At 40.9% G+C, this 69,584-nt stretch overlaps 2 protein-coding genes across 3 annotated transcripts; both read right to left on the bottom strand.

The window, feature by feature from the left end:
* Positions 1 to 53,309: 53,309 nt before the first annotated feature.
* LOC124181982 lies at positions 53,310 to 54,255 on the bottom strand. The gene has a single exon (XM_046568755.1). It carries the CDS (start codon positions 54,213 to 54,215, stop codon positions 53,310 to 53,312), a length of 906 nt encoding a protein of 301 aa, XP_046424711.1. The 5' UTR covers positions 54,216 to 54,255.
* A 1,571-nt stretch (positions 54,256 to 55,826) lies between these two features.
* On the bottom strand, positions 55,827 to 59,212 carry LOC124182987 (peptidyl-prolyl cis-trans isomerase NIMA-interacting 4). Of its 2 annotated transcripts, none has more exons than XM_046570885.1 (3): positions 59,109 to 59,212; positions 58,365 to 58,484; positions 55,827 to 56,069 (listed from the first exon to the last, which is right to left on the bottom strand). In XM_046570885.1, the coding sequence occupies exons 1-3, from the start codon at positions 59,136 to 59,138 to the stop codon at positions 55,911 to 55,913; spliced, it is 309 nt and encodes a 102-aa protein (XP_046426841.1). In that variant the 5' UTR covers positions 59,139 to 59,212; the 3' UTR covers positions 55,827 to 55,910. The 2 variants fall into 2 exon arrangements, with proteins under 2 accessions (XP_046426841.1, XP_046426840.1); XM_046570884.1 differs by lacking the exon at positions 59,109 to 59,212 and adding an exon at positions 58,932 to 59,102.
* Between the last annotated feature and the right edge of the window lie 10,372 nt (positions 59,213 to 69,584).

Raw genomic sequence — 69,584 nt, 5'->3', positions numbered from 1 at the left:
TGTTTGTGGGTGGTATGGTGGTTTTAGTTGTGATAGTAGTGTTCTAAATTGTATTAGGAATTGTGTAATTTTTTGTGTTGGTCCTTGTACGGAGTTTTTGATTTTTTGTTCCAGTCTGTCCCTATGTAGTATGTCTTGAAATGGGTGTGTAATGTCTCTTTCGAATTCATCCAGTGTTCGCCATTTGCCTCTATTTAATCTGTACCAGTTTTTTGCGTCACCTTCGAGTATCGGGCTGAGGTTGTTGATTAATTGTGTATCGTGTATTTCATAACCCGTTTGGTAGCCGCGGAGATTTTGTAAAAATTCGTCTATGTGTTCGTTTGTGTTCCCTGAATATTTTATGTTCCATGTTTGTATTGTTTTCATTGCCATTGCTGGCTGATTCCAGTATGTACTGTTCGGGTTTGGTGTGTGGTTTAGGTGTGTCGTGTTTTGGTCGTTTGTGGGGTGCATTGACTGTGTGCTGTATATGTGTGGGTCTTCGTATTCGAGGTCTATCAGGTTTTGTATAAGTCGTGTGTTACGTGTGTTGATGGCTAAAAATGTGTCTGTTCCCGTGAAGTGTCGGTTCGTTTGACTGGTTGTTACCGTGTTAGTTTGCGTGTGTGTAGGTGTTGGGATTGTATTGTATGTTTGTGTGGGATTTGTTGGTTCTGGGCTTTCTTGATGTTGGATTTGTGTACTATGTAAGATGTGTGTATTCTCTATGATAGCTGCATCGATTATATTTATTGCGTTTGGTGAATTTATCGCGTGTCGTCTATTTATTTCCTGTGTTTGGGTCGGCGTTTGTTGGTCTCGTGTCGCGCGCGGCTCGCTCTGCGTCGAGTTGTTTTGGTTGCGTTCGGGTGTGTGTATGTCCATGTGTTCTCGCGCTAGGCCTTACGGTTCTCTGTGTCCTTGGTCTGCCATTGTGTGTATCGTGCTTGGTAGTGTGTGTGTTCAACTGTCTTTATTCGAATTTTCGTGACTGTGTAGCTTTGTTTCGTGAGCCTATGTGTACTTTGTTAGCGTTTATTCTTATGTTTTGTCTCTTAATTGTTCGGATTTGGGGTAAAAATGTGGGTAATTTACGTTGGGCGCCAATTTGTGACGGGTTTTGAGTCCGCACTAATACTGTGGAAGGGGGGGGGACAATGAGAGACGGGGCGAGAAAGTCGGGGCCGATAGGATAGGTAAAACTTGGTGTGTATATTTGTGAAGGGGGGGGGGGGGGGGGTACATGTGTTGCGATCGGGGGGGGTGAGTCGACTTAAACTACGAAAGGTACAAAAGGGTTGTAGACTTTAACGGGGGCTGATCACGCCTCAGCCCTTAGCGTCACTCAATCCTAACTTATAGATACGCGCGCGGAGGGGGGGGGGGGGGTGTAGGGTGACGGGGAGTGTGAGGTAGGAAGGGTCGATATTGCGGGGGGGGTGGTGTAGTGTGACGGGGAGTGTGAGGTAGAAGGGGTTGGTATTGCGAGGGGAGGAGCAGATCGGTTGTAGAATGCAGGCTAACCTGGTGTCGTCGGCGTGTGCGGGTAATGGTGTACGTGTAACTGTGTGAGTGTCGGTGTCTCTCTCGTTCTCTTTCTCTCTCTCTCTCTCTCTCGCCCTCTTCGCTTCTCGGGGATTTCTTTCCTTTTTATTTGTTGCTGCTTCGCAGGCCGTGGTCGTACTGCTCGCTGGCGCTCGGCTCAGCCGAGCGTCGGTGGGCTTCGGTACCTTCGGGTGTTTCCCGATGGGACGGGACTCACCCGTTCGGATCTTCCCCGCGGGTTTGGGGTTTGTTGTGACTTGCACTGTAGGTGCAACGTCACAAGTATCAGGACCATCATTTAGTTCGCGTTTAGGTCACGTAGAAACTTGAGGTTTACGTTAGGCCCATCCATAGATACCTGAAGGAGATCCTTCACATTCAGTGAGGACAATTTTTTTTAAAAGCAGTCAAGAGATCGGCCGACGTAGTATGACCTAGGAAAGCAAAATATCTACAAACGGTCTCGTCTTTGGTTTTGCTCCAGTACCGTAAAACAAAATCCATTGGTTCTAATTGGCATACTTTGTTCAAGCTTTCGTCAAACGATACGACAAAGCACTCGTTCTGCGGTATATCATTTAGTAACGCATTTTTAAAGAACGGGGCAAGGCCGTGCAAAATTGTATAACCCATTTTGTTGGGGCCCAGTATCATTGCTTTAGCTGTCCCATTTTCATCAAACATTAGTTTGAAAATTTCTGTGCATTTCCCTGCAGCAGCAAGGGATGGGTGGCAGAATACAGTCTGAAGACACCAGATTATCTCTGCTCGTGTAACTTTCTCCTTTTCAATGAAACGATCCATTCCCCGCTGCTTTGGTAGTATGTGCGAGAGGGACGTTGATTCTAGTTGTGTTGACGTGCTTGGTTGCGAAATCGTTCCTGTCTTCTCAGTTTCTTGTACTTCGGCTATTTTTTCAACATTTGCAATCAAACTTTCATCTGAAATGAAACACCATTCATGAGATGCAACGTGTGGGTTCCACAATTGAGCACGCCGATCATAACAGGGCGTCTCGCGCAAAATTCGAGAAAACTATTGTCCACAGACAAAAAGCGGAATGAAAAAAAAATGACAAATAAAAAAATAAAAAAATACCATCAACTAAACCTGGTAAACAGCGACATGTTTTGCCGATATCATTTATAAATTTTCACCGCTCCCAAATTCGACGTTTTCAAAACTCAACTCGCTGATTCTAGCTCAATAACTGGTGAGTTGATTTGAAATTTTTACAGTATGTTCAGAATACATACATTACTCCTCCAACGTCGATAAAACACATAAAAATTGCTTTCAGACAGGTGGGAAAATTAATATTCAATGTAAATAAAATCAAGATACTAATAATGAGAAGAATGGTGCGTGAGTACAATTAACGATATAAATATTCTAAATAATGAAATAGCAATAAATCTTCCAATGTACCATCGCAGTGTTAAAAAAATCTGCGAAAAACGCATAATGTTCCGTTACCGCACCTAGCGCCCAAACGCTGAACGAGCTGCTCGCGCCGAGCGTTGTTTAGAAAATCATCCATAGTTACAATATTTGTGACCCGATTACACTGAAATTTTTGGAAAGTTTTTTTTAAATGTTATGGGAAAACGGCTCGCTGGAAGTTTTCTCAAAGTTGAAGTTCTTCGCATACTGTTTTCCGCCAATAAGTGTCCGAAATCCGTTTACCGATACCCCGCCACTTGTTATTGAATATAAGTAAACGCAGCAACCTTATTCTTTTGGAAGACATAAGAGGTTTATAAACGTCTTTTATCTATGATGACTACTAGATCATTTAAGAGGGGACAAAACGGGTGATTTCACCCTTTGTAACAGTATGTATTCTGAACATGCAGTAAAAATTTCAAATCATTTCACTAGTCATAGAGCTAGAATCGGTGAGCTGAGTTTTGATAACATCGAATTTGGTCGCGGTGAAAAATGCAATTTTTATTAATTATTACTTCAACTAATAATCGGATTTATAAATGAAATCAGCAATAAATGTTGACTTTTGGCAGGTTTAGTTATTAGTATCTTTTATTTTTTTTTATTTGACACCTATTTTTTTCCGCTTTTTGCCTGTGCACAATACTTCTGCCGAATTTCGCGCGGAGACGCCCTTTTGTGATCGGCGTGCTCAATTTGTAACCGTGGCTGGAGACGCTGAGCAATTTGGATTTCGCTGAAGGCTGGAAGAATCTCACAGATAGTCAACCGAAAAAAAATTTCGAACGTTGAGCAGCCTACTCAACAAGTCCAAGTGTAGTAGATTTTGGGACGTCTACTGTTTTCGGTGATAGAAATACTCCGATTCCATAAGTATTATTTTGACTCCTCGCAGTGTGTTCGTGTTTACGTCCTTTCATGTGACTAGTTAAAGTCTGTCGGCCCATGTTGCTCAGCAGCACGGTTTTCTTACACATGATGCAATAAAATGCAAACTTGTCATTTTTGCATTCTTTCAGCCATGGCGAAAACTGATCTTCGTTAAGCCATTGAATATTGAACGTGGATCTCCTTGATTTAGGAAAAGGCATTGATCTGAGAAAAAAAAAGGATAGCATACGTAAAATTTCATCATTTCGATCAAGACCGCACTGTATTGACCTCCATTGAAATGTTATTTTAGAGTACCTATGACATACAAAGTTTATTCCTCATTAGTCATTCCAATGCAGAACTCATACAATGTAATCTCATAACATATTTTAGTGCAGTTATTTGGTCATACAATGATCACAAGTGATATGACAATCAATTTCCAAAAATAACATTATATAATCACATCGACTGCACTTCACAGGAATTCGTACTTTAAAATTTTAAGCGTAGACGAGGCTTTGTAAGTTAGCAATTTTTTCAATGCATAGTTTTCTTTAAAACCCTCCGACTGACTTTATAGTTTCTATATTAAATGTGTAAGGATTAATCTGCGTGCTATTACGTCAATTATAAGTTTTTCACTTCCGAGAGATAAGTCATCGAAAAGCGCGGGTAAACAATGGTGATCATACTTGACATGTTGAACAAAATACATGCACTTTACGTATATTGTATAACCTATCGCGACATAATGATGATCTACTTACCTTATATTAATTTTCGTTTTTCTTTTTGATTCGCCAATCTCCTTATACGTTGACGCGTTGGTGGCAAATACTATTTTCACGATTTAAATATGTATGAGTTTCACAAACGCTACGCACACAGGCAAGCTAGACCGTGACGTATTTCGGTGACGAGTTTCTACTGGCATGAGGCGTTAACGAGTGGCGCTGATCCGAGCGAGGCCGACGCTGCCCGAAGTTTTCATAGCGTTGTGACTTTACGCGCCAAACACATAAAATATATGAAGTGGTGCGACGAAACGGAATTTTAAGGGAAATTTTTTCCCCTTAAGATCAATAGTACCTTGTACAGAAAAAGAGTTTATTTCTTTGACAGACATAAAATTCCAGTGTTATTTTCGAAATTCCCTGTGTTACGGATTGGAACTATTAATTCAAGTAATATTCAATTCAAACAGCGAAACATTTGGCTCGGTAGCAACACTGTCATTACGGCGGTTTTCCTTTTCGGTTTCCCCCTCTTAGTCTAGTATGACCGGCTCCTTGACGACTCGGCCATACTAGAACAGTCCTTACGAGGAAACCAAACAAGGCTGTCACGCACTTCGGTATTTTTTTTCCAACCGGTTATTAGCGGCTTTCCTCGGGATACATCCTCGTTATAATTCACGGTTTCCTAATCTATGATAAATTTGTTCGGGTACTTCCGTTCTGTGTTTTTTTTTGTGATAATTTATTTTCTGCGCGGAAAAAAAGGAAAGCAATCAAGGAAACCTCAATCATCGGTTCTTTGTGTGAGAAAACGTGAGAAAACTTGGAGAATTGTGGTGTGCCTCGTGACGAGAATTCGGGCTCCTTTCGGGTAATATCACGGACAGTGAGAATCGACAGAAAAAGATGCGTCCTCGAACATTGAACATTATTTATCGGGTTTAGACTCTCGGTCTTTGTGTCGCTCGAAGACGACACTTGAGAAGGTCAACCGTGTTTACGAAGAGTGCGCGCACGCTGAACGAGCTATACAAACTCGCCGGCACACATGCTCTCAGCATTCCTCGAGTGAATCGGACTCTGTCTCTCTCACTCTTGAGGATCACGGTCGATAACGCGGTCAGTCTCTCCATCGGTCGGTATCCAGGAAGTCGGTCGGTACGCCGCAAGGGCAGTTATCATCGGAACGGGTTCAAACCTTCTTACCTTCGAGTCAGTGAGTGCCGCGAACGATCAAAACAAACGTTGTTGTGACAGATGAATTTCGCGATCGGTTTTGAGTGAGTTTACTGTACCACGGGTTACCTTTCTCTCTCGGCAAGGGATCGGACATTCCTCGAGCTTCGAATTTCGAATTTTTCGAAGAAACGCGGTTTTCCTCGCGTTTGAACGGATAATCCTCTCGCGAGTGCACTGACTATCGGTTTTTCGTACAATCGGACGTGTAGAGTTCGGTCTCTCATTCCGATCCTTGGTTCGGTTTAATTTCGGTTAAAATTCGGTTTAATTTATCCGGAAAATGGCGGACGGTACGAGACCCAAGGCGGGCGGAGAGTCCTCGTGGGCGGACTGTGAGGACGATCCCGCGGCCCTTACTCCGGCCATAACACTGAGCGAATGCCCGACTGCCCCTCCGGAGGGGACGGAAAAAACAGTCCCGCCGACCACGGACAAGGACAAACTCAAGGTTCCTTCGGTTAAGAAAACGGTAGAGCGCTCGGGCTCCCCTCCACGGTCGGCTTCCCCGAAGGAAGATCCTCGGTCGATATCGAGTGTGTTGCAGTTTCGGGTCATCACGCAAAACGGACGGATGCAAGCGATGGAACGTGTGCTCAACGACGCGAAAGCATATTCCGAGCAACCAATCGACTCGATTACACTCAGCAACGTTGAGTCGAGCCTCAGCTGTTGGGATATTTCGGATGAGAAGGAAAAGGTTTCCGTATTAATTAGTTGACGATAATGTTTGGATGAAACTCGATAATAAACTTTATTGATACATAAGCAAACGACGTGGTTACTCGCTCTCCTTCGCCGGAAGACTAAAACGCTCTACGCACATCCGTGCACACCGGCGCTTCTCTCGTCAATCACACACACTGCACCTCCCTTACAGCGCACGCAGGCGCGGGAGATACGGGTTTGATAAACTCACTTTCTCAACACACTCACCGTTTGAGAACTCGTTATTGCTAACAGACTAGACAACAACTGAAATTGCTTTGTTAAGGATGCGGGTTAGATCTGAGAGAGAATTAGGGTAAATTTATATGAAATCAGAATTTGCAGAACAATTATGAAAGTCTTTATTATAGATACACGGAGACAGGTGGGTTTATCAGCGATTACTTTTCTACAGACTGATTTTGCCGTTTGCGAACTTGTCTATCTCAACCGCTCTCTCTCACACATACACGCAACTCGCTCGTTACATTTTTTGCCCCTACTCCGGTTCTTGGCGAGGATTATCGAGCATTGTTGATTTACGCGACAATGAGGCGAGTTGCTTCCTCATGCTCACATACACACAGTAACGCGCATCAAACATATCCAACACTTCCACCGTTTGTACGCGTTTTCTTGGCACTCATACCCATACTTTCTCGTAACTTACAGAACCGTTCCTTTGGCAGACCCGTTGTAAAAATGTCTGCCTTTTGCTGTTCCGTTCTCACATATTCCACTTTCAATTCTTTTGACTCAACTTTTTCACGAATATAATGATACCGAATCTCGATGTGCTCAGTGCGTTTGTGGAATTCTGGATTCCTTACTAACTTTATTGCGCTTTGATTGTCAATAAATATTACTGTCTCACTTGCACACGGACATTCGATATCTAACAAAAGTTTCCTTAACCAAATTGCTTCACGTGACGCAGCTGAAGCTGCAACGTACTCGGTTTCCGTGGTACTAAGTGTTACTAATCTTTGGCGCTGACTCGACCATGTCACGGGACCACCCGCGAGCTGAAATAAATATCCGGTCGTCGATCTCCGCGTTTCCACGTCTCCAGCATAATCGGCATCGGAATAGCCGACGAGACTTTGCACGCTTCCACCGCCACGGAACTCAATACCATAATTTACCGTGCCTGATACACACGCTAATATTCTTTTGACCGCTCGCCAGTGCTCGCTATCGTTATTGTTCAAAAATTTGCTCATTGAATTTACCGCGTAAGCAATATCGGGACGCGATACAATAGCGAGGAACATTAATGATCCGACGGCTTCCCGGTATGGCACTTTTATTTTTTATTTTTCTTCCTCGATCGCGGGACGCAAGATTACGTTCGGATCCGACGGCACACTCAGCGATTTTACTTCGCTCATCCCGAATTTTTCGATTATTCGTTTCGCGTACGTGCTTTGGTGTACAAACACCACTCTCTCGTCGCGATTTCTCTCGACTTGTGTTACGCCCCGACGTACTGCCTTGGCGTACCTTTTTAAAATTCCATTTCATTTCATTTCTTTGATTACTTCAATGCACATATATCATTTCATCAAATCTCATATTCTAATAACAGCGAGTTCCACCCCTCCTGGCAAAAGTCACGTAGAGACCAACAACGATCCCTAGTATAAGGTTCAACTTTCGTTTATTTAGCTGGTACCAAGAACTGAGATGAGAAACTGCTGAGCTAGTATCAGTAGCGCTCAGCCTGGAAATATCCCTCTTTTTAAATTAAAATTATAATCAATAACTAGGATAAACCACTACCTTCAGAACCATCAAATTAAAATAGATCACTCATTGGAATGTATGAATGAATGTGTGAACATTGCATGCAAATATCTTTTGTTCATATTTTTAATGTGTCACCGACGAGATTGAGAATCGTCGGAACACCGTTGGAGAGCGTGAAGTGACGCTGACCATGTGGATTTGGGCGCCAGGAGGTCGCCTCGCTCCCCATTGGCTAATTACCGTTGTAACTTATTACAACTGCAGCTCCTTGGACCCTCGTGTCCAAGAAGCCGCGTCTTTCGTCTGTCAAGTCGCGAAGTGCGTGGACGTGAACCCGGATTAGCCCTCTCGAGCAATAGTAGCGTTTGGAAAATCTTAATTGTGACCGGCCTAAAGTCTCGCGCTAATTCGTCAAATTCGAGCATTCAGTTATTCTGTTAATTGCAAAAGACTCACTATCTTCTACATTTCCATCTTTGCTGTTCTTTACTAAATCTCATCATTTCGCGAATAGACATTTTTATGATATTCCATTTTCCTTCATTAAATTGAGTTCGGCCCTGATTCAAACGAATCAGGTAATTCTAAGTAATAATAATAATAATTACGCTATCATTTTTAATAAATAATCGTTCCAATCAATTTTAACTTATCATCAAAATCAGAAAACAGACACTTTCAAACTTTCGATAACAAGATATCATTCTAAATCTAAGAAGACTAAGTGACCAACGTTCAACATCATTCGATTGATCAACTCTTCCAAATTTGAGGTGAGGCCCCTGGTCCAGCATTCTACCGACGCAGACCGACACGATCCGACGGCTCTCAATCTCGTCGACCGATTCACCAAAAAGCTAAGTCAATCCGAGTGTTAATCTTCGAAATTAGACGAATTCTTGTTTCACCTTGATAATCAAAAACTACTTCAGTAAATTCACAACAACCAAGTCTAGAATTGGTGGCTAGCTTCACTACCCCCAATTAAATTGTACTTATTGTTTCCAAGAATCAACGAATAAGACTTAACAATAATATATATATAATCGATTTAAGATAATCTAAAAAGAGAGATACAATACAATAATCACGACCAGCTAGTTATAACCATCGTTCAGAGTAGATGTTCCTGGTACCAAATAATAATATCCTCTAGAATAGTATAACACATGATTTTTATAAACTTGAAGACTTTATAAATTGTTATTTTCGGCTCATATATCATCATTACCATTGATTGTTACCAGCCATTTCGATAACCAAATGGAAATAGAATATACTTTATCTTTTACCAGTCAAATTATATTAATCATTTATTTTGAACGACCTTCTTCCTATTTTTATTATTGTAATTGCCTCAGCAATTTAAACAAACCTCACAGACCTGTACAGGTCTATAGCAACACGATCCTACAAATTACCGGCTTATCGAAAGGTAAGTCTTTCTCTTAGTTTTAATTATTATTCATTGTCGTTACGTGGGAGCTAGATTATTCAATTAATCAATAACTACCACCGCTCAGTACACCCTCACCCCCACGTAACACTTGCATGGCAACGAACAAACTTGTATCGCCTATCGTGATTTTGAACGTTTTTCCCAGATACTCTAGCACGTTTCCGAGCGCCTTACTTGACTCAGCCGCGATTAAACCGTCATCCACGAATAGCGCTAAATACACGATCGATTCCTCAACTTTTTCCACGAAAATGCATTTATCTGCATTAGTTTCACGAAAATCGAACTTCATTAAGAAATTGCTGAACTCTCGGTTCCAGCATCGCGGAGACTGCTTAAGTCCGTACAAGGACTTCTCGAGTTTGCACACTACGTTATTTACCGCACTGTTTTTCACACTAAGGCCTTCGGGAATTTCCATAAAAATATCTTCTTCCAGTTTACCATACAGGAAGGCTGTCTGGACGTCGAATTGAGCCAATTCGAGATCCATCTCTGCGACCATAGCCAGTAGAACCCTTAGTGAATCGTACTGGACAACAGGAGCAAACGTTTCAGTGAAATCAACGCCTTTTCTCTGCATAAAGCCTCCGTCGCACAACCGAGTTTTGAAACGATAGTCGTTTCCTTCGCTGTCCTTTATCACTCGAAATACCCACCGGGAATCTATGACCTTCATCGACGACGTTCTCGTAACTAACGACCAGGTTTTGTTTACTTCGTGTGCTTCGAGTTCCTTCTCGATAGCCTCAATCCATTTTGGAGCCTCGTTGCTCCTCATCGCCTCTTCAAATGTTGCTGGTGCGTCGTATTCGACCATGTTTGTTTCGTAGCGCGCTGGTCGCTTCAGTGATCCTCGATCTCTCAGATTTCTGACGACTCCCAGTTGACAAGCACGTTCCGCTTCCTCTGGTTCCTCGATTTCCACCCCTTCGTTTGCTGGCAGAAAAGCGTCGTCGTCGTCTTCTTCTTCTGCGTTTCGTACCTCGAGTTCAACCTGTCTGCCATCCGCATTCTTCTCCAATTTCGGAAGAATTATTTAGTCGTACGAGTCGAAGTTCACCAGACTCGTTGTCTTGCCGACTCTCTCTCGAAACACGACGTCCCTTGAGACTTTCACTTTTTTCGATTCCGGATCGTATACACGATAATTCGAAGAGTTTCCTTCGTAGCCTACCAGGATCATTCGTTTTGCCCTGGCGTCGAGCTTCGTTGTCTGTTGCTTTGGAATATTCACATATGCTTCGGAGCCAAGGATACGTAGATGCTCTAGGTTCGGCTTTACCCCCATCCACCGTTCGTACGGCGTCGCTCCGTTCTTCGCGCTCGAAGATCCCGCTCGATTCATGAGGTAGACGGCCGTATTACATGCTTCCGCCCACAAACACTTTGGAAGCGCACTCGCGTTTAGCATCGTTCTCGCACTTTCCATAATGGTGCGATTGTCGCGCTCTGCCTTACCGTTTTGTTCCGGCGTGTGTGGCGCCGTACACTCGCGCTCAATACCACGTGACTCTAATACTCGTCCATTTTCTTATTTCGAAACTCTTTTCCGTTGTCCGATCTCAAAATTCGCATCATTTTTCCGAATTTATTTTCAATTATTTTATCGAACACCCGGAATTTTTCAAACACATCACTTTTATGTTTTAGAAAATAGACGTACCGAAAACTTGTCGCGTCGTCTTTGAATGTTAGGAGAAACCGCGCACCTCCCAACGAATCGACGTTTATCGGACCACACACGTCCGTGTGGATTACTTCGCCGGGATTCGTTTCCGCGCGCGATCGTTCACTTCGAAACGTTTTTCGATGTGACTTGCCGACTTGACACTCTTCACAAAAAATATCACCAGTTTTTGGTAACGCGACTCCCTCGATTAGTCCCTTTTTTGTTAGCTCTCTCATTGCGCGGCCGTTAACATGCCCAAGTCTCTCATGCCACACTTGGAGGCTTGTTTTGGCGACGTTCACTTCGTTTAACTCGCGTTCAACTTTTACTCGGAACAACATGCGGAAAATTTGATTTTCCTGTTTAATTCCCTGAGCCACAATTTGTCCGTCATTTATTATTGCCACTTTTTCACCCGAGAACACAACATCCTGTCCTCGAGAAGTGCACACACCAACGGAGAACAAATTTTTCTTCATGCTTGGAATATGGAGACCTTTTTCAATCCGCGAGGGATACCACGCACCATCGACATATTTTTCTATTTTGATTGTTCCTTCACCAGCTACGCGACACTCTTTATTGTCACCGAGCGAAACTGTCCCACCATTCGCTAGCTCACGATACTCGGCGAACCATTCCCTGCGATACGTGATGTGCCTTGAGGCACCGTTATCGGTAAGCCAAACTTCGTGCTTTTCTGCTTTTAATGTAGTATTTGCTACCTTGACGAGTGATTCGTCGATTCTCTCGTTCCCGCTTTTCGTAGGCCGTTGCGCGCCCGATTTTTCTACGATGAACGCACAATCACGTGATTCAGTTACTTCACGTTTTTCACCATCTTTTTTCTTGTTTCTACACTGCCGCGAGAAATGTCCTTTTCCGTTACAGTTATAACATCGCACTATCGGTCTGTGTCTGAAAGATTTTTTCTCTTTATCACTTGGACTGGGTTTTTCCTTTTCTTTCGCTACAGGTTTCTTCGTCGCTGAGAACGCTCCCGGGATTTCATCGTCCATCGACATTTGTTCCTCTTCTCGGATTAATCTGTCCTCGAGATTTGCGAGTGTCTGCATCTCAGCTGGCATAGTGTCCCACGCGGTTCGAAATGCCGCGTATTTCGACGTTAAGCTATTTAACACTTTCGCTATTACCGTTGTTTCGGACACTCTTTCTCCAATATCGGTCAGCTGAGCCGCCATATTTCGCATTTTCGCCACGTGTTGCATCATCGAGTCTCCCGGAGACATTTGATACTCGCAAAGTTTCGACATAAGCTTTAATTTGCTTGATGCCGATTTTTGCTCATGCAGCCTTGATAGACTGTCCCACATTTGCTTTGACGTCGTGCACACGAGTAAGGGGCCATACTTAAATTACGTAACAAACGTAAGGGAGGGAAGGGGTCAGACTCGATTGTTACACTTTGTTACGATACGGGGGAGGGGGTCTTTTGATGCTTGTACGTAATTTTTTGAATTGAATGTAAAATTTTTTGATAATTAATAAAAAAATTCAAACTGAATTCCCGCGCCAGATTCTGTTATAGCCAAACCTTTAACATTTTGAAACTAGCGCGCTGCGGTAGCTCTTGGCATTAGATCACTCAACTTACAGTATAAATTTATAAGGTCGGTAAAGAAGTAGATTTATAAGTTTATAACCTATGATACTTGGTGATCTATAAACATTCAATACATATTGATTTAACTTATACGAAAGTAATAATTTTGTTTGCATAATGGATTATGATCTCAATAAAGTATATCAAAGATTATTTGATGCATACAAAAAAAGCCATCGGGAGATATCTGCACAGCAAGCTCAAATTAACCTGAATCAAATTGGGAAAGAGTTAAAAGAGTCTTGCAAAACAAAACTCGAAATTGCTGAAAAAGCAGAAGCAAAGATTAAAGAGTACACCTCTTTGTTGATGCAAAAACAATCAGAAAATATCTTATTATTTTTGAAGGTTTGTTTTTCACTTGATTATTTTAAACATAATTTATGATTGTAGTTTTTTTATGTTCAGTCAAATTTTGCAATGAATTTTTTATTTTTCACTGTAAAAATTGTAATTAAATAATTTTTTTACACTGTAGAAGCCTGCCTCAAGCTTTTTCTGTTCAACAACAGCTGTAGCTTGTGCCTCTCTACCTTCTGTTTCGAATCTCAATGTTACTTCATCTGCTAATAGTTCTCAAGTTTCTTCTAATGATAATGATGAAGCTCTTTCCATTACGGCTGGTAAAATTATTTTATTATGTATACTTTTGATATCTCGTTATATTCTATAAGAATATATTATCTAGTTTTCTGCCCTATAAATATTTCTCGCGAAAGATTATAATTGTTAATCACCAACAAATTATTTTTAAATGACAGGTACAAAGAAACGGAAAATTTCTACCCCAGCTCAAGATACGTTACGATCAAAAATTCAAGAATGTGAGAGTCAACTTAATTTTGCAATAGGGAAGCGTGATGCAGGTTTTGGCGATGAAGATAATCGTAGAATTATTAAAAAATTAAAATTGGATTTAGAGACGCAAAAATCGAAGTTAAAGAGTCTACAACAGAATGCAGAAAGACAAAAAATATTTAGAAATGAACGTAATTCTCAGTTAAAATTAATTTGTGAAGAAAATAAAAATAACGCACAAATTTTGAAAATTAGAGAACAGCCAGGACGCCCAAGAATAGAAATTGATCAACCTGAAATTTTTAAGTCAATTGTGGAAATTGCGTCTCATAACGCATCTGCAGATGTTCGACGTCGTTCTGAGACAATTAGAGCTTGTAAAACTCTTGACCAACTACAAGAGCAACTTTCGGAAGCTGGTTTTAATTTGTCTCGAACTGCCACTTATCTCCGTTTACTACCACGAGGCTCCCGTTCTCTCGAAGGGAAACGTCATGTGGCGACTGTTCCTGTAGAGCTTTTACGGCCTCAAGCTGATTTACACAAGAGCCATGTTGATCAAAATTTCTGTATGGCTACGATAAGAAGTTTAGAATGTTTAGCTTCAATCCTTGGACCTAATCAAGTTGCATTCATCTCACAAGACGATAAAGCGCGGGTACCAATAGGAAAAACAGCAGCTAAAGCTCAAGCTCCACTTCTAATGCATTTACAATACAGAGTAAGTCCTCCTGACCATGACTGGGTGATTGCTGGTGGACATAAACTGATTCCGTCAGTTTATGCTGGCATTGTTATCAAACCAGACGGCCAAGGAGAAACAAAAGATGTATCGTATTCAGGTCCTACTTATATTGCTATTAGGAGTGGTAAACACAGTTCTTCGACTGCAGCTACTCATGCTAATGATCTTTAACGGCTGCTCGATCTCGATAGTTTTCAGATAATTATGAAGAATAGTATAAATGGAATTCCCAAACCGATTTGGATGTTGTCAGTAGATGGTGGGCCAGATGAAAACCCTAGGTATGAGAAAGTCATTGCTCAAGGAATTAAGCATTTTAAGGATCATGATCTGGATGCTCTCTTTATTTTCACAAACGCGCCAGGTAGAAGCGCATTCAATCGAGTTGAAAGAAAAATTGCACCGTTGAGCAGGGAACTTTCCGGTCTTATTTTACCTTACGATCATTTTGGGTCACATTTAAATGATCAAGGAAAGACTGTTGATAACGAATTAGAAATAAAAAATTTTGAGCACGCAGGAAATGTTCTCTGTGATGTATGGAACCGCATGGAAATCGACGGATACTCAGTGCATGCAGAATATATATCTTCTCTATCAACTGCTTCAGTATTTTCTGTTGATCTTCCTAACTCAAACTGGTATTGTAGACATGTTTTTGAAAGTCAGTATTGTTTACAGATTGTAAAGTGTGGAAGATCTGAATGCTGCACAGAGTTTAGGAGTAATTTGAAGTCATTACTTCCTGACGGACATTTGCCACCCCCATATCCCTTGAAAATGACTGATTCAGGTCTGACGATACCACCACCTAATGATAAAACTGAGTTTAAGTTTGCTCCTCTTCTCTTACGTTTGTCATTGAATATGAAGCCAGAATCATCACAATTTTCAATTCTGCCCTATGATTTTTACTGCCCTTCTATTCAGGCTGATCTTGCAAGTAGAATATGTCAGTTTTGTGGATTTTATACTTCATCAAAAAAACGTGCTCTAAAACATAGAAAAAATGTCCATCCCCGTGGAGCGCCGCTTGAAACTTCGAGAATTAGACCACAACGCGTCATTGCTCGTAGAGGCAGAGAACTACTTTGTCAATTGGAATCACCATTCACTGAAGAAACAGAATGGATTGACATAGAAAGTGTTGATAACGATTGTATCCTACTCGAAAATGACTCAGTACTAGACAGTAAGGATTGTATACCAATAGTTAAAAACGTTGAAGACTGGCTTAACACTCCATGGACCGATGACATTACGTAGTTAAAACTAACTGCTAAAGTCAAATTGCGAATAATATCATGAGTGATAGTAGACTTACCAGTTTCTTACCAAATATTACGTTAAGGTTTTCTAAAAAAATTTTATAGAAAGATTTATTTTTTATGCGAAATTTTAATAAAATATATTTTAAGTAGAAATAATATAATACAATAGTTTTAAACTTTCTTATAATATAAGAAAAGAATATTTTAAGTTTTTCATCTTAAATTAATAATATAATTGAATAATTAATAATCAATTAATAATTAATAATTAATAATTAATAATTATTAATTAATTAATGATTAATAAATAAAAGAATAATGAAAAATACAAATGATTTTAATAAAATTTTATGCTATTTCGTTATTTGATTCCGAAAAATTACGTACAATTTGGGACGGGGGGAGGGGGGGTTGACATTTTGTTATGATCTGATACACAGGGGGGGTAGGGGTTGAAAAGTTCTTCAAATTCCGTTACGTAATTTAAGTACGGCCCCTAACGCCCGAAGCTGCTCTGACTCCATAGCCAAAGAAATCAAAAACATCGCACGCGCGTCGTCCGCCATCCACGTTTCTCGCTGCGCGTCTTGATCGTTCCCGGGTGGCATCGTTTTCGACCCGTCCACCACTCCATATATCTTATGCGCCAAAAATAATGCACGCATTTGGAATTTCCAACTCTGAAAATCTTGCCCGTTGAATTTCGTGACATTCCGAGTCGAGATCGCTTCGGACATTCTGGATTTTCGATTCACTTTCACTCACTCGCGAAAAATACGTTAGACACAGTATGGCTGCTCGCACGCCGACCGCGTGTGCTCTATATAAATTTTCCTAATCTGTCTAAAATTACACAGCCAACGATGACTGGGCCCATAACCTGTTAAGGATGCAGGTTAGATCTGAGAGAGAATTAGGGTAAATTTATATGAAATCAGAATTTGCAGAACAATTATGAAAGTCTTTATTATAGATACACGGAGACAGGTGGGTTTATCAGCGATTACTTTTCTACAGACTGATTTTGCCGTTTGCGAACTTGTCTATCTCGACCGCTCTCTCTCACACATACACGCAATTCGCTCGTTACATTTTTTGCCCCTACTCCGGTCCTTGGCGAGGATTATTGAGCATTGTTGATTTACGCGGCAATGAGGCGAGTTGCTTCCTCACGCTCACACACACACAGTAACGCGCATCAAACATATCCAACATGCTTTCTCGGCAACGCTTTAGTAAATATATCGGCTCTTTGGCCCTCAGTAGGAACATATTTCACTTCGATGTCTCGACTAGCTACTTTCTCACGTACATAATGAAACTTAATGTCTATGTGTTTTGTGCGCTTATGGTACGCTGGATTTTTCGCAAGCTTAATCGCGCTTTGATTGTCGATCCAGATTACCGTCGGTTTACTATTTTGCACACCGAGCTCCTCGAATAATTTCCTTAGCCAAACAGCCTCACGTGCAGCAGCTGTCGCAGCCACGTCCTCCGACTCCGTGGTGCTAAGCGTTACAATTTTCTGCCGCTGGCTCAACCACGAAACTAACCCGTTTGCGAATATAAACGCGTACCCGGTCGTCGATCGACGCGTTTCTATGTCGCCCGCAAAACCAGCATCACAATACCCGATTAGCTCTGATTCATTTCCGCCACTCTTGTAAAGTATACCTCGTCCCCGTGTACCGACTAGATAAGCGAAGATTCTCTTTGCAGCTATCCAGTGCGCGCGACTATGTTTATTCAGATACTTCGAGACTAGATTAACCGCAAACACGATATCGGGACGAGATACAACCGCTAAAAACATTAGCGACCCGACCGCTTCTCGATACGGCACATCCTCACACTCGTTTTCATGCTCTACCGGATACAACGTGACATTAGGATCAGCAGGCATACACACACTTTTCGCATTCAGCATACCAAACTTTTCTAACATTTTGTCAGCATACTCGGACTGGTGCACGAACATCCATTTCTTGACACGATTTCGTTCGATCTGCAAGCCTACGAATCGCGACGCGTCACCGATTGTTATCTTAAACGCACTCTTTAAGTGGCCTAGCACGACACCGAGCACTTGATTCGTTTTCGCAGCCACGAGGCCATCGTCGACAAACAATGCCAGGAAGACATTCTCATTCTCGACGCACCCCTTAAATATGCACTGATCCGCACTACCCTGGGAGAAACTGAATTTCTTTAAAAATTCAGTAAATTTGAAGTTCCAGCACCTGGGTACCTGTTTCAATCCGTAGAGCGACTTGTTTAATTTGCACACATATTCGCCACGCCCTTCCGCACTTCCTTCGACGATAAGGCCTTCGGGAATTTTCATAAAAATGTCCTCTTCGAGTTCGCCATAGAGAAAGGCCGTGCAGATGTCGAACTGTGCCAGCTCGTAATCCTCTTGCGTCGTCTTTGCCAGAAATGCCCGAAGAGAGTCATAACAAATGACGGGCGCGAACGTCTCATTGTAATCTACACCCTCTCGCTGCAAAAAACCTCGGGCGCACAGATGTGCCTTGTATCGACACTCAGCCGTTGCTGACCCCTGAACGACCTTGAACACCCATTTTGAGTCTATCAGTTTATTGTTCGACTTCTTGTCGACCACGGTCCAAGTTCGGTTTTCATCGTGAGTGAGCAGCTCCTGATTAATGGCCTCCGACCATTTTGTTCCATCAGGTCTGTTTACTGCCTCTCGGAATGTTGTGGGTGCCTTGCACTTTGCAAAATCAATGTCGTATAGATACCTGTTGGGCGGTCGAATCAGTCTCGGCCTCTGCTTCCTCGTTCGGCTGTTCGTTGCGTTGACCCTCTCGCTGCTCGTCGCACTCAGCTTCCACGTCCGATCCATCAGACGCCTCGTTTTCTTTACTGAATTTCAGCGACTCTTCGTCGTACTCGCCCAAGCTCGTACTCTCGTCAGCAAAAGTTTCGTTAAACACGACATCGCCAGACACAACTATCGATTTCTTCTTCAGATCGTACAATCGATAGTTCGAGGATTCGTCCTGGTATTCCACCAGTACCAACTTTTTCGCCTTGTCGTCGAGCTTCTTGCGAGATTGTTTCGGGATATGCGCATACGCAATCGACCCGAAAACTCGTACGTGTCCCAGCTCTGGCTTCCTTCCGGTCCACTCTTCGAACGCTGTTTTTATATTTTCTCTGCTCGAATGGGTCGTCCTGTTGAGAATATAGACCGCCGTACTCACGGCTTCAGCCCACAGTGCCTTGCGAAAATTCGTCGCCCGAAGCATCGTCCTCGCACTCTGAAAAATCGTACGATTTGCTCTCTCAGCCTTCCCGTTTTGTTCCGGCGTGTGTGGTGCTGAATTTTCCATAACTATCCCTCGTTCTTTCAGGTACGCGGAAAACCTTTTGTTCTTATATTTACCGCCATTGTCCGACCTCACGATCTTCAGCTTCGCACCGAACTTGTTCTCGACCATTTTATCGTAAGCCTTGAATTTTTCGAGCACTTCATCCTTGTGACGAAGAAAGTCCACATGACAAAAATTCGAAGCTTCGGCGATGAACGTAACGAAATAGCTAGCGCCACCCTGTGAATTCACCTGAATCGGTCCACACACGTCGGTATGCACGCACTCACCCGGCTTCAGTTCTTGCGACCTCGAACTCTCTTTAAACGGCTTTCGGTGTGCTTTTCCAATCTGACAGGGCTCACAGAAAAATTTTCCGACGTTCTTTAGCTTCACGCCAGTCACACGTTCATTTCTCACCATGTCCTCGAGAGCACGCGCACCAACATGTCCTAAACGCTCATGCCACTTTTTCAGATCGGCCGTCGATACATTTACTTGCATCGACTCTGTCGGTAACACCACGCGAACAAGCATTTGATAAGTCGAGTTGCCGAGACCCACACCAGTCACCACTATTTCGTCCTTTAACGTCACTGTTACACTTTCCTCGTCGATCCCGATGAAACAACCTTTCTTGGCACAGGCTCCCAACGCCGACAGATTTTTCTTCATCTCCGGAACATACAACACTTTCTCGAACCGCACAGAATTCCATCGATCATCGACAAAAGCTTCGAGTTTGATATCGCCCTCTCCCTCGATGTTACACTCGTAGCCGTTACCGAGTACGACCGAGCCAACACCCGTGCGGAGATTTACGAACCACTCACGCCGATAAGTAAGATGACGAGAAGCCCCGCTGTCGCCAATCCAGGTTTCTGCCTTATCGACCTCGAGTAAGCGTCGCACCTGTTCGTCCGAGATACCGACGCGTCCATTCGACGTCGTCAATCCACCATTTTTCACGTTTGCCACGAGCACAAACTTCTTTGTTTCATCTCCATCTTTGGCTTTTCCCGCACCACTGGTCTTCCGAGGGCAGTCACGTTGCAAATGGCCTTTTTCGTGACACTGAAAACACTTTATGTTTTTCAGGTCCTTCTTTGGTTTCGAGCTCTGCGTTTTTTTCTTTGTACCGCCGCTCTTGATCGCGGCCAATACCTCGACTGCGTCACCATTTGTCACGTGCCTTGATTCCTCGCGCACGAGTCGCTCTGTTAAGCTTTGAATCGTCTGTTTCGCACTGTCGATATTGTCCCACGCCGTCTGAAACCCGTTGTAACTCGATGGCAAACCTGAAAGAATTTTCGCCATCACGGTGTCGTCGGGTACTACTGCACCGACATTCCTTAGTTGCAACGCCATATTTTTAATTTTCGCAACATGTTGCACCACCGTGTCACCCGATTCCATTCGATACGCGTGAAACTTGTTTAGCAAATGCAACTTGCTCGACGACGACGTTTGTTCGCTCTTTACCGCCGCTGTGGCCTCCGCCGCCAGCACGTCCGAACCGTCCACGACACTATGCACTTTCGCCGCTCGAAACACTGCCTTCATCTCAAATTTTCACGTTACGAAATTCGAGCCATCGAGCTTCTCGACGCGTCTCACCGAAAAATCGTCCGACATTTTCGCCTAGCAACTCGACGAAAAATAACTGATTAATACACAATTCCTCTCGAAACGTTCTGGGCCCATAACCTGTTGGGATATTTCGGATAAGAAGGAAAAGGTTTCCGTATTAATTAGTTGACGATAATGTTTGGATGAAACTCGATAATAAACTTTATTGATACATAAGCAAACGACGTGGTTACTCGCTCTCCTTCGCCGGAAGACTAAAACGCTCTACGCACATCCGTGCACACCAGCGCTCCTCTCGTCAACCACACACACTGCACCTCCCTTACAGCGCACGCAGGCGCGGGAGATACGAGTTTGATAAACTCACTTTCTCAACATCAGCCTTATCGAAGATCAGTGGAAATCCTTTCGTGTTACCCACGAAAAGATCGCGGAGAACTGTACGCCGGAATTTCTCTCTTCGCCTTACGTCGTGTACGACACCTACGACTCGGCGTCGGACACCTACTCAAATACGAAGAAACTCCTTTCGGAATTGAAGGCCAGGGTGAACCGGAACTCGGCACCTGATAACCTCACGTCTCAAGGCTCCCTTCCTCGAATTTCTCTTCCAACTTTCTCCGGTAAATATTCGGAATGGAAATCATTTTCTGATCTTTTCCTCAGATTTGTTGGCAACCGCGAGGACATCAGCAAGGTAGAGAAGCTTGTCCGTCTCAAGAGCGCGCTCAAGGATGAGGCTGCGAGTCTTCTGTCCAACGTATCGGTGGCTGAGGACAATTACGCTCCAGCCTGGCGGACATTGATCGAGCGGTATGAGAATCGCAGACTTCTGGCGAGTTCTCATCTAAATAGACTCCTCGGGCTCACATCTCTGCCTCGGAAATTGGCTCAAGGACTTCTTGCGCTCATATCAACGTCCAAGGAAGTGCTCGATGCGCTCAAGGCGCTAGGACTCCCAGTTGTGCACTGGGATTGTATCGTCGTCCACGTACTCACGCGGATTCTCGACTCTAATACAAGAGAAGTGTGGGAAGTACGACTCGGATCAAGGCTCGTGGTTCCTTCACTTACGGAATTTCTCGAGTTTATTGCGGCTCGGGCCCGGGCCCTTGAGAACTGCGAACGGGAGACGGCTCCATCGAAGACTCCCGCGAACGCAACGAAACGAACGAGTTATACGCACACGGCCTCGGGAACGGTCCAAGGTGACAACGACAAGGCGCAACCGTCATCGGATAAATATACGTGCTTATGCTGTAACGGCAAGCACTATATCACGACTTGCGCTCGTTTTCTCTCGATGACCCCTGCTGACAAACGAAGTTTGGTGGAGAAAAGTAGGCTCTGCTATAACTGCCTCGGCCCCCACGGAGCAAACTCGTGCCGTTCGGTAAAACGGTGCCAGAAATGTGAGGGAAAACATCATTCCCTCATTCAGCAAGGGTCTCCAGGGGATCGGACGAAGGCGGCTCCGACCACAACGATGGCGGCGGCAACATCGGACCAACCCTCGACATCCGGTAAGCAGGACTGACCACCAGGGGATAGACGGTCTCCTCTCGGTCGGCGGATTAACTCTATTCGGGTACAGGAAGAACTTACAAGGATATTCTTCCAAAACAGATGTGAAGGAGGGAAGTCTCAAGGTCTCGAAAACCCCTCCCCCTCCTCAACCATCAAGGACATCAAACCACGGGCAGCGACCGTTCAGCAAGAAGGACGCTGCGCAATCCTCCCTCAACTCGGAAGATTTCCCACAAGCAGTTTTACTAACGACTGCTCGTGCAACAGCTTTCAACGACGATCAAGGACTTTCACAGGCGGTCAGACTACTGATCGATCCCGGTTCTGAACTCTCGTTCATCTCAGAGCGGGTGGTGAATGATCTTCGCTTACAACGGAAAGCAGCGGCTGTTTCAATCATCGGCATCGGAGGATTCAACACGGGTCCAACAAGGGGAGTAGTTTCTCTGAGAATCCAGTCGTTGTTAACTGACGACTCGGTTACAAATTACGCCTACATTCTCAAGCGACTCACCACCATCCTGCCATCATTTTCATCGGAAACCATCAAACGCGATCTTTTCAACAATTTACCCCTTTCGGACTCAAAATTTCCTTATCAAGGACCAATCGACGCATTAATCGGAGCGGACGCTTACGGCGAAATCATCGAGCCTCAAATCGTCAAGTCGGATTCACACGGTCTCATCGCACAGCAAACAAAACTCGGTTGGGTTATCTCCGGCCCAGTGGACGCAACAGTTCGTCACGTACGAGCATCACATTCAGCTGTGCGAAGCGGCGGCTCGGAGGATGAAGACCTCAGCCAGATATTACAACGGTATTGGATTCAGGAAGAAATCCCATCGACAGCAGGAGCGGAAACATATCCGGACGATTTGATATGCGAGCAGCATTTCAAGGACACTCACTCAAGGGAGTCCACCGGTCGTTATATCGTTCGGTTACCATTCAAGGAATCAACCTCGTTGCTCGGAGAGAGTAAGCCGACGGCTCTACGTTGCCTTCGACGAGTAGCAAAGCGGTTGTCGACGGACGCGTCATATCGGCAGCTGTACACGGAGTTCATCAAGGAACATGAATCTTTGGGCCACATGGAAGCGGTCTCTGGCCACTCGGAAACATCGGTGGCGATATATCTCCCCCATCTTGGCGTCCTCAAGGAAGATCGCGTCACAACTAAACTCCGAGTTGTATTCAACGGATCGTGCCGAACCTCTTCAGGCATATCTATTAACGAGATACTTCATGCGGGCGACAAACTGCAGGTTGACGCTTCGGATGTCTTGATTTGGTTACGGCGATCGCGCTGGATCTTCGGGACGGATATCGTAAAGATGTTCCGTCAGATCAAGGTACATCAGGACGACTGGGATTACCAGCGTATATTGTGGTTTGACGAGGACGAAAACTTCGTAACATTTCGGTTGACTACTGTTACGTACGGGATGACGTGCGCTCCATGGCTTTCTCTCCGGGTTCTTCACCAACTGACGGAGGACTAAGGACATCGGTTCCCCCTCGCGGTACCATTCCTAACTCAGGCTCGTTATGTCGACGATATCTTCGGCGGTTCAGACACAAGGGACGACATCAAGGCGGTAATCCTCGACCTTATCGGAATATGCAACGCGGGCGGCTTTCCATTGCAAAAATGGAACTCAAATTGTCCGGAAATTCTCAACGAGTTGGGTCTTCAGCCTAGCCCCGACGCCACGATTCAATTTGACGATAAGGCTGTAAGCGTGCTCGGCATGTGCTGGCATCCTGCCTCAGATAGTCTTCGCTTCAAGGCTAAGGTATTCGCCTCACCTACCTTTACAAAACGGTCGGTGTTATCGGAGATATCTCAAGTTTACGATCCCCTCGGGTTCATTTCTCCGGTAATTATTCGAGCGAAGATCCTTATACAGGAACTGTGGCTCCTCAAGGTCGGCTGGGATGATCCACTTCCATCGGACGTTGTCACGTCACGTCAAGGTGGCTCGAGTTTCGCACGGAACTCGCATAGTTAAACAATATTATTATCCCTCGCTGGTTACAGATCACTTCCTTGGACACGGTTTTCCATTTGCACGGGTTCTCGGACGCATCGGTAGCCGCGATGAGTGCCGTAGTATACATCAGAACGGAACATCAAGGATAACCTACGACGGTTTCACTGCTCTGCGCCAAGACGAAGGTCACGCCGATCAAGAAACCCGTCATCGCGCGGCTAGAGCTCACGGCTGCACTGATGCTCTCTAAATTGATGGTCTACGCCCAAGGAATGTTGGGAGTAGAGACGATACAACTCTACTGCTGGACGGACTGATCGGTTACTCTCGTATGGGTCTCCAGCCATCCCTCGAGGTGGAAGGAGTTTGTGCGGAATCGGGTAGCAAAAATTCAAGAACTCATCCCTCAAGGACAGTGGCGTCACGTAGATGGGAAAGAAAATCCGGCGGATTGCGCCTCAAGGGGTATCTCGCCCTCGGACCTGGAAAATCACCCCCTTTGGTGGACGGGCCCGTCATGGTTGGTCGAGCAACCATCGTTTTGGTCAACATCCTCGGGTGACGTCACTGCGGAGGAGGCGCCGGAGGCTCAAACAAACCCTCCACGTCACTCCGCCCTCTCAACGCACACTATCAAGGCATCGGTTTGGGATCTTCTCGAGCGATACTCGAGACTCTCAAAGTTGCTCCAAGTAACAGCAACGGTAAAACGCGCTATCAGGCGGCTACGTCGGGAGAAAATTTACGAAACCTCAGTTCTCGATACCCAAGAACTCGAGGAAGCTCGAATATTCTGGATCAAGGCCATACAAAACCAATTCTACGGGGGAGTTGTTAAGACGCTTCAGGACGGCCTCAACGTGCCAACATCGGATCCAATTTTTCGACTAACGCCTTTCGTGGATCAACAAGGAATTCTGCGGATCGAGGGGAGATTAAAATTTTCGAACCTCTCGGACGAAGAAAAACAACCGGCAATACTTCCCCGGACATCAAGGTTCACAGACCTCATCGTCGAGGACGCGCACAAGCGGATTCTTCACGGCGGAACCCAACTTACTCTCGCGTGTACACGTGAGAGATATTGGATAATCGGCGGACGCCCGTCGGTACGCGCTCGCATATACAAATGCGTAGTGTGTGCACGGCAACGCGGAATACGAGCGCGCGAAATAATAGCACAGCTTCCGGCCTCAAGGATTACACCGTCTCGTCCTTTTCTCGATTCGGGTGTGGACTACGCCGGGCCGTTCACAATCAAAACGTGGCGAGGAAGAGCGGCGAAATCACACAAAGGGTACATCGCGGTTTTTGTGTGCTTTTCTACTTCGGCGGCACATCTGGAACTCGTTACGGATTATACGTCGGAGGCTTTCGTCGCTGCTTATAAATGGTTCACGGGTCGACGCGGAATCTGTGCGACACTTCAAAGCGACAGAGGTACAACACTCGTAGGAGCGGATAAACAACTTCAGAGACTCTTCGAGCAAGCCTCAGCAGAGAACAACCATCTATCGGCTTCCCTCGCATCCCACGGTACAAAATGGATCTTCAACCCAGCGGCGGCTCCTAATTTCGGCGGAAAATGGGAAGCTGCAGTCAAATCGGTAAAGCACCACCTCAAACGGATCATCGGGGACTCGATCCTTACCTATGAGGAATTTACAACCCTCCTGGTCCAGATCGAAGCCATTTTAAACTCTCGGCCTCTCTGCCCTATATCGGACGACCCAGAGGACCTTGCGGCTCTCACTCCTGGTCATTTTCTGATCAAAGAGTCGCTCATCACGGTTCCGGAGCCAGACTGTAGCTCGGACAATATCAATCGGTTGACAAGGCGTCAACTTATCCAATCAAGGATTCAACTCTTCTGGAAAAGATGGTCTCGAGAATGTATACAACACTTCCAAGCCATCTCCAAGTGGCGGCATCCATCTACGGAGATTAAGGTCGGATCGCTGGTCCTGATAACGGATGAACGGTTTCCGCCATCTCAATGGCCTCTGGCTCGAGTCACTCCAGTCTTTCCGGGTTCAAATGGCCTCGTAAGAGTCGTCGAACTTCGCACGACTACAACAACGCTTACGCAGCCGGTCACCAAGCTCAGTATTTTACCAATCGATTCCTCTGATACTTTATCACAGCCGTGATAAAGTGCGGGCGGAATGTTACGGGTTGGAACTATTAATTCGAGTAATATTCAATTTAAAAAGCGAAACATTTGGCTCGGTAGCAACACTGTCATTACGGCGGTTGTCCTTTTCGGTTTCCCCCTCTTAGTCTAGTATGACCGGCTCCTTGACGACTCGGCCATACTAGAACAGTCCTTACGAGGAAACCAAACAAGGCTGTCACGCACTTCGGTATTTTTTTTCCAACCGGTTATTAGCGGCTTTCCTCGGAATACGTCCTCGTTATAATTCACGGTTTTCTAATCTATGATTAATTTGTTCGGGTACTTCCGTTCCGTGTTTTTTTTTTTGTACTAATTTATTTTCTGTGCGGAAAAAGAGGAAAGCAATCAAGGAAACCTCAATCATCGGTTCGGTACTCGTGCCATTTTCTTTCCCGATTGTGAGAAACACCCGACAGACCAAGTCCCCTCGAAAGAAAACCTACGTTTCCTCATACTCCTCAAGGCTATACGCAACACCCTGACTTTTCCCTGACTTTTCCCTGCTGTAAGAAATTCCCTGACTTTTTCCGGTTTTCCAGGTTTTCCCGGTGCGTACGAACCCTGAATTATGTAAGACAACGTAACTGTATCCGGCTATTCTTCAGTTTCAAACAGAGAATTACGATTGACAGCATAAATTTTTAATTGCGCTAATATAATTAGGATTAAAAAAAAAATCTTACATCTAGTTTTTAATTAAAAAATTGAAAGTAATTTTAATAATGGGAATTCGATCATTGAAAAAGAAGAATTAATTCTCGATTAACCTGTTCTTACCCTATTCTTACTTCCTATCTTATCGTTACTTAATTTCTAATTGCCTGTGCCCTGTGCCGTTGCCTTGCCATTCCCTTACTTTCCCTCTTATCCTTTTCTTATTTTTTATCCTTATCTTTACTTATCCTATTTTACCTTATTCTATTCCCTAATTCGTCCTTATCCTAATCGACTTCCATTTCCCATTCATCTCTCACTCTTTTATTCTCTTGTACATCCCTGATCCTTTCCAATTCTCTCATCCAGACTTCTCCCACCCCCTCCTCACCTAACACCTCCCTCACCACCTCCTGCCAGCTTTCCTCCCTTCTATCCCAGCCCACGCACCTTTCCCATACGTGCTCCCATGTTTCCTCCTCCCCCCCGCACACCCTACACCTTCTCTTTTCCTCTTCTTCCCAGTACCTTGCCTCCTTCATCTCGCTTCCTAATCTAAATCTTGCCACCCTTATCCACCTGCTTTCTCCCCATCCCTTTCCCAGATATCCTGGTATCCCTTCTCCTTTCACTAGCCTGTACCACCTGTTGTACCTCCATTCCCTTATTTTCTCCCACCTCTCTTTTCTCTGTTCTTCCCTTTCTCTCTCCTCTATTTCCCTAAACTCCATCTCGCCCCTCTCCCTTCTCACGACTACCTCTCTACTCTCTGCTCCCCTTTCCGCAAAGAAACTTTCCCTTTCTCTTTCCCACCTCGATCCCTGCCATCCAGCTTCTGCCTTGTCCCCTATCTCTTCCCAGCATCTCCTAGCTAACTCGATACCCTCCCCTCTCTCTAGCTTCCTTTCGAAATTCCATGCCCTTCTCCCTGCCCTAATCCTTAGCTTCTCCCTCTGTAGTTCCTCCCTTACTAGATATCCCGGTGTTCTCCCATCCACTCCTAATGTCCATCTCAAAAATCTATCCTGTACCGCCTCGACCGCCCTCCACTCCCTCCACCCCCATATCTCCGATGCATACTCTATTACCGTCCATACTAGCCTGTCAAATAACCAAATCCTTTTTTCCCAATCCCTCCCAAACCTTCTTTTTCCTATTCCCCATACCTGCCTCATTACTACCCCTGCCTTCCGTACTCTCTCTTTCACCTGTGCTTCCTGTCCCCCATTGATCTTTACTCTATACCCTAGATAGCTGAACTCTTTCACCTCCTCTGTCTTTTTCCCTTTCCATCTCCAATCTATGTTTTTCCTTCTACCGCCTCCTTTCCTAAATCTCATAATCTTTGATTTCCCTACATTTACCGTCACCCTTTTCCTATCCATATACCTTTCTAACTTCCTAATCATTACCTCCATTTCCTCTTCACTTTCCGCTAGTAACACTATATCATCCGCATAAGCTAACGTGCATACCCTGCCGCCGGCTAACTCCACCCCTCCATCCCTTCTCCCTATCCCCATTTCCTCTTCTAAGTCCGCCAGCAGCAGGTTGAACACATGCGGACTGAGCGGACATCCCTGCCTTACCCCCCTCGCCGTCCAGAACGCCTCTCCTACCTTTCCCCCGCTCCTCACTCGACTCTTTGTTTCCTTGTAAATTTCCTCTATCCTTACCCTTAGCCCTTCCCTCACCTCTCTCCTTTCCATAGTCTCCCACAGCACCTTCCTGTTCACTGAATCGAACGCCGCTTTCAAGTCCACAAAGAACGCCACCATCTTTCCCTTATCCTTTCCCACCTGCCTATCGATTAAATAATTAAGTACATATATATTGTCAATTGTACCCATGCCTTTTCTGAAACCCGTTTGGTTTTGCGGCATCAACCCCTTTTCCTTTACCTCTCTTTCTAACCTATCCGCTAATGCCATCGCATACACCTTATATAGAGTGGGCATCAACGTCACCCCTCTATACTCTTCTACCTTTTTCCCCTCCCCCTTCTTAACTATCGGCGCTATCAATCCCTCCCTCCAATCCTCTGGCCAGCCCCCCCCCCCCCACACAAAGTCTGTTACATGTTTTCCATATCCACTGCTCCATTTCTTCCCCCCCATACCTCCATACCTCGCTAACAATTCCATGCCCCCCTGGTGCCTTTCCATCCCTCAGCTTTCCTATCACCTTTTTAATCTCTTCCCTCTGCAGCTCCCATTCCCCATCCCCCTTCCTATTTACCGTCTCCCCGCCTTCTGTTACCTTGCTTTCTACCCCGCCTAATAATCCCATGAAATACTCCCTCCACTCCTGATCTCCTATTTCTTCATTCACCCTCTTCCACTTCTTTCTTTCCCTATTAACTATCTCCCATACCTTGCTTTCTGTCCTTGCTTCCACTGCTTCTTTTATGAATGCCTCATTTTTTTTCTTTTTTCTCTCCTCGCATAGCCTATTACATTCCCTTCTTTCCTTTCTATACGCGTCCCCTTCCCCTTCTCCCTTTCTCCATTTCCCTAGACTCTGCCTAACTTCCGCTTTTTTTCGCCTACATTCCTCATCCCACTATCCCTTTTTCGCTTTCCTCCCCCTCCCTCCTACATCTAAGGCTCGTCTAAACTCCCTTATTCTTTTCTCTATCTCTTTGCCTACATCCGCTTCTCCTATCCCCTCCCATTTGACTTCTGTTCTAAACCTCATCCTACCCTCCTCTGTCCAGTCTCCTCTACTAGTTCCCCCTACTGTTTTTTCCTTCCTTGTCCTAGTCACTGCCCCCCTCATCGACACTATTACCGGGTGATGATCCGAGTCAACCCTATCCCCAATCTCTATCCTTTTGACCGTATCCCTTACCTCGATGTCTCCTATAGCGTAGTCTATCACCGTCACTCCCGCCCCTCCTACATACGTAAATTCTCCCTCCTCATCCCCCTCTATGTTCCCGTTCATTATTGCCCATCCTGTCTCTTCTAAAAATTGCACCAGCTGCCTACCTTCCGAGATTATTTTTCTGTCCTTTGATTTCCTACTCCTACTCTCCTCCTCTCCTTCTCCCCAGCATCCTCCCCCCTCCTGCCCTGTCCTGGCATTAAAATCACCCCTCCCCCCACTAGCACTTCTGCACCCCCCTCTATCTCTTCTGCCCGTTCCTTCAATTCCCTTATCTTCTCTTTTAGATCCCCATTTACGTATATTCCTACTACTACCCATTTTTCCCCCCCTACACTTATTTTCCTTGTTATCATGCCCTCTTTTACCTCTTCCCTCCCTCCCGCCCCACTTACTATCTCTCTTCTTACCCCTGACAGCATTCCGCCTATTGCTCTTCCCTTCCTATTTTTTCGAACCGCATACTGCACTTCCCATTTTTACCCTACTGGCAACTTATTTCTAATCCTTTCCCACCCCTTCTTTTCTATCCATGTCTCCATTAGAAATATTACATCCCACTCCCCTAGCCCCCTCCAGAAATCTTCATCCTTTCTCGCGAGCCCCGCCACATTCCAAAAAGCTACTTTCCACCCCTCCCTTTCCGTCTCGCCTACTCCCCTCTCTCTCCTCTTTATCTCCCTCCCCACCTGCCTCTGTCCCCCCCCCCACTACCCATTCCCCCGACTGCCTTTCCCTACGTACCCTTCCCTGTGCTTCTATACTTCCCTCTTGTCTTTCCTCGCTTGCTGACCTTTTCCTATCGCTTTCCCCTACTTTTCCCCTCCCCTCCCTTTGCCCCCCTTCCCTCGCTCTCCCTGTACCGTCCCTAAGCACCTCTCCTATCTCATCCCACTTCCACATTTTCCCTTCTATCCAGATCTTTGCATACCCTATTCTTACACTGTTTCCCCTTCTCTCCTCAATAGCTGCTATCTCCCTCAACTTCCATTTCATTCTCCTCTCTGCCCAGGTGAGATCCTCGTCTATTCTCTCCTCCCTCCCTTTGAGGAGGCTATTTCTTCCCATTACCTGCCTCTTTTGCTCCCTATTTCCTAGTCTTGCTATCCATATCCCCTTTTCTCCCTCCTTTTTCGCGCCTACCTCCCACATATCCTTTACCTTGACCTCTACCCCTATCAGCTGCAAAATCTTTTTCAACCCTTCCTTTTTTCTTCCCTTCTCTAGTCTCGCTCCTCTCACTACTATATTTTCCCTTCTTTCTACCCTTTTTTTTCTCTCTATGGCCCACTTCATCTCTTTTAACCTATCTATTGTTACCTGCACCACTTCCGCATTCCCCTGTCCCTGCCTCTCCCCCCCGCCTTCTGCACTCTTCTTTTCTAATTCTATCAGCCTCTCCTTTACCCTTTCTATGTCCCCCCCTCTCCGCTCTTCTACCTCTTCTAGTCTTTTACCTAGATCCCTTATCATTTCCTTCATCTCCCCCTCTCTACTTCCCACTGCTCTTCCCTTCTAGTCATTTCGCCTTTAATTTTTTCCATTTCTTCCCTGATCCCCGTTCCCTGCCCTTTGACCTCCTCTAGACCTATCTTTAGCTCTTCCCTAATCAACCTTAGCATATCCTGTATACCCTCTCCCTCTGCCTTCCCTTCCTCACCTGTCTTACCCTCCGGCGACCGGTGAACTTTCCTGCTTTTCCCAAATACTCTTTCTCTTTCCTGTATCTCGTCTACATCCTCCTCCCCTTTTTCCCCTTCCTCCTCCCGCTTTCTCTTCCATAAGTCTAGTACCGTCGTCGTCGATCCCAGGCTATGCCTCCTATCCCTCCCTAACGCTGCTACTGCCCCCGGCCTAGTTTTCTTTTTCTCCTCCTCTTCCCTGTTCGCCCCTTCTTTTTGGCCACCCGCGTTACTCATATTCTTTCTCTCCGTCACCGCTTCCTACCTCATCTATCTGCCGCCTACCTGTCTCTACTCTATCCCCCTTCTTACTCCCTAGATGTCACCGCCTATTCTTATCTTATCCTGATCGTTGCCGTCCGCCGGCTCTTTCTGCCTAACCTCAAAACTCTCCCCCTTTTTTCTTTTTCAACTGCCCTTCCCTTCTATTCCTGCCGCCCTATTCCCTTCACCCGACCTCCCGTCTATGTCTTCCCCGCTCCTTCTCTGCCCTATTTCCTTTTCTCCTCACCTTTGCTATCCTGCTAAATTCTCGCCTTTTCACTCACACTCTTTCGCATACCTGCCACCCACATCCAAAACGGAAACGGAAGTCCGAAGTCAGCAATATAAAAAGTACAAATTCATAAATTTTATAGAAAGAACTGTTTTGATACAATAAAAATAACATAAATCTAATCACAGCGCTGAGAACATTTTTGAACACTAATGCAATTCGTAATGAATAAAATTAAAAAAAAAAAAAATGATGTTCGTCATGTAAGTAAAAATATACAAATTAGTGATACTTATTACACTAGTTAAAATTAGTTTGATAATTTTCGAAGCTTATCGATGAGGTTGGACATACAGCTAGTAGTTTTGCGAAGCTCAGTTTACACTTACGTGATCAGTTAAACTTAGATTGATATATCACGCCCTCAAACAAATTGGATGCTGCGATAAAATTATCTTAGAATAACAATGATTTTGTTGCAAAATAATTCGCCGTATGTCGAATTTACCGATGTCTACTGAAAGTAGTGCAATCCCCCAAAATCTACTGTGCAAAAACCTCGCACCGAATACGTAAAAGTGGAAACTACCAACAAAAATTCACTTTGCAACTTAGAAACCAACAAAATGACAACGTGTATTGAAATAAGTAGCAGCAGCAGTACCCTTTCGACAAAAAAAAATAGTGAAATCGAAATCCTTACTAAGAATACGAAATCAACGCTGAAAATACAGAATTAGGGACGGAATGAAGAATTCGGAGTTAGTGATACTTGACGGGCCTTTTTAGAAAAATAACTTGAAAGTTTTAACAGTATTGTTTCTTATATACACCAGACCATGACTATTTCTACCTATACATCATGTTTGTGCAACTACACGTAAACTACCTCTATAACACGGCATTCAATTTACCGTTTTACAGCCCATTAGTTCAACCGATGTATGCAAGCATTCGCACATATTTCTGAGAAACACATAGGCAAATGTTTCGGTGATTTTTTGAGCTGGGTTTTAGAAAATTAAATAGTATTCTTCGAACTTGTGGTACAGAAAGCATTGGTGTGGATCGAATATGCCAAACGAAACAGGTATTTGGCCAACCAGGTGAAAAACTCGCGGAAATGGCGAGATACAGTCGCTTTATCAAATATATTTTCTTAGAGGTTCGATGGTAGCGAACTTCTATATCTGCCAAAGGCGCATCTAATCAACTAGGGCGTACCAATCAACGTGCACCGTGGTTCATCCTTCATTCGCTCAGAAGGTCCGCTAAATAAATCTAATCCCGAATTCTTCATTTCGTCCTTAATTCTATATTTTCAGTGCTGATTTCTTATTTTTGCGAAGTAGTTATGTACTTGGCAGTAAGGGTATTGTTGCTAGTACTTATTTGAGGGGACCCGCAAGTGAAATTCTAGCCCTACGATACATATACCGAGAGAATATCTTGAAAGTTTGCACTCGGTCACTGCCGACTCAACACCACTCAAGTTTTTCGCCTGTTTCTCGCAGGCTGGCCATCCCATCTTTAATTTTAAACTGTCAAAGGCCGTAAAATGATTGCATCGACAACGACGACGATAATGTATTGACAAGGAATGCCCCATACGTGAAATGAAAACATAATCATCGTCGTCGTCGATGCAATTATTTGACGACCTTTGACAGTTGAAAATTAAAGATGGGATGGTCAGCCTGCGAGAAACAGACGAAAAACTTGAGTAGTGTCGAGTCGGCGGTGACCGAGTGCAAACTTTCAAGATATTCTCTCGCTATGCTACAAAGCCGCTGATTTTTATTTGTACATGATTTTGGATAAGAAATGATGTCCTGTGCCCAAAGATAATTCCGTCAAAATATTCGCTGTTTCCGAAATTGATATTTTCGAATGAAGAAGTATGTCGCAAAATCCATGGGTAAAGTTGTTCGAAATAGTCAACAGGACATGTTAAAAAATCGGCGAATCTTGATATCAAGTATTGAAGGAAGAGATCTATTTTTAAGTAAGTAAAAACCACTATAAGCCCGTTTTTCGTACTAGCAACCTCAATTTCATGTTTTATGACTTCTACTGTCATGACATGTAGATCTAGAAGTATCGGAAGTAGTAGGAGTACGACGGAAAAGTAAAAAAAAATTTTTAATTTATATGTTTATACAAACCTCATTACAAGAAATGTTGTTTGACTTTCCCGTCTCACTCCTACTTTTTACTACTTTCGCTACTTCAAGATCTATATCTCACGACAGTAGATCTAATAGAACACATTGATGAGCTTACTTGTACGGAAATAGTGTTTTTCGATACTAGTGCGCGAAGGTGGCAATGACCGGACAAGCGTGAAGGCGCAGCATGAGCCCGTAGACGAATTGAAGGGCGAGTGTGACGCATTCACGCGAGATAGGCATTGTCAACTTTCGCACGTGTATCGAACTCTATTTTTTGCTACACATGTAATGGAAAGTCCATTTTTATGCACCATTTACAAAGAGTGACAAACTATTCCGTCGGTGGCGCTAGTGCAGCTGTTTGCGAAATGCGCAACTGTGGATAAAAGCGCGACCGTGTTTTTCGCACACCGCTAGCAATGTGCGAAGGTTTATCTTATACCGCCGGCAATGTGCAAAGGTTTTTTTCTCACACCCCTAGCAATGCGCGAAAGTTTTTCCCGCACATGTGTATAAAAGACTACTTTCGGTGCTTGTAAATGGTGCATAAAAATGAACTTTCTATGCAGGTGTTGCAAAAACGGCCTTTTAGTGGTTTTTATTTACTTAAAAACATATCTCCTTCGTCAACGCTTGATATCAAGATTCGCCGATTCTTTCACATGTCTTGTTGACTATTTCGAACTACTTCACGCATGGAGTTTGCGACGCTCTTCTTCGTTCAAAAATATCGATTTCGAAAATAGCGAAGATATTGACGGAATTATTTTGCGACGTGGGACGTCATTTCTTATCCAAAACCATGTACAATGAAAAATTAGCGGCATTGCAGCATATATGTACTGTATACATTGCATATACAGCATATATACTGCATATATGTTTTTGTTGGTAGTTTCCACTTTACTTGTACTTAGCGCAAGGTTTTCTCACCAAAGGTGCTTCTGGGGAATTAATGTGTACAAAAAAACAATTGAAAATTATCAACCATACTTAGCCAGCTATATTGCATTTGGATGCGACAGGTGCTAATGTGTGAACACCGAACGGTGGTGCTACATACTGTGATGTCAATCTTCAAATAATTTTCGAAGCACAATCCGTTGTTCACTTACGTGCATTATTTTTTATGGACGTGAATCCTTCACGAATGGACAAATACTTTTGTATTACGTATCCTCGCACGTGTCTTGCATCGCTATCTTGTAATTATAAAATATAAATGTAAGTCAAATTCAATTATCTATATGTCTAAATAACTAGTTTTATCCACATGTGAACAGTGTTGTCTGACAATAAGTCTCAATGTTACCTTATGTTTCAATTTAGTAATAAATCCTAAGAAGTTGCGTAGCAATTAATACATTCATTACGTATAGAACATTTCTGAAATCTATATCTCAAAGTGTGAAATGTAAACATGACGTCTACGAAATGTTAATTAATCAAATTTCGTTTTTTTCGACTTCATTTACACGTGAAGAAATTCATATTTATTAGAATAGAACACGTGCCAACTAAGAATTGACCAAACTTCCTTCAAACATGAACAATAAATCATTTAGTAACGAAAAAATAAATAATATATTCTTCTCTTATAAGAACGATTTTTTGTGAAAAAATCATTGTTCAAAATATATCGTAATAAACCAACATCAAGATATGTGCAAAAATTTATCTGACTATCTCATATCTGGAGATACATGATGTCAATTACCTTACAGTACTTAGAGATTTCGTGGGGATGCTGTCCAAGTGAGCGGTTAATATCTTGAAAATCCTGTTCAAACGGTCAACGAATCTTTCGAGTGGAACGGGCGTATTATTCTGCATGTATACTATGTAACGTGGCATTTTGAGTGCACGTTATCAGCAGCTCGCTGAAGAGTTCCTAGAGCGAACACAAAAGTAACGGTTTCGCGAAAGCAATTACGTTAGATTACAAAACGAGCGGTAGAACGGGAGTCGCGCACCCGAAATTCTGTGAGGGGACAAATTACGCGACTCCGAATGAGATTTATTTCCAACTTTTTGTTTTCCGAGTTTCGAAGGCATCAAGCAAGGAGTCTGTGACGATTTCGAAGAAAGGATGTCAAGGATACGGAGGGGGAGCCAATGCATATCCCCGCAGCTAGGGAGTCTAATCATTGCGAAATTGGACAGCTCGACTCGCGACGAGAGACCACCTCACGTCCCTTTGGAACAGAATCGCCGAGGACTTACGCAAACGACGAATTTACGATCTATCAATAAGCTCTGCGTCGAAACGTTCTGTCTGGTGCGCATCAAATTGCGCAATAGGCAAAATTGATTTTACAATAGATTGTTGCGAATTGTACGCGTGACGTCACGTATGAGGTGGCGCAAAAAGAACCGCGTTGAGGCAGATCAATAGATTTGAAATTACTCTAGTTCTGGCATTTGTTACGACAAGTGAACACTTGTCAACACACAATCTATCAACATAGATTTGAGTTGTCCTTTTCTTGAGAGTCGGACAATTTGAGGTTAAGATGTCGCCGAATTATCGCTTCATGAAATTGGGGTCCTTCGTTTGGTGGTTGTGAGACGATAAGCGTTGTTTTATTCCTCGCGATAAAATTTCGAAAGAAAATTAATCACGACTTACCGACGTAACGGATAGTCAATTTTGAATTACGATTACGAGCATTGCTCGAGATTCGTTTGCCGTTCTCGTTGCTTGATATCTGTAGCCTAAGTTGCACGTTTCCAATTCGAGTTAATTTGTTATTTTCAGAAAATTACAGTTAGAATCACGATCTTACAAAATTTTCAAAAAAAATCCCAATATAAAGTCATATGACATTTGCAAATAAGGTATATGAAATAACCGCTCATACCCTTGTATAGATAAATTTCTACTCGCACATCAATTTTCATATACTACTGCAAAGTTATAAATACACACGATAGTGGAAATCAAAACCCGCCGAGAAATTTCCCAATCATGCATTGTAATGATACAGTTTTAACTGAAAGTTACAATATTTGTATATTAACCTATTCTTAACAAACAGAGCATTCAAAATACAATGCAGTTTGGAATATTAACCGCAGCCGAATTAAAAATACGACGCATGTCACATGGAATATAATGATACAGGACATTCAATAGTATATCCGAGTTAAAAACTCGTTTAAGAGTTTTCCGAACACGCAATGTAATAATATTAATAGCCATACAATATTCGCCTGTGGTAGGAACATGCATTGACTTGATGCGCAGTGTTGTAGAAAATTTTGAGCCCTAATAAATTGTTTGTTAATTCGGACAAGTTGCACACAGTTGTTTTGAGTCCGGAGAATTAGTTAGTTAGTTTCTCGTTTTAGAACGCTAGTTAATAAGAATTTTGCAGTTTATAGTGATTATCGCCTTTGATTATAATAATTAGGATTAGGATTTGTTTTGTGAGCAATTACGCTCAGTAGGCTAGACTAGATTAACCCATTAACGCCCGAAATGACATTTTTCATATAGTCATGTTTGACCAACTACCAACAACGCTAGGACAATGGGATTTTAATAAAAATTGGTACCCGACTATTTTCAAGGGTGCTCTTTCATAATATCGGGGCTAGAAGCCATGAAAATTAGATTTTCTATGGAAAATTTGCAATTAAAAAAAAAAACCAACGAAATTTCGGTGTAGTTTTTTTGAAAAACTATTTATATCGAACCTTTATAATACTCAAATCAGACTCTTTTCTGCAAAAATCGTGGAATTTTTATTTGTACTTTAAAAGCCTATTGGTTAGGAATTTTTTTTTATCACTTACTTGCGAAATAGGGGCTCGAAAAGGGTGAAATTTTACGTAAAAATCAAATAATGGTTTCTTGCTTAATTTCTCGAGCTAATTGTTATATCTTGGGTTCAACTTTGGCTATCACCTTGATTCAGTGTTTGAATTTCGAAAATTATGGAAATTTTGAAAATTAAAAATGGCGTCTGAAATCATTAAAAAAACGTTATTTGGCGCAAAAACTTTGTCCCTAGGGTTTTCGGGGTCGCTGATTACGAATCTAAGGTCAGTTTTGAAAAAATACAAAATAGTGGATTCAATATGGCGGACCAAAAATCAAAATTACACGATCCTGCGCCAAAAAATTGCTCTCAGGGGTTTTTGGGGCCTCTAATTACAAATATGAGTTTAGGTATAGGAAACTCATAAGAGTTGATGAATTATGGCGGACAAAAAATAGACATTAGATAATTCTGCACAAAAACTTGCTCTTTAGGGTTTGCGGATCTCTGATTCTAATTACACATCTGAAGTCAGTTTTCAGAAATTTGAAATTGTGGATATATTATTATTGGTATTGATATATATGGGTATGAATTTTTTTTCAATTATTTGCACTTTACATAATATATTCGGTACATAATCACATATTTTCGTCACATGGTTTTGGGCAGAATCATGTAATTTTGATTTTTTGTCAGCCATATTGAATCCGCCATTTTGTATTTTTTCAAAACTGACCTCAGATTCGTAATCAGCGACTCTAAAAACCCTAGGGACAAAGTTTTTGCGCCAAATAACGTTTTTTCAATGATTTCATCCGCCATCTTGAATCCGCCAATTTTAATTTTCAAAATTCAAACACTGAATCAAGGTTATATCCAAAGTTGAACCCAAGATATAACAATTAGCTCGAGAAATCAAGCAAGAAACCATTATTTGATTGTTACGTAAAATTTCACCCTTTTCGCGCCGCTATGTTGCAAACAATTGATAAAAAAAAAAATTCCTAACCAATAGGTTTTTGAAGTACAGATAAAAATTTCATGATTTTTGCAGAAAAAGTCTGATTTGAGTAGTATAAAGGTTCTGTTACGTCCTCCAGACTTCATATTTGTAATGAATTTTAGTTTATTGATCATAAGTCAAATATAAAAGAAAGGGAAATAAATAAACAATTACGGGAAATAGTTGTTGATATCATAGAGTAAATTATGCATGTATTTGGGTCAGTTTGGTTTAAAAATCAACGGTAATTTGATGGTACAAAATCCCTAATTTCTAGTCCCTGCACGTCGCAACCCAACAAACTTGGTTTGATAGTTTAAAATAAATATAAGTGGACGGCACAGGTGTATAAGTTAAAAGGTATATGAGACAATAGTCGAGTAAGAATAAAACAAAATAGTAACAATAACATTAAAACGGACGGTAAAAGTGTATATAGATAAAATCGAGCGGAACAATTATTCGAAATATTTGAAGGGAGAGTGTGTGATGTGTCGTATCTATAATTTGAGAATGGTGTGACTTTCTTTCTTGTTTCCGTTCGTCGTTACTTATTGAATTCGTTACCTGATCAGGATTTGAGCTAATTTCACACTTTATGATTTCTTGACACCTCCATACGCAACTCTCTCCTTCTAAAGTCGTAGGCCTACTAATTTGCCGATCCGCTGATCCGCTGATCCGCTGACCCGTCCGAACTTTGGTTCTTACTTTCGTCGATCAAAATATGTACATCGTCACATATTCCTTTCCCACACTCTTAGTTGTAGCGAGGGGCTGCTCACTTAGGAAATCATTGAACCATTTTATAAAAAATCGGATAGGCAATCGCTAAAAATCGCTGGAAATACTGCGAGTCGCACGATTCCTCATTTTCTCATGATTTTTCCAAATATACAGGAAATCGTACGGAATCGCCAAGAAATCACGAAATTTTCGGAATCGCTGGGAATCGCTAATCCCCTGTCCATGCAAACAAGCCTTTGTCCAACGTTTTTGCATAAATATATGTATTCTACGAGCAAGCCTTTGTCCAACGTTTATGTATAAATATGTCGGAGAAAAATAAAGAGGATACATCATCAAGTGAATTCGAAACTTGAACTTTGAATGAGTCCGCCGTATCAAGCGTCAAGCGTTATTCAACATGCTTTGAATATAGAACAAACAAATGGTTTGTTTATAACAACGCTTGGATGAAATCGACAGTCGCGGAAAAGCAAGCGAATTGACCCGACGTGTTGGGATCATCGCGCTTTTTACAATGAGCAATCGACGAAATGCAAATCCTACATCCTCTCCGCCTTTCCGAGGCTTCACCCCGACAAATATATGTATTCTGGCGAAAAAACTAAAAACGTGATCAAACACGCATCTTGCACGCTTCAATCGTGTCTCAGAGATTTCACTCGTACCGCACCAGTTAACGTTTGCTCGTGACAGTGATCTCTTCGAGGCTCTCGTGGTGTAATAAGCATATCTTCGCATATCTTTTTATAATAAATAACCGATAAATACCTCTTCATTCTAATAATCCGTATTGAGTGAATATTAATGGTAAGTACCAAAATATTTCTACTTTGTTGTCGAATTTAATATTTAATACAAAATAAATTCAAGAAAAAGACGTTGACCTTCACTGTTGTTTTTGTATCGAAATACCATAATAGATTGTGTGTGTGTTTTTTTATTAATTATGGAAATTGAATAACATTCCGACAGATTTTTTGTCGTGGACAATTTAAAGATTAAGGATTAAGAGTTGTGTTTTGTCGGATTGATTTTAAGTTTCGCTTATATAGAAGGAAAGACGTTAAAAAGCCACGAGTACTCCAGGTCTTATGTAAATTTATCAAACAATACCAAAGAAATTGGAGTGCTGTGCGAATGGTATGATTTAACGTTAGAAAAAGTCTTAGTTCCTGCCGATGGATGTCCACGGTTATATAAATATTAAAGTGCCGCTGACCTGGCATGTCCTATATACCAAGAGAATATCTTGAATGTTAACACTCGGTCACCGCCGACTCGGCACCACTCACGTTCTTCGCCTGTTTTTCGCAGGCTGGCCATCCGATTTTTAATTTCAAACTGCGAAAGGTCGAAAATCGAAAAAAGTCCTTAAAGCTTATCACATTAGGTGTGATCACCCATAAAAATTCAAATTATTATTCATGGACGATTTGACAGAGAATGCCCCATACATTAAATGAAAACATAATCGTCGTCGTCGTCGATGCAATCATTTTTCGGCTTTTCGCAGGTTAAAATTAAATATGGGAGGGCCAGCCTGCGAAAAACAGATGAAGAACGTGAGTGGTGCCGAGTCGGCGGTGACCGAGTGTTAACTTTCAAGATTATTCTCTTGGTATATTTCGTGACGTCAGAAGCGGGGAAATCGCCCGCACAAATCCTGATAAAACGGGGGTACGAATATGACTGGGAAAATTTTCAAAAGATAGCTTGAATAAAATTGTACGTCTGTATCTCAGTCACTACTATCGCAGATCACTGATAACGTCTAATAAAAATGATGATGAACTCAATAAAATCACGTCGCGTCAAACATGGCCGATCGGGCTAGCGACTTGTTGAATATTCACCGCTTGTACGATATCAGAATTTCTTTCACTTTTGCCAGGGAGATACCGACGTACAAAAACACACACGTAATCCGGGAAAACCTATAGCACCAGTCAGTTTTCTGTAAATATGGCACGATTTGTGCGGGCGATTTTCAGGTGACAGGAGCCCGTTCCGATGCACGAGAAATGTGTAATTTAGTTCAACGTTGAACCTCCAGATGCGCTGTAGTCGACCGAAGCGGTACCAGGTGGTAAAACGACATGGTAATACGCACACGTCCTATGTTTCTGTTAAAGCAACAATCTGCAGTGCCGACGAGAGCATAGGCTTTCAGGTGGAACTCACTCAGAATAACCGTTAGATTTTGAAATTCGTGCATATTATAAGGCATCGCTTGGAAATGGTAACATCAGTTTACAATCGCCGTAACTATTCGTAATCGCACGTAGCCCGACTGTACGTGAACGGGGCATTCCATGCGAAACCGACCAACCCGTGACCCCGACCAATTTTGATTCTATTGAAAATTTTATACTTTCTTGTACCTGCCAAAAGCAGTCTTTCTGAAATATTTTAGATGTTTGTCTCAACCCATCCAAACACCATAAATTTATCAAAATATCACACAATTTTTTTTTAAATGCTCATGGCTTTTCCAAAACCCGATATTAAAATAACATACTGTTTCTTTTCTCGTTTTGAGTCGTAGTTCCGCAAAGAAAATTATTCTTTTTGATTTTATTCAAGGGTTTTGGGGCATTCTACATCGAGTACGTACCACTTAAATCTGACTTTTTTCATCGATTTGATAGAAAATCATTAACAAAAACGAAAATACCTGTCCATTAATTCCTGTTCGTCGAAAAGGCAGATACAAATGGCGAATAATTTACATAGAATGCCCCATATACGCTCCGGATATCCTCATCTAATAGTAGCATCGATGTCCGCAAAATTTTCATACTTAAAGATTATTGACCGAAAGAATAGATGCGGCAGTCAAATAAATACCGAAATTGCAGGAAACACGCAAGTATAGGCGTGAGGGTTTAGGGTTGAGATGAAAAATTGTGCTCTTGAACAGACCATTATTTATTTATTTATAGCAAATATGGAGGGGGGGGGGGGCGGTTGATAATCGTCCGAGCCTGTTTTAAAGATTACCCTAATATATACGCGAAATTGTTTCTGAACCGGATGTGTTTAACAATACTAGAAATACATCCCGCAAAAAATCTATGTCACTGTACATACATACAATTACTGCATACAATGGTTCAAGATTCGTGGCAAATATTTTACAGGGCCGATCCTTGTTAAAACTCTGAGGAAGATTTCCTTGCCAATTTTTTCTGTTTTTAATTCTCAACAAATAAGGATTTCATACTAAAATTTGCTTCGTTTCATTTGTCAATTACGCCTAGTTCTGAATGATGCTACCAAATTTTTTTTTTCACATTAGACGAGTTACCTGCAAGTTACTTATTTGGTAGAAATCGTTATAAAATTACATACCGTGACTTCTCGTAGATGGTATACGCTACGGATACGCTAGTGAGTTTTGGGTTGGTTCCTGCATCGTATACGACCTACGAAAAGTCAGGGTATGTGTTACTGCTGTACATCAAAGTCCGTCACGGTCAATCATGCGCCCTACTGAAAATTGCTACGAAAAACCATAAAAAATCATTCGAAATTACAATTTTCTACGGATTCACTGCAATCCTATAAGATTTCACAGAAATTTGGAACTCTCGAAGGAATCAACTTCTTCGGATTCCAAGTACTATCCCTCCTTTTTTGAAATTCAATACCACTCGTTTATATTATAATGCTCCCTTTAGTTTATTGAATGTGAAAGAGTTACGCTATGGATCGTTCCGGCATTGACGGCGTAAGTCGAAAAAAACGTAAGTCGGGGTGCACGTTTTATACAACTGTATAATGTATATATATATATATATATATATATGTATAAATACTCACCAGAGATAATCATGTATGTACCTCATAGAAAACCTCTGAAGAAGAATGAGAAATACTCTTTATTTTCGAAATACAAAATGTTCGAGCACAGTCGTCTGACGACACAAAGATTTTTTTTTTCTCGCGCACATTCACTATCCGTAGACTGAGCGAATAATCGAATTCAATGTAATGTACGGACGGAAAATAAACATGTCCATTCAAGTTTGCGACAGGAAGAAGCGGAGTTGGGGGGGGGGGGGGGGAGGGCGACCGACGGCGTAACTTCATAAACACGTTTCAATTTTGTTTCAATCGTATTTTTCGAACATATTTCCAAATATCTACAAATGGTGAATGGTGATATTTATGAAATCATTTTGAAAATACTTCGTGGTGTGTAAAACTAATATTGCGTGATATGTTTTAATGTATATGGGACATTCGTTTACAACCGAACACCTTTGTGACCGACACAATTGTGATTTAGCTGAAATTATTTTTTGACGGGTTCTATATCGAAAAAATAGGGATACGTATTCCAGGATTTTTTATTTCACATATTTCGTAAAATAGAGGGGATCGAAAGTTTGATAATTTGGTATTTTTTGGCTTGGAAGACTCACTTTCAAAAATTCATAACGCCGGTTCAATTTGAGCTGGAAAGTTCGTTTTTTTCATCTCAAAGCTAATAAAACAAACTTTATCACAACAATTCTTTCATTAACGATTATTCCGAAGTTTATACTGTTATAAACAATTAATATGTTTCAATCGATTTTTAACAATAACCTCAACCTCGTAGCGAGTTCTTAGCACAACCATCGTATTCTACGTCAAATATTTTAACCATAACGTATTTTTAATTGATGGAGAAATTATTATTACTGGAGGAAAAGAATTTATCTAGCGCGGCACGTGACATCGGCGCGTGGGTTCCATTGCACGCCTCATAATCTTGCCTCGTATCGTTTTCCTCTGTAATATAGATGATTACTCTATATTTTTAATTGAATAATATTATTTATTAGCATATAAGACTTTATAAAAAATTTAACAAAAAAATAATAAAATAAAAAATATTATTGTGGCAAATAAAAAATTAATTTACCAAGATTTTAATACATTATTATTAGTTAATAAACACCTCGTTCTGCATTACGTCTCACAATATTTACATTCAATTTTGATATGTATAGTATTTTTCGTTTAAAATTTTGTACAACCGTTTTTTTTTTTTTTGACACAATTAGAGTTGCTTTGCTTCCAATTCTTTAGGAGAGGTTGGAATCATACAAATTTTCAAGAATAAATGTAAATATTGTACGACGTATTGCAGGATGAGGTACTTATTAACTAAAAATCATGTATTGAATTCTTAATAAATTGATTTTTTATTTAACACAATAATATTTTGTATTTGATTATTTTTTTGTTATATTTTTCATAAAGTCTTACTTGCTATTGAATATTATTATTCAATTGAGAATATACAGTAATCATTTATATTACAGAAGAAAACGATACGAGGCAAGATAACGAGGCGTGCAATGGAACCCGCGCGCCGATGTGATGTGCCGCGTTGGATAAATTAATTTTTTCCTACAGTAATAATAATTTCTCCATCAAATAGAAAGCGTTATTGATAGATAATTTGACGTAGAATACGATGGTCGTGCTGAGAACTCGCTACGAGGTGAAGGCAATTGCTAAAAATCGATTTAAACTATTAATTATTTGTAACAATATAAATTTCGGAATAATCGTAAATGAAACAATTGTTGCATTAAAATTCATTAGCTTTGGGTTGAAAAACGAACTTTTCAGCTCAAACAAAACCGGCGTTATGAATTTTTGAAAATTAGTTCTCTATGCCAGAAAACACCAAATTATCAAATTTTCGATCCCCTCTATGTTACGAAATATGTAAAATAAAAAAATCCTCGAATACGTATCCCTATTTTTTCGATATAGAACCCGTGAAAAAATTTTAAGCTACATCAAAATTGTGTCGGTCGATTTTTATCTAAATCTGTCCGATTCGTCAAAGAATGTCCCATATTCAAGGGTGTTTCACGGTACAATAAATTGAATTTGCTATATTCACCGTAAAACTATCAAAATAATCAGTTCGGTCGTGATGCAATCACTACACGCATGACGTCATCATTTGCATGCAAAATTCGAGTCAATCCTGTTGGTATGGTTACCGACTCAGATTCAGGCCTTTTACCAACCGCGTTTTGTCTAATATTGTGTTGCGCTACTCCCCGGTGGAGAGTACCACCTTCGAATAGTTTGGAACCGAGGAAACTTACGCAGAGGGCGCTTTGATCGATTACAACTTTTAGATCCAGGTCAGCGGCACCTTAAGCAATATCACCTGACTATGTCATCTCCTATTATAAATGAAAAAAGTTTAAGTGTTCATGACAATATTTTTAAGAAAATAAAAAAATTCTTCTAATATCTCAAATAATCTATGTTATTGAATGAGTATCCACGTATCCTGAACCATATATCAATTAATTTCTATCTATAATAATTATTCAATATTAAAATTTATTTCTTATTTTCAATCTAGAGATCGGTGATTCTTGAAGTTTAGGTATCATTCGTAATGTTAGAAGTCAGGAAAAATCATATGAAATCGCGAGTAATCTCATCGATTCAGGCGTTACGAAAATCGCAATCGAAATCTCAAGAAATCGATTCCTTTCGGAAATCGATGAACCACGGAATAAGCGAGTGAGCAGCCCCTCGCTCTGTAGTCTGCCCTTATCGTCCGCGAGTCAGCAGATTCTTCTCTAACTCGCGGCTAGCTTGCCTTCTACATCCCGCTAAACTCTGCATATCCATCCTAGCGCTCAAGCAAGACACCTATCCTTCTAAACCAAAACCACACCTTTTTCCCTCGACCGACTCTTTTGCATTAACTACTTGATAATAATAAACAATCATATACTTCAAATCGTTTACCTTCCCTTAAAACCGATCGCTTCCTATTCCATTCACTTCCTGCATTGGGAGTAGTAGCGTGCGAGTGCATAGTCGACGTGAACAGATCCTATAATAGCCAAATAACACCTTGGCTGGGCGTGGAGTAAGCTCCGATTACCGCTCATCGGAGCCTACGCATTCTACCCCGTAACAGTTCGATATAAATAGTTTTTCAAAAAAACTACACCAAAATTTCGCTGTTTTTTTTTCAATTGCAAATTTTCCATAGAAAATCTAATTTTCATGGCTTCTAACCACGATATTCTGAAAGAGCACCTTTGAAAATAGTCGGGTACCAATTTTTATTAAAATCCCATTGTCCTAGCGTTGTTGGCAATCGGTCAAACATGACTATATGAAAAGTGTCATTTCGGGCGTTAATGGGTTAAGTGCCATGTTTTTGTTATTTCGATTCTGATAGTTCGCGAAAGGTGAGATGATTTTTGTTTGATTTCTTTTGGAATTGCTGTGGCATTATGAAAACTTTTTGTTTTATTATTTTTGTCTTCTGTATCGCTGATCTTTACAGAATATATTGTAGGGATTGTGTTAGGCGGGGTTACACACACACCAACGACGAATACCTAGTTATGTATAAATATTATATATTGTGACGTGGTATTTCGTACCCCGTCACTTTATTTAATTATCGCATTCCCCTAGGTACAAATATCGCTAAAAATAACGAAAGCACGTCTGAGGCCAATACTCCAAAAATGAACGACTAATTATCTTTAAGTTGATTTCCCTTTACTAAGCTAATTGTATGCTATTTTCTAATTCTGTAATGCTCTTCGAGAACCATCCGCGAGACCTTCACGTCAAGATACCAGGACACTACCTGACAGGGGTCACGTACCAGCTCAACATCAACACCACCGACTACAGACGAACGAATACCGCTGAAACCACTCCCGATGGATGCCTATCTAGTTGTCGAAAGGGGTCGTGCGTGATGCACAACAGCACCTCCAACTACTTGAGACTTATCGGCCAGGAGCCGAACCACGAACGAATGCTTCTACCGCTCGGATGCATCGTCAGGCGGCGTACAGGGCTGTGCGTCAAAAACACAATGAAGCCTCCCGTCGACGATACTTATCAGCCTGGAGCTGAACCGACCCTAATATCTACTAAGTCGTTGACTATACAATAGAAGACGGTTTTCTCTTAACGAACCGTCTTATCGAACGACTGCGGCGTGGAATAGGCTAATGATATGCTGACCACGTGGATCTGGTGGATCTAGTGTGGGGATCCGGGTTGAGGGCCATCACCACCAGATCGTTCCGGCATGAGGGCTTCCATGAGCGAGGGCCGGGATGCAGCGCCGACGAAATAGCTACAACGGGGAGTACCAGTGAAGCAAGGAGTGAGTTACAGTCGGTCGCAAGTCCAGGAGACCGGTGACGTAACATTGCCGCACACCTCAATATCGCAATACCTGAGCAGTACGACCCCCACCCCCTTCTCACCAACGATACCGCATAGCTGCAGGAAAACATCTCTAACCACCTTCCGACGTCCTGATACCTCGATACCCGTCGTCGAGGGAAAAGAACATCAAACGGCGAGGGATTATCGCCGCCTATCCTTGGACCAGGCCACGAGACCAGCTGGTCCAATTAAGATACCGCAAATTTTGGGAAGAATCACGTGACACCAGCTCGATGAAAATCAGGATCATCGCTCATCTCATTACTCTACGTTCAGTTGTCAATTAAGAAAGACGTGTTCTCGATATCTGTAATAGAGTTTCTTGCTATCATTGTAGTTAGTTTCTCGCTAGTGTACCGCATTCTGTAGTATCTACTATATCTTCTTTTACGTAAGTGAGGTTCCTTTTCTATTTTGTGAAGCCACGAGATTACTTGCAATATATCGTACCTTTACCTTCATCTCTTTCTCTCTTTACCTTGCAGTTGGTCTGCTTGAGCCAATTGGGCTCGTATCTTTTCTCTTTACCTTGCAGTTGGTCTGCTTGAGCCACCTGGGCTCGTACCTTATTATCTCTTATCTTGTCCCTTTCTCTGTCTTATTGCAAGTAACTTCGCGACTGGTTGATTATTACTTACGCATTGTAGTGACTATCGCTTTATCTTATTATCTTTCTCTTTTAGAATATTTGAATGTCTAATATCGCTGTCTAGCAGCGCGTTCCGTTAAAGGATCAATTTTTATCTTAGCTATTGAGCATTACTATTTTGTTATATTTTCTCTGATTAGTTTCTATCTGTCTCTTTATCTATTATCGTTGATTATCGCATCTTAGTGAGAGTACCGCGGAAGCGATCTTATATCGCTGCGCGGTCCCGTTCGTCGTTTATTTGACATTGGAGTATTGTGCCGTATCGCATAACATCTTTTTCACTATTTTCTTCGCTAATATCGCTGATCGTAGTTGTCCGTAGTCTATTGGGTTTGCCGTACGTTGCATATCAATTACCTTGAATATTGTTTGCCTTATCTTGAATTACCTTTTATCGTACCGATTATTATCTTTCTTTCTCTCGCACTTACCGCAAACCAGAGACTACGTATTATCTTTTATTCTCTATATTTTATGATAATTTTCTATTTGACCTATCGCTTGAATTTACCTTGTAGTGCATAATTCCTTGTCTGCCTATTTCTGATTATTCTGGTAATGTGATAACTATTTCAATTGTTGTATTTCGCATGTGTTATAATCGCTTCTCTGATTTTATGATTTATTTGCTTACCGCTTAATTTAAGTACAGTATATCTTTTTCTGTTCTGTCTATCTATCGTAAAACCGTGTTAATCATTACCTTTTAGTATCGCGAGCTTGCGCATATTTCCCGCTTATTCGGAAAACGTTCCGTTAATTGTTAACTCTCTCGCTTAACCTTTCTCTGGCTGTAACTATTGTTAATTATCGCATATATCATACTTGTATCGCAAACTCTTCAGCTACTTGCTTGTCAGTAAACTTATCGCTTCTTGTTTAATATATTTGATATTATCCCTGCTTCACCTGTTTCTTATTTTATCTATTGGATTCGACTCCGCCCCTCTACCATTATCTTGTCTCTCTGAGCGAACTGTGCAAAACCGTCGTAGAACCTGACCTTACCTTTATCTATTACCTTTATCTTTATCGTTGTCTTTTTCTCTAATTATCTATTTTTGACGCATGTGCGTCTGGCGCCCAACAATTGTATCTTTCTCCCTTAGTATCTCTCTCTATCTAATTATTTAGGTTAGCGACTGCGCCGTAGGGTAACCAATTATCGTTATATCGTTCTTACCCTCAAGTATATAAAAATATCTGGTTACAATATTTATTCAATGTCTTAAAACTATTACAGCCCAATGATCACTATTTGTCTGAACTTTGACCACGTGCTACAGCTGTAGCCTTTGTTTTGCTAATGGCGTCGATGAAATCAGTTTTCACGGCCAACGTCTGTTTCCGCGGACTCCGCTGCTGCTGGTTGTCGCCACCGCCTTGAGCACTGACGTGCTCCTTTGCGGTGACAGTCGGTACTGCCGATCCGGGTGCCACAGGTACTCCCTCTCCAGTGTCTCTGACTTGTGAGGAGAAAGACACTTTCTTTTTACCTGCTGCTGTTGGTTGCTGATTTTCTTGTGACACCTCGTCGTTGGAGTAATGCGCAGGTTTCAAGCGCTCGATGTTTATATTTTTATGTTCACCGTTTACATTTATCTTGTAAACTTTTTCGGTGATTCGTTCAATCACCTCATGTGGGCCACTGTAAGGCGGTTCAAGTGGTGCTTTTACATGGTCGGTTCTAACGAACACATGTGAGGAGTTTTCGATGTTTTTCAGGTGGAATAACCCTGGTTTATTGTGGTGAGAGGTCGGCGTTGAACGTATTCCTCTCATCAACTCCCGGTGTCGTTCAACAAATGCTTGCGGGTTTGCCTTTGGGTCTTGGTGAACGAAAAATCCCCCTGACACACGTAGAGTTGTCTCGTATAACATTTCAGCTGGTGAGGCTTTTAAATCTTCTTTAAAACTGTTACGAAGACCGAGCATGACACTAGGTAAGCTTTGCGTCCATGGTGTATCAGGTTTGCACATCAGGGCTGCTTTTAAGGTCCGGTGCCATCTTTCGATGATGCCATTTGCTGCAGGGTGGTATGCTGTTGTTCTGACTTTTGTTGCTCCGGTGAACATGGTGAGCGCCTTGAATAGGGCGGATTCAAATTGTGTTCCTTGGTTAGTCGTAATCGTCAGAGGTGTGCCGTAGAGAGCTATCCAGTTATTGAGAAGTGCCTTTGCTACTGTTTCTGCTGTCATGTCTTTCATAGGAACTGCGACTGGCCAGCGTGAAAATCTGTCGATTATTGTCAGACAATAACGGTAACCGTCGACCTCAGGGAGGACGATGATGTCAATATTTATGTGATTAAACCTTGAGTCGGGAACTTCAATGCTTGTGTGAGGTAGTCTATTGTGGCGTTGAACTTTTGCTTTTTGACACACTATACAATCTCTGGACCATTTTAGCGCGTCTTTTTTAATTCCAGGCCAAATATACTTCTCTTTTATCAGCTTGCTGGTGTTCCTGCCGCTTGGATGTGATAGACCATGTATTACATCGAGTGCGACTTTCCTCAGTTCAACTGGTATATACGGTCTTACTGTTCCCGTGGATATATCGCAATATACTGGAGTGTCAGGTTCGACGTTCAATCGGTGCATATTTAGTGATCTATTTGATCTGATGATGTTTTGCAGTTCTTCATCGTTTTCCTGAGCAACTCTAATAGTTTCAGCGTCGAGACGAGTTGGCATGTTAATTACATTGACACGCGAGCGCGCGTCAGCCACCACATTTTCTTCACCCTTCACGTATCGCAGATCAGTTGTGAACTGGGAAATGTAACAGAGTTGGCGAGCTTGTCTCGGAGATGCTTTGTGTGGCTTTTGGTGAAAAGCGTATGTGAGTGGTTTGTGGTCAGTCTTGATCATGAAGTTACGACTTTCCAAAATGTCTTGAAAGTATTTGATCGCTGCGTAGATCGCTAACAACTCACGATCATAGGTACTGTATCTTGTTTCGGTGTCACTCAGCTTCCTTGAGAAAAATCCTACCGGTGACCAGCTTCCGTCGACGAACTGTTCCAATGCGGCTCCGATACCTGTGTCCGATGCATCCGTAATTAAAGCGAGTGGTGCTGTGTTTGATAAAAACTTGGTCAGCGCTATAGATGCTATGCTGTCTCTGCACTTCTCAAACGCTCCTTCTGCTTCCGGAGTCCATTGTATGATCCGGCGATCATTTTTCTTAGAATCTTTCAGGTATTGATTTAGTGGTGCTTGCATTTGTGCTGCATGCGGTACTAGGCGACGGTAATAGTTTATTGAGCCTAAGAAAGTTCTCAACTCCCTAATAGTCTTGGGTTTTGCGTAGTTTTTTATGGCTTCTACACGCTCTTGCGGGGGTTTATAACCGTCCTTGTTGATCGTGTAGCCGAGGTATGTCACTTCTTCTTTCCCAATCGTGCATTTACTGAGATTAATGACATATCCGTGTTTTCGCAGTCGCTCGAACAAAATCCTCGTGTGTTTCAGGTGTTCTTCGTGATTCTTTGATTTTATAATTATGTCGTCGACAAATGCTTCAGCGAAATCCAAGTCTCTCAGAATCTCGTCAATATTGCGTTGAAAAGTCTGTCCTGCGTTGCGCATCCCGTACGGCGAATAGAGATGTTCAAATAAGCCAAACGGTGTCGTTATTGCTGTTTTTCGACGTGTTCCTCTGCCACCGGGGTCAAGCTGTATGCTTTCTCCATGTCATACACTGATAGCACCGTTGTCTCAGGCGGCAGTTGGATTAGGTTCTGTATCGATGGTGGTGAGTAGTTATCTGGGATAGTTTGCTCATTTACTTTTCGGTAGTCCCCGCATAATCTCCACTCACCTGATTTTTTTGGACGGAGTAAAATTGGACTCGCCCATGGACTCTTTGACGGATGGATGACTCCTTCTTTCAGCATTTTGTTAATTTCCTTTTTTGCTGCTTCCAGTTTCTCCCCAGCTAGTTTCCGAGGACGTTCTCGTACAGGTTAACCTGTTGTGTGGATATAGTGCGCAAACTTTGGGTCAATGTCCTTCCTTGATCTCGTTCTCGGTTTCGTTATGTCAATAAATTCCTCTAGGAGGTCTTTGTATTTCTGTGAATATTCATTTTGAGGTAGTTGACTATCACAGAGTGTGGAGATACCGTATTCGGATGCTTGTTTGAGTTCACCCGGTACTTCTAAAGATGTCTTTGGGTCTATCAGTCTTCTTCTCTTGAGATCGATTAGTAATCCATAATGAGCGATCAGATCAGCTCCTATGATTGGAGATTTAACATCAGCTATGATGAAATTCCAGTCAATATCTCGTCGGACTCCTAAGTTTAATGTGATATGACGTTGTCCGTAAGTGTTTATCACAGTTGAATTTGCGGCATACAGTTTTTGCGATGTTTGACTAGCTTTGTTTTTGATAGTCGTACGTGGTATGACAGATACGACGGATCCCGAGTCTATCAAAAACTTTTGGTTGGTTGTTTTATCGTATACGTGGAGGCGTAATTCACGATTTATTGCACTGTCGCCCCTGGCCTCCGTAGACAACAGTGTTACAAGTTTCCCGGTTGATGGTTCGGGTTTTTTGGACACCATGGTCTGTGACATTTGTACGCAGCGTCCCCGAACTTATGATGATAATAGCATTTACCATCTGGGTATCGAGGGCGTGATCTTGATCGTGAACGTGGTCTGGTTCCTTGTGACTTGGTCTTGTTTGTTTCACGTAGGTCGTTGATGCTGATCTGTATATCACTAATCATTTTTTCAATTTTGTCTAGTCTCTCATCGTGTTGTTTGTCTGCCGAGTTTTTAATTGCGCAAACTCCTTGAGAGTTTGTAGTGTTTACAGCTGTGACATAACCGCCCGCAAATTCCATCAGCTTGTCAGCCATCTCCGCTAGCTTATTCAGGTCTACGTCGTGTGCCACTAGTAGAATGTTTGTGACGTTCTGTGGTAGCAGACTCATCCATTTTGTTCTTAGTAGACTGTCGGTTGCTTCATTCTTGCCTAAATCTCGCATTTTACGCAGTAGCTGAGATGGTTTCTTGTAACCGAGCTCGACCTCGGACAGGAGTCGGTGCAGTTGGCGTTCTGATGATTCAGAGAAACGTTTTATTAGTGTTTCTTTCAACCGTGTGTATGACTGGTCATCTACTGGTTGTTCGATGATATCGGAAATCTCGTCCACTGCTTGTTGATCGAGAATTTCCATAACTGCGTCGTATTTTGTTCTTTCCGTGCGAACGTTTCGCTTACGAAATATTGATTCAATCTGCGTGAACCATAGCTGGGGCTTGCTTTTCCAGAAGGGAGGTAGCTTGTACATAGCAATAGTTGCGATGTCAACTTGTGCGTTACCTGGTAATTGTCCGATGTTAGCTAGTGGATCAACTACCTGTTGTTGATTTGGTACGGCCAGGTTTGCTGTTCTCAACCGTTCCATTTCCGCTTGCATATCTGCGAGCTGCTTCTGAAGATTTTCTATCTTGTCTTGATCAGTCTCAGACATTTTTATTTTTGTAATAGTTTTCCTCGGGGTCACCACTGTAGGGATTGTGTTAGGCGGGGTTATACACACACCAACGACGAATACCTAGTTATGTATAAATATTATATATCTATTCAATGTCTTAAAACTATTACAGCCCAATGATCACTATTTGTCTGAACTTTGACCACGTGCTACAGCTGTAGCCTTTGTTTTGCTAATGGCGTCGATGAAATCAGTTTTCACGGCCAACGTCTGTTTCCGCCGACTCCGCTGCTGCTGGTTGTCGCCACCGCCTTGAGCACTGACGTGCTCCCTTGCGGTGACAGTCGGTACTGCCGATCCGGGTGCCAAAATATCATTTTTGTTTTAAATTAGCGAATCGCGTCCTTCCCTCTCTCTCTCTCTCCTCAAATCACCTACCCTCTCTCCGCAATACTGAACGAGCAGATGCATAGCGATAAAACCGAGAAAGGTAAAGTTCGAGTAGAAATCTGTGCAGTGATGCACAAAAATGCACCTGGCGTTCAACCACTTTAATTACGTCTTAACATTTGACCAGGGCTCATCGCGGGTGCCAAATTATTGTACATCTGGATTCGCGGTCGTCTGTTACTCCGGATTGGTGATCGCGTAGAGAAATTTAGGTTACAACTGTAATAGCAACTCTTTCTATCACAGGACTTGTCTTAGGGTTGTTATTGCGCGATAAAAAAGTATTAACTGAATCTAAAGGTTAGTAGTGGGATAATTTAGGCTGATGGTAAAGATTTAGTACTCACGAAGAATGCTTTGATTTTTCTGAAATTGCCGTGAAAAAGCGGCAGGGTCTAAACGTCGAGTTAGAAGATAGGTAGTAGCTTGGGGTGGGCCAAAGGATGGTTTACGACGAGGGTGAAGACTGGGTATGGGTTTCTGAAATTATATTTTGATGTTTAAGTGTTTCCAGAAAACAATTCAGCCAGGTATAAAGTGAAGGAAGGGTCCTGGACGAGTGTAAAGACAAATTCATTTCACGGTTTTGTCATTCCATGGATTCTCAAATCACATGTAACAGTCGTCTCAATTACCGTTCAAATGAATGTTCGAAATTTGAGACACTTCTTCAGAATTTTGCATATATGTGCAGTTAAATTTTGATATGCTTGTCGTGTACTCTTCAATATTCCGATCTATGTATATTGACAGATGAGACTGGTCCCATAGTTGATCAGCGTATTTTAATTCCTAAGAGCTCTCTTTTTGTATTCAACAGTTATCTTGCATTGTTAAGAATATAAATAATGGATTTTTCTATTCTGATTTACTGTGTCATTATCAGCATCAAACCGTGAGTCTAAGATCTCTGGCAATACTTCGAAAATGGATATATATCGTGCAGCTGCCAAGACAAAATGTTTTCCATCGACGTTCAGTGACATTCTTATCACAATACCTATAAAAAACGGGAATAAACACATTTCTTGAAATTTTCAGGAATGATGAATTAAAAATTCTGGTGGGATGTATGAAGGACTTTCTTTTATGATTCAATTGCAGGAAATATGAAGGGTTTAAAGATTTACACATCACGCAATGTTCGTTCATAAGTGGAAAAATTAAACAGTTTTATTTATGAATATTGAAAGCTGAGTGTATACAGGGAAGTTATTTTACATCTTGCTATTTTTTTCCTTCAACCATGATTATGTGGTACCCAAATTTCGTTTTAACCGGTGGGTCAGTGTATACTGGAGTACCAATACTCGATATGGGCAATGCAAAAGCTGCCTCTTGAAACGGCCCAACCATAGAGCCGCGAGTCATCCAGCCCAGATCTCCCTAAATTCAGTCAATCATTAGTGAACTTTTCTGATACAAAAAATTCTTGGTCACAAATTCAAAAACACGGAATTCAAATCATTCGTAGTTGCTAATTAACCAGCCATCAAGCATTGGTGTAGGTTTATACATTACAGATGCACAAGCAGGTGACCGAAAACGTGAATGAATTTTGGGAATTTATACATCGACAATCAATTATTCGGTTCGATTGACGTTTGGTTTATTCATATCTTGATTGCATGGAATATTATAGAAAAGTGATTCTCTCGTTTTTCACATAATGTGATTTTTTGTACCGGAAAAAACTTCTTTAAACTTGTACTTATTGGATGAATTCAATCAATTGTAGCTGCCGTTCGACGAATAGAAAAAATACATAATGATTATGTACAATTAGGCTAACGATAAACCAATATATCACAACTATACAAATTTCCCATGGAAGACAAAAATTTCGAAGTATGGGATGGTGAAGAAATCGGTATTCAAATGCTAGTTTATAAGTCTATTTACTAGTAAATCATCTTATAATTAGTAAATTTAGCCATAGTTAATAGTTTGACATTAATCTGGTCTTTTTGTAGTGTGAACAACCTCAAGTCTTATCTTTAGTTTTTTAATAATTTGGTAATACTAATTCATGACTATTATTATGACTATAATTTGATTGACCTAATTTTTCAATTTCGCTGAATATAATACTAACTCAGCTTTAAAATAGTGGCCTGCAGTTGCAGTTCTTGAGGAAAAGAGGCACGTGAAGGCAATATTCCGAAACAGTAGGAAAATAGAAACATTAGTGTCACAATGGAAAGCCTTCTAGTACCTAAAAAAGTAACGAGCTTAATGTAAGAAGAATTATTAGAATATCACTTATACATTTGGAACTGTCAACGAATATATGATGATTATTCTTCTATCTAAGTACTCATGAAAACTTATGAGCTCATTGTGAGAAATAAAACTCGATTTTTCCTGACACTTTTGGTCATAGTACGGCGAACGTCAGCTAGCTTTGTGACACTAACTTCAAAATGGTATATATCCTACTTGGGCCGTAAAATCTTACGACTGAGGTGCGAACAACATTTTTTAATCGAGTATACCGTATACGTAAAGTATCCGCCTTTTCGGTAGTCTTTTTTCGGCCGTACAGTTGAACCTTATTGTTAGGCTTACAAAAGTACGACTTTACGACCGATACAGTATTACCGTACATTTGTGGACAAAATTATCAAGTATTATTTACTTGAGGTTCCGAGTATTCATTTGAATGAAAATTCCGCGGCTTCTATAGCACAATTGATTCTTAACAGAATTTTTCGCTAACTATGGCAAAAAGTTACCTACTTTTAACAATTCCTGATAAAACAGCCCTAGCCAACGAGAAAGCTCTATAAAACAACGATGTAAGTCCATTTATAGTCTCGAACATATGAACATTCGGAACACAGAGCACATTGAATATTGAAGTTCGACACTCGTATGAAAAAAGTATGTGGTCTCTGTAGATAGACGTAATTTTTCTTAGGGTGTAAAATACTGTTCGAGGCCAACAAACTTGCCTGCCTAGTTTGAATTTTCCTTGTCTACCGCCACCTTGACTGAATATTCTTTGGGTAGTAAACTACAAAGCCTTGGGATTAAATAAAATTCTTTAATATTTCATCACCACTGGAATGTTAATATTGGTTCCAAATCGAATTTTTTTTACCACAGCACCCAGTAAAGATTCACGAGTCAGGACGAGTGAAACTTGAAGAGTTGCTTCTTTGCACTGAAAATCTAAGCTTTGGATTCTTTTTCACTGTCAATGAAGAGAATGTCAAAGGATAGATGATAATATTTGACTCAAGACCTCAAAATTAATTCTTTGCAATGATTCAGCTTCTGTTTAATAATTCATGCTGCATTCATAGATAAGAAAGTAGACACACAGATCTTAGACCTTTAATAAAAAGTTCAGAAATGGACCTTGAGTAACTAACAAACCATAAATTTGAAACTTTCCATTCTGTAATTTCAAACATCTATTACAGATAATTGAAATAATTTTGGAAGATAAGAACTTCTTTCAGATAAAAGTGGGTTTGCTAAATAGAGAACTAGTTAATAAAATAAGGTTGAAGTTACTGACGTAAACATGAGAGAACTTTTATTTTTTTAAATCATTTCTTGAAGTTTTTGAATGTCTGAATGAGTTGAATGTGCAAAATGTGCATGATACTTTTGGTTTCATTTGTACGTTTTAGTGAATTTCAAACATTTTCATGAAAAGGATTTAATGCTTACACCAGAGCGAGCTTTGTCTTCACTGTAGGTAGCGGCTACTTCGTTGAATTTTTGGCCAGCTTTGAGTTTGTCCATTGCCTCTAGAACCTTGGATTGTTTTTCACAGAGAATGTGCCTTACCTGGGATGATATTCATTGGTGCATATATTAAATAGGTATTAATATATTATACATACACACGACAATTAATTACACAGTGATATACTATACAAATATACAGCAGTTCATTTTGAATGATTATTTAATTTGTGGTATCTATGCACATCTTGTGATTTGAGAGCCTTCGTCAAATTACTGACATGAATACATAACCAGCGATCAGATAGCTTGCACATTCATTTCTATTGAAAATCCACTTGTGTGATATTCACGTTCATTAGTAATTGAAATTCACTATTCTGATTATTTTGTAATATATGATTATTTTATACTATATGATTATTTTGTCTTGTAAGTCTTCTCAAGTGAACATTTGAGATTGTAAGATTCATTGAATTGCTAGTCTAGATGTCAGTCGTACGAAAAAAAAAAATGCGCCATTTATTGTGAATTGGTTAATATAATCACTTTGATTGCGGCCCCCCCTTTTTTATTGCTATCTCCCTTCTCGCCTTCATTTCCTCCCTTCGATTTTCCAGCAGCATTTTTTTTTGGAGGCATTATAATGATTTACACACCACAAAACAAAAACTTAATACAAGACCTATATCACTCCAGTATAACCTCTAACTGCTTTAAACATACATTGTTCGCATGTGATGATACCATAGGCATAGAGCACACGGGTGCGTTCCAAAACTAACTGACGACGCTGAAAATTCCCTAGGCAGGGGCAGTGCTGCTCAAGGGTGTGTTCCGACCACGGTCGTATACACGGGTCTGGGCACAACTAGACCCTTCCTATATAACGCAGCGTGACCGTTGTAACATCCGACCAAAACGTCGGTATGCTTTATGGACTATTATTATTGCATGTCACTTTTATCAACTAACCAAACTGGAAGTACGCAAATCTTGTAACCATAAGGCACCAAAACAGCTGTCTAAGTATTTGGAATATCCTTAGATGAAAATAACTATGAAATTCACTAACCAGAGGTTAAATACCATGTTACGAGACTCTCGCACTACAAAGAGCTATAATATTATTGTACATTATTATATACCATTATCATATTAACACCATAATTAACTAACACCATTATATCCAATTATTATATAACACTCAACAATGCCATTTGCGCATTCGGAGCTGAGAGCTACACTATAAGCAATTTATGCTATACCATATAGCCTGGAGTATACAAGACTCTAATACCATAGATATGTGTATAAGCTATATAATGTAAAGATAGATGCACTGCTGCAATAATTCATAAAACCAAAGACTGCAAAACTTTTAAAACCGTGAATACCAATTATCCAGCATGAATTATACTTTCCTCCGTAACGCCGTATTGTAGGCAACACGTGCAGCGTTTTGAAAGCAATGCAGATCTCTAATGTGGAGCCATACAGAGCCCCATCTGGAGAACACATTAGGAAACTTAACGATGAAACGATTGAAGGTAAATCAACTCACGGATTGATTCTGTAAGGCGAAACAACCAAACAGAATTATAATAAATATATCAATACACTAACAATCAACCCTTTTAAGTGAACAAAGCTTGTACCAGTTTTGAGCTAAAACATAAGAAAACACATCCCTAGCTCCTTACAGGTATTGTACGACACCAAGAAATAAACTCAAAGATGTATACGTGGCAACGCCCAGTAACAGGCAACCAACAAACATGAGAACAACATCCTAATACTTTCCAAGCCGATCTATATCAATATAAGAATTAATAATTACAGAAGAGAATTATATACGAAAGCATATATGTAAACCTGCTCTAAAACTACGAATTATCAAATTGTTAAATACCCTAAACCTGTTGAGATTGTTATAACACAAACACCTAAAAATACTCGTAGCAGCGCAATCCTAATAATATTAAGCAAATAGCAACTATGTCTCATAAACAATCGCTATTGTACTACAGGCGAATAACGATAGTAATCAATTATGATACATATGCAATTCTACATATTTACACGCTATAAAACGAACAAAACGACAAGTAACCGATATGGTAATCTTAATACATAGACTTTATAACGAACAGGATAGTAAGAATATTTAAGAAGTAAACTACAACTAGAACCCAGCGCATCGTGAACCCGAAAATACACACGGCACTCACGTCCACCACGAAACATGGGTCACCTTTAGCGCACGTGCACTGAGATCACCATATTAGGAAATAGCTGCTAAAACCGGCCCAGGTCCTATCGTCCACAGGGGGAAAGAAGCACGGTAGCCAAGGGGGGCTTGCTGCCCCAACATCAAACCCACGCAGAGTGGAAAATTACAGCGCAATGACCCTACGCCTATATAACCGCACCAACACAGCGTTATACCATATGTAAAAAGCTTGCAATATAGTAATAGTTAAAGAGCTAAGAGCACGGGCGAACATGCGGCGAAGATGTCGTGCCATAATTTTAATTCCTAGAAAAAGGGGGATGGTGCGCAGAAGTTGACAAAAGCTAAAGAAGAGGATTGTTCTGCGCAGTGATCGATACCCATAAAAACGGCGACCGATCATCGGATCGTCCTCTTGGTTGCAACCGCTAGATTCGTTATCTTCTCCCGGTACAGTCTCGCGGCGAAATCCTTTTGCCTTATGCATTCAAACTTTTCCTACGACGTTACTCTTTCCCAAAATCCATCAAGCTTTCAACTCCATTTTGGCACATTAATTTAAGATCTTACATCTAAGTAACCCCGTTGTTTGTGACTTGAAATATCGAACTTATAAAATAAATCCAAGTTAATCAAAGTATCCAAATATATTAAAATCAGTTATTCCGTTGAATCCTCTCACCAATCTACGCTGCAATTCAACATATATAGATTATTCTCAAATGGTAAGACAACTAATTAAATCTTTCATCCAATAATTACTCTTTCCTCGGTTCGTTCGATTAAAGCGATAGAATGACCGTTGTCCGGTGTATTTCAATACTTTATCGGTAATTAGTGACCCAAACTACTGATGTGAGTCTAACTGTAGCTGTGTGAATGATTCCAGTGTGTAACATCTGGAAATTTCCACCAGGTACCGTACCGACGTCACACCGTGTTCAAGCCTGTGTTTCTCAATTTGTGCACCAAAGACCGGAGCGCTACAATCTCCGAGGCCGGTGTGCAACAAAGAGAGGAATATAGGGCAGCCGTCTGTTTCTCCGTGCGCTTGCGTGCTAGGCTTGCAGATTTGTATGATGTTTTGATGGGTTATTTATTCTAATTCAGATCATAATTAAGACTCATAATAACAAAAAGGTTACTACAAGTGCATCAATAGTAAATTGAATTCAACCCGTAAAATCGAATCGCGAATTGAGTGAACTGGCGAAAGAGGTTAACGGGTTGTAAATAAAGAAACAGTTGCCGCACATGCGTACTAAGTAGGCTCCTCCCTCACTAGCGCTAGCGGCGAAAATTTACAACATCGGCTTCATTTTCGATCACGGTTTTACAGCCGGAGTGCTCAGACCTGACGTTAGCTGACAGCAGAGATGATCTCTGGCTCACAGCACTAAAAACTCCCTAGGACAGAGGCTAAGTTAATCACGAACTCGGAAGCATAAGAGATGAAAGACTGTTCACAACACTGGGAGCTAATATCGGAATGCACCCTCAAGAATTCGACAGCGCAAAAAAAAAAAAATGAAAGATTACTGACAGTACTGGGAGCTTATTTCACCATGCACCTTAATGTTATGTCCTAAATGAACGGATAAGTCACTAGAATCCGCGTACCGGTGATTTCATCCAGTCGTATTTTTACGAAATGGTGGATACGTCCGGTATCTGCATATTATAACATTCTGTTTACGGCGTCTGCAGGAGTCGTATATACAAATATGAAATAAAAGGTCCTACAGTGCGAGTATTAATCATGAGTCCTAACGAATGCCATCTTTGGTATTTTTACAATTATACTTGTCGTAGGTGTCTACAACAAGTTCCGTATTCCGCTCCTTCTATTGACATCTCCCTGGCTCCGATGTACCCGAATTCCCGAACGGTAAGCCGCAGGGTCAACTTTCATTTTATGAAGTAATTGGTTATAGGTACAAAATTTAATCTTACATAAGAGCTAATCGTATAAATTATATTTATATTTAATGATACGAAAGCTTCATCTAAACAGAAAAATCGAGCCGAACAGCACAAATATGTATCTGCTCCGTTATATCGTTATGTACAATTTCGCCACGGAAAGTTGGATAGACAGAGAGAAACCTTCTGGGATAGTTTCTCACCTGTTTAATAATCCTACAAATTTTACGACCCATGGTGTTGGGTGAGCACCGTTTGCACTGCTGGCCGCGCACCTCAAACTGAGCAGCGAACAAAAAAGAGTCTGCGGGCATGACTGGCAGTGTAAAAAGTGCTCGTCTAACACCGTGAATTGTAAAATTTCCATATCGAATACGTTGATTGAGGATATACCTATAAAGACTGATAGCCTTGGCCGTATTCGACGGTCTCTTCTTTTTGATAAATTCCTTCAAAATGATAGGATCGTACGCGCAGAACGTAGTTCCTGCTGTGCGAGACCGTTCGAATCAGTAGGTTATAGAAGCTGTGAAAATGAGCGTATTTTTGAAGCTGCGCATCCGATGGTCTATTCCAAAACATTGGGACGTCAATCTTTGAACACGTGTTCTCCGCGTTAACGAATATGCAAACAGCAGCTGCATGTTTGCAATACCCTTTTCCACCTTTGCAACTGCTGCATACGATATTACTGACAGTTCGGTCGGCGTTTAGCTTCAAAGTAAAGAAACAAAAAAATCGCTACAGAAAATAAACTAAAGCCACCGAAGAAAAGAAACCAATACAAAAAGCTTTTTTCGATACAATACTCGTTAAGTTTTGGCGTTTAATGTGCACAAGCAACTCGCCAATTGTTTTTAAGGTTATTTTTTTTCCATGCCTTACCTCAATTGTTACTTGGTAACGATTTTCATGTTTTTTTTTTACTTTCTGCCCCTGGCGTTTCCCTTAAGGGGTTAGGTGGGTTTCAAAAGCTCAAAATAGGTACATTTTTATGATTTTTTTTTGACTTAATCAACAGAATATTTCATTCCATCAATTTAACAAATAAAACATACTTATTTTATAAGTAGTTTGTGAAATTTTCATTGAAAAATTTTGAAAATTAAGGCGTGGACACGTCGTCTGCTATGACCCCTCAAAAAAAAGTTCTCTCGGCGTAGTCAGGATAACTCATGACAGATTCATCTAAAATGCAAAAACCAGAAATTTTCTATTAGTAGATGCTTAAAACTCGTGCTTGGACGATGGAAAAAAAAAAAAAAAATTACATTTTTGGCGGCGTTGAAAACAAAAAAACCCTTATTTTGAGTAAAATTTGTACCCTTCATGGCCTTGAAAAATTACTTGGAATAGAAAAAAAAAAATTCTTTCGTTCAAGTACGAGATAACGTTATTTTGAAGAAGTGTGCAAAATTTGAAAGAGATCGGTTCATAAGTTTTCGAGAAATCGTGACTACCGATTTCAAAAATGTAGTTTCGAGAAAAACGCGATTGAAGATTTACATTCAAATAACACGTAAATAATCGTACTTACACCGTATAATGATGCAAATCCATATTTTTTCCACGTGCCATCACCTGACACGGTAACATCTGTCGTATCTTCAACATTATTTTCATCACACGTTAATTTTTTTTCTTGATTTGCAGCAGACAACAAAATTGATTCGGCAACAGTTATGACGTACTCATGTATTTTATCAACATAAAAATTGTACGTTGATGCATTCAAGAATGAGAAACTTATATCCATCAAACCACAGAATTTTTTACATCCGGCAAGTCCTAAGCCTAGTATTCGCATCACAAAAATAAACGAACAATAGCTAAGCAGCTGCCTCGATATATCTGCCTCCATATACCTGCGTCACGCTCGGTTATAGCCTGATGGGTGAAACATCCAAAGGCTATATCTCTTAGAATATGACTCGGATCGTTTTAAAATTTTAAAGGAATATTCTCAACATATTCAATTATAAGATAAGCAACAAAAAAAATTCGATTTTTTGAAATTTTGAAACCCACCTAACCCCATAAAACAGTACCAAGTACTCGGCGATATCCTACGTCATAGATTTCCTCTCGTACATCGGATACGTGAAAAGAATTCAATAATTTTTGCCCTTTCGATACACTTTTCTTTCGAAATACATCTAAAACAACCTCCTGAAACCCGCTTCTAATGATAACGACCATTATTTGTAGATTGCATACGAATATTAAAGCTAAAAACGTTATTTAATAAAACAAGTTGTCCCATATGTTACACACACGTATTTCTTTATGGGATATTAGTTTCTGTCACCCCACCGTTTAAATAAAATTTCGGGAGATAGCGCTGCCGCTCCGCGCCAGAGTTACGTGCATAGCGTATGGGACTTGGCGTAATGGAAAATTGGCGAAGTAAATTCATCGTCAAGCAGCGCCCTCTGCATCCTTTCTTACACGCGCAACCCAATACGACAAGGGGTCGGTATGTAGAGGCAACAAGAACTCATGTTACCACCGCTCACCGTGTGTTCCCAGACCAGAATTGGGCAGCAGAAATTACTTTCGTCATTTCATTACCCGTAAATTACAATTACTGTGAATAACTGTAATATTTAGTAACTAATTACAATCGCGGGAAATAATTATAAATTTTGATTTATCAATTACAGTTAGTATAAACAATTGTAATTTTATGAGTATCAATTACAATTACTCGAAATAATTGTAATTTTTTTGTTGTCAATTAAAATTACTTGAAAAAATTGTAATTTTTTTGCTACTAATTACAATTACTTGGAACAATTGTAATTTTTCTGTTATCCATTACAATTAATGGAAATGATTATGTGTTTTTTTCAAATTTCAATTGTTTTTCATAATTTATTTAAACAAATTACCTTTGGAAACGTAATGTCGAATTCTCAACATAATTTCAAATTCCGAAAACATCGGGAACTTCATGGAGCTTACATATTCACATTGACTGGTCAAGCAAATTATTTAAACAAATTAATTTTTCAAAGTAATGTGAAATCCTTGATCAGCTACCCAAAAAACTTTGGTAACCATAGCCCATTCACATATTGACTGTAAAAGACTCGTTTCGATCACACCATTTGAATACTCCAAAAACGGAGTAAATTTATTTGTCTATTTGTTATTATTTCACAGGAATAACGTTAGAGAAAAAAATTCAATTGGACCACATCGTGTGGTTTACAATTACTCAAAAGAATTTTAATAATGTCTGATTTAATTACAATCACTGAGGATAATTGAAATGATTTCTGATTAAATTCCAATCACTGAAAGTAATTTTGATAAACTTTGAATAAATTCAAATTACTCAATGTAATTTTAATGAAATCCAATTCAATTACAATTACTGGAAATAATTTCGATGGACTCTGAGTCAATTACAATTATCAAAAGTAATTTCACTGAACTCCGATTCAATTATTATTACTGGAAATAATTTTAATGGAATTCGATGTCATTAAAAATTATCCTTAGTGATTTGTAATTGTTAATTTTTTATTACAATTTTGCCCAACACTGTCCCAGACAATGCGGAGTCGAATATTATTATGGATATGGAATAACGAACGGGAACAGACTGAAATTTTCATGTAACCCCGTAAGAAGTCCGTACACTTTTCAACCATGCAAATTTATTTGACAATGAGCCAAATTCAGCAATACTAATGCAACTCCATCACATGGACAAAAATATTTTAATCTGAATAGATGCGCAATAAACATACACCTGAGCCACTGTAAATATGGTTAGAAACCGTTTCTTGATGCAATTCTCTATTCGATTCCCAAAACAAGATTGTTCAGAAGGTTATTACCTAAGTAGCCTAGATTATAATTGCCCATATCTGTTCGCTCCATTATACTTTTGTGGCAGAGCCCGCGTTGATTATTACGAATTTCGAGTCTAACAATAAGTATATGTATTCCCGAAAAAGTCGATACTATTTTACCCAGAATTTCAGTTCTCTTCCGGTACCCTCTAATAATAATATTGTGTAATAATTTAAAATCCTGAATTTTACCTGTGGGATAGTGGATAGTTTGTGAATTTTACTTTTCAAAGAAAGTGAACTACATTATTTTATTTTATTTATTTTATTTTATTTTATTTATTTTATTTTATTTATTTTATTTTCTTTATTAAAACCCAACAGCCCAAAGGGCCAATAACAGGGTTACTCAATTTACATAGTCATCGACAGAGACAAAGTTAACATATATTGTTGTTGTATGTTGATTCTATATAAACTAAAATTTCTAATTTAAATATTTGATATAACATATTGATTACATTAGATTTGGATATTGATTCAAATAGCTTAATTTGCGTTTATTAGTGTATTAAGTTATTTATTTATTTAACTGTTTTCGCTTAGTTAAATGAGAGTTGACGCAATAGAGTTGGCCGTGAGGAGCAATAGATATACTAACTATATCAATTTGTAGGAATAGTTCAATTAAATCATCCAGATTGTGCTGTTGTGAAGTGATCATAGACTTACAGGCTATAAGTACACCGCCACCTGATACCCTGGATGCCTCACGTCTATGACACATTTTGATAATAAATGTAACTCTGCTTGAAGGAAGTGTTTAGGATCAAGCAGTGTTCCCTGCTCGATACTGTAGATGTGATTGTTTGTTGATGACTGTCGTTCTGCCATTCCGAGTCACCAGACGAAGATTGGTCTCCCCTTCCGCTACACGTCGTTGAAGTTCGTCACGAGTGGCCTTGTGTTGAGCCTGCTGCATTTGAGTCCGATCTTTCGCTATCACTATGTTGTTCAAGTTCAGATCCGGAGGGAGCTGGTTGGCTTTCTTGTATTTCATGAAGTTCATTATTATTATATCAGAGGAACAATTGTTAACAAATGTGATTTTCAGAGGTCTCGGTTTTTGAAGCGCTGGAGAATATTTACCGATACGAGATTGAGAATATACGGATGAATCAACGTTAAGCGCAGTGCAGAGTCTAGTGGTGAAATCCGAATCTCGGTTAGTTCGGGCTTCTAACTCAGCATCGGATGATTCAGGAACATTGTATAATATCACATTGTTACGCCTGGAGAATCTTTCTTCAACTTCTGCCAAGACAGATTCCTCATTGCCTGGCGGAAATGCGTCAACAGTACTGATCTTGTCTGGATTTATTTTAACTTTGCCTTCTAGCGATTCAACCTCGTTAATAAGATTCTTATTCTCTTCTTATATTTTCTTAAATCTACCATCTGCAGACTCACGCAGAGAATCTACACTCCCTTGTACTTTATCTAACGCAGCTGCGATGTCTGTTTGCAATTTCGTGTTTTCCTCTCTGATAAGTGTACGTAGATCTCCATATGAAAGCGTTTTCTTTGCACCGCAGCATCTTTGAAATGCACCATTTGTTAAAACACTGGTTGCTTTCGCACAACTGGGGTGATATGTAGCATTACACTTAGGACAATCAACACAGTCAGTGACAATGGTGCTAGAGCAGCCACGGCACATACGAGACATGTTAGATGTTTGTAAACAAAGCCGGTCAATAACAAGATGTAGGATGTTTTGCTGTTACCTACAAGTAGACCACGGGTGTCAGCATCAGCCACTATAATGACGTATCATAGTAGAGATATTATAGTTATTATTATTGACTTATTGAGTTACAATTATGGAGAATTAATTAGTTATGCAATGATCCAGATGTATGTTTATATTTCAGATTGATAACAAGGTTTAATTTCACACTTAGAGATCGGATTTAAGCTAGTGGACACATTAATAGTTACACAAGATACGAATTTATCTCAAGGCAACGGTATCAGCACAAGGAACTACACGATGTATCACAGTAGTGTTACTACTTCTAATATAGAATTAATTCGTTATGTAATGTTCCAGGTGTATGTTTATATTACAGAATGATAACAAGGATTAAATTCACACTTGGAAATCAATTTCACGCTAGTGGACGCACTAATAATTACACAAGCTACGGATTTATCACACGGCAATAAAACGTGACTTTACTCTGCCACCATCTTGGCTCGACTTATTATCATCGAGACTTCTTGTAACAAGAACAAAATAATTTTTTATCCTATTTTCACCAAGAAATATTGTCAAAATGTACGCAGTGTGCATAAATTACCAGTCGGAGCGAGAATTTTTGTTACAAGAAGTTTCTCCGTATTTTAATAATGATATAACTAGCAATTTCGTCGTTAATGACGAAAGTTGAAAGTTTACTGAGCGTTGTAGTGTAGAGAAGGTTGAATTTATAAATTCTTATGCATAAACATTAAGCGAAATTATTTATTGACCAATTCGGTAGATAATTAATTACTAGTTAAATGTTGAAAATCCGAGAGACAAAAGTTACAGTATCATTCCAATAGTTGGAACATGCAATCCAAATAAACATAGACAAAAAGTTACATTGATAAATAGTCCCAAATAATAGACGCCAATGAAAAGTAAAATAATAATAATTAATTTTAATAAACATTCATGAAACTTTTTTGAAAAGTAATGTTAATTAATCACAATTTTAAATTGAATCCAAAAAACTAACGACTGATATCACTTAAAGATAGATTTTCCGGATTTTTTTTGTTATCAAATCTTGATCGATTATATACGGATGGTTTCAGTTTGAACAGTATATCGCTTGAATGAATGCGTCAAAGGTCGATACAAGAAGTTTGGACACGTGCAAGTTTTGAAGTACGATATCTGTGTCGAAAAAAAATGGAGAGCAGGACGTAAGACCCTTCGGAAATTTCAAGAGTGTTTTGTTTCCAACAATCCATTGGCCTTTTCTGAGACAAGATTCTCACGTTAACATATCACCAGCAATAGGTTGAAAAACCCCTTTTTTTAATTTTTGTATTATTTTGCAGACCTTTGGGGTAATGAGAGAATGATGTGGGAAATCCCCCGTCTCAAAAATCATAACCTTGCTTTAGAAGTTACTCATTGTTAAACTAATGTGGTTCGAAATGATAGGGAACTTCGAAACTTGCTTCGAG

Source organism: Neodiprion fabricii, chromosome 5, assembly GCF_021155785.1.
Source record: "Neodiprion fabricii isolate iyNeoFabr1 chromosome 5, iyNeoFabr1.1, whole genome shotgun sequence".
Taxonomy (NCBI): Eukaryota; Metazoa; Arthropoda; class Insecta; order Hymenoptera; family Diprionidae; genus Neodiprion; species Neodiprion fabricii.
The sequence above is the reverse complement of the archived record's forward strand: the minus strand, read 5'-3'. Positions and strand labels throughout refer to the sequence as shown.

What these genes read in the sequence shown, in the direction of transcription:
- LOC124182987 (XM_046570884.1), bottom strand. Translation starts at nt 59,024, where the DNA reads ATGCCTCCAAAAAAAAATGCTGCTGGAAAATCGAAGGGAGGAAATGAA. An exon ending in AAGGGGGGGCCGCAATCAAA is followed by an intron (nt 58,485 to 58,931) that starts GTGATTATATTA and finishes ATATCATCCCAG; the next exon opens with GTAAGGCACATTCTCTGTGA. An exon ending in AAGACAAAGCTCGCTCTGGT is followed by an intron (nt 56,070 to 58,364) that starts GTAAGCATTAAA and finishes GACTGAATTTAG; the next exon opens with GGAGATCTGGGCTGGATGAC.
- LOC124181982 (XM_046568755.1), bottom strand. Translation starts at nt 54,215, where the DNA reads ATGCAAGCGGAAATGGAACGGTTGAGAACAGCAAACCTGGCCGTACCA.